Genomic DNA, 72,089 nt, shown 5'->3' with positions numbered 1-72,089 from the left:
GGTAATAACCCGAGAAGAATCTACAAAGGATTGGAGTTCAGGCTTGGCGCAATTGTTGATTAAGATGTGTATATTTGGCAGTGGAAAGTTATCCTTGGGACTTGTCTGTTTAAGTCTCGATAGTCAACATATACTATGACTTTCCTATCTTTCTTCGGAACTGGTATAATGTTGGCTAACCAGGTTGGGTACTCAACCACTCTGAGGACTTTGGCTTTGATCTGCTTAATAACTTCCTCCTTGATTTTCAGGCTCATATCTGGTTTGAATTTTCTGAGTCGGGCACATGGGATTGGTAGGCAACTTGTGATCCACTATGGACGTGCTCAAACTGGTCAAGTCATCATATGACCAAGCGAAGATATCCTTATACTCCTTCAAGAAATGAATGTACTACTCCTTCTCTGTCGGTGATAAGTGAATACTGATGCGAGTCTCCTTAACGGTTTCAGCGTCTCCCAAATTTACTATTTCGGTTTCGTCCAGGTTAAACTTAAGCTTATTTTCAAAGTTCTCAACCTCTCTGACAATCTCCTCAGGTATTTCATCTTCTTCATCCGAGTCACTATCCTTATATTGCGTTGCCTCATTACATATCACAGTCACCGGTTCATCGGAAAAAGTAATAATAATGCTGGAGAAAGAAAAGTGTGGAAGACAATAATAAATAGTAAATAGCAATGCATTGATTAAAACTGAAAACTTAATAAGTACGACTCGATGAATTGAGCAATTATTTTGAAACAAGTGAGTCTTTAAAACAAAATTACTGAAAATATCTTAGATGCCTGGCATGGCTATAGAAATAAAATTAAGTTGATTGCCAGGGACTCGGTGAGCCCAGGATGGTGTGGCAATCCAGTTCCTAAGAACAACTCTCTTCTCCACAGTTTGAATAGTGAGGCCTTCTTCCTCCTCCTCCTCAATTATTGCACTGCAATCCATGTCCTGGTTGTAGCAGCTTGGTCTTCTTCCTCAGCCCAACTAACACTTCTTCTTCTACAGTTCCCCAGATTATATCAGCTTGGTGAAAAGTCTGACCCAGATGTGGCATTGGTTGCTCGAGAGGGTAATAAAGTCCACGCCATGGAGGTGACCAATCATCATACTCCTGCCATGTATACTGGTATCCAATCCCAAAAGTAGTACCATGACATTTCAGCTGTATTGGTTTGGTGATACCTTGGAGATTCTTCCCAAGCCCTTTGCCGGGTTCATACCTAGACTATGCTAGTATGCTCTCTATTTTGTTACTCCACCATTTGTCTTTCTCAATGACATTAACACATTTGATGTGATGATAGGTTTCCCCTCCTAGCCTTCTTCTGTTCTCGATAATCGGGATGGTTTGACTGGTGTAAATGGGGTTACTCCCGTCCCTGTGAATGATCATCTCTTGATGGTTCCATTCGAACTTCACGGTTTAGTGTAGTGTGGAAGACACAGCCCCAACGGCATGTATCCATGGTTGGCGTAATAGAAGATTGTATGAAGCTGATATGTCAAGCACTTAGAATTCAACGTCATACCAAGTTGGCCCCATCTACAGACAAAGATTAATCTCCCCAATCGTGGCACTTTGAGACCTATCGAAGGCTTTCACGTTCATGTTTCCTGCCCGTATTTCATGGAAACCTTTGCCCAATCTTTTTAGAGTATCCAAAGGACAAATATTGAGGTTTGAACCTCCATCAATCAAGACTCTGCCAATGAATTTGTCTTCAAATTGTACCGTAATATGCAATGCTCGGTTATGATTCAACCCTTCAGGCGGTAGTTCATCCTCGTGGAAGATTATCTTATGACTTTCCAGCACCTGTACTACCATGTTGGCCATTTCTCCGCAGGTGATATTGTTGGGTACGTAATCTTTATTTAACACTTTCATCAAAGCATTCTTGTGTGCCTCTGAATTTTGCAACAGTGATAGGATGGATATCTGAGCTAAGGTTTTGTTCAAATGATCAATGACGGAGTATTCCCTTGCTTGTACCTTTCTCCAAAGGTCATCTGGTCCTATTTCAATGACAGGTTGCTTGGTAGTGGCATCCTTACTTGGTCCTACCAAGTGCTCAGGTGTATAGATTCTTTCGGTCTTAGTCATTCCTTGTGCAGCGTAGGATTCCTCCATCTTTGCCTTTCCTTTTCGCCTAGCTTCGGCAACGTAATCCTAGGGTATTGCTTTTAAATCGAAAAGAGGTGTGGTTGATACTATCACTGTGAAAGGAGTGGCCACTTCTACTTCAAATGGATCAGGGGTGGCCACAGGTGGAACTACCCCTACCTCAAATGGAACTGATGCAACTACCTCAACCTCGACTGGTGACTGAGTCTGTACTACAATGGGAGTAAGTGTGACTGTAGGTTTAAAGTCATATCCTTCTTGAATAAGCCCGATCGACCCCTTAGGATCCCATTCTTCATCCATCTCTATCATATGTATCCCACCACCCATATGATCCGGGAGAGGATTGTTGCGGACATTGGGTGTAGCTGCTTTCGCTTGTATAACCTTGTTGTCAATCAGTGCCTGGATTTTATCTTTCAATGTTTGGCACTCGTCAATGGTGTACCCCTTCATACCGAAATGGTATGCACAGGTTTTGTTTGGGTTGACCCATTGGGATGGGTTCTCTACTGCCACAACGGGAATAGGAGTGATGTAACCAACGGTTTTCAACCTTTCATATAGCTGGTCGATGGGTTCAGCAATAGCGGTGTATTGTCTGGGTGGTTTGCGGTCAAAATTGGGTCGTGGTCTTGGATAATTTTGGTGAGTTGGAGGTGACTGAAAATGAGATAGTTGGGAATTATAGGTGTGATAGACAGTGGCTGGTTGGGGATATCTGGGAGATAAGGGTTGATATGTAGGTGGAGGTGTTTGGTATGTGGGTGAAGATGCTTGGTATGTGAGTGGAGATGTTTGGTATGTGAGTAGATATTTTGAACCTTGAGCCACCATTACTGCCTCGACGTCTTTCTTTTTCGATATACCGCCTGATTGTAGTGCTTTGTTTGTGGCCTGTAGTGCCTCAAAGTTCATCGCCATCCCGCTCTTGATGCCTTCTTCGATCCTTTCACCAAGTCTGATTATATCAGAGAATTTATGGTTTTCAATAACCATCAAACTTTCATAATATTGCAGATCCTGCGCTCTGGCGAAGAATTTGTTCATTTGTTCCTCTTCCAAAGTTGGCCTGACTTTGGCCGCTTCTAACCTCCAACGAGTAGCATACTCGCGGAAAGTCTCGGTAGGCTTCTTCTTAAGGTTCTGAATGTAGAAAGTATGGTGCATTTTCTGTATTGAATCAGAATTGGTCCATGAAATCAGATGCCATACTCACCCAATTGGACCACTTCTTAGGATCCTGGCTAATGTACCAGGACAAAGCATCTCCTGTAAGACTCCTTATGAAAAGTTTCATCCGGATCTTTTCATCATTTCTGACCCCGACAAGTTTTTCACAATAGGTCCTTCGATGAACCTTGGGATCACCTGTACCGTCAAATATCTCGAACTTGGGAGGTTTGTAACCCTCTGGCAGTTCCACATCTGGCTGTATGCATAGGTCTTCATAATTCAAACCATCTATCCCTTTGCCTCCTTCAACACCCTGAACCCGACTTGTCAATTTCTTGAGTTCCTCAACCATGTTCTTGATGAGCAGGTCCTTCTCAGCGGATTCTAGTGTATATGAGGTTGGTTGAGTAGAGTGAGGTACGGTTTCCACATATATAGGGTTATTTTGGTGAGTGCCTGGAATCTGGGTGTAGTGGTGATCATTAGTTGAGTTTTGAGGATCGAGAATGTCTTGTGATGTGTTCTGGGGAGTGTGATAAGTGGCAGTTGGTGGGTACTGGATTGGTTGATGTTGGTGTTGTAGCGGAGTTGGTACGGTAAGGGATTGAGATTTTGAGGTGGATTTGCATATTGATGCGGTGTATGAGGGTTTTGTGGATGTTGGTTTGGTGTGTTTTGGGGAGGTGCTGGGTTTCTGGTGTTTTGTTGGTTGATATCAGGGACATTCAAGGTGAGACATAGGTTTTCCAAGTTGTGGACTTGCTCAAGTTCTCCCTGTAGCTCCAATATTTTTGTTCCAACCTCAAAACTATATTATTTGGTGCCGGAGTACTCCGACCGTCTGAAGTTTCCACATTCTCAGCATTTTCCTTTCGAATACTACTTAAGTCGTCCATTTAAGCCTTCCCTTTACTTCTTGTATTACTTGGAGGAGGAGGTGGTGGAGGGCCTCTAGATCTGGTGTGATACACTGATGATGCCAGTATGTGTGAACCAACCCTAGGGGATGGGAATAATGAATAAAGAAAAACAAAAGGTAAACAAGTCAATAAGGGTTCTGAAATGTTTGCAGTGTTTAAAAATGTATTGAGGGAATATAAATTCGTGTCCTAATTTGGGAGCCTCGTTGTGCCCGAGGTAGGCCTAGCGACAAATACATTTGGAGAAACTCAGTGCCAATAATTGCCTCATTTCATTAATGTAAAAAAAAGCACCCCAAAACGACATTAAATAATGTTACTAATGGCACTTGGCCTTATTACATTTAAAAGAAAAGTAAACCTAATCTACTTGGTACCAGAAGGACCCTCTCTAGACCGGATGTTGTTGTCGATAAACTCTCCCAGCTCGTGCAGGTTCAGCAGTAAGAATGTCCTTTCCAAATGCGCTCCTTCGTTTCCCTCAGTGTTCTGGCAGTCGGTGACCCTCGTTCTGATCTTCCCTTCTAATTCCATTAAACTGTACTCCAGATATTCTAGCCTTTCGCTAGACTTAACAGCTCTTTCTTTCCACTCGTTAATCATTTCCATATCGGCCTTATGCTGCGCCATATGCTCAGCTTCAGACTCTCGAACTCTTTTGCGGCTTATTATACTTCACCTCTGCTTGGGAAAACTCATCTATGACCCTGTTTCCTGGACAAACCCTTGGCTCAATGATTCTTGATAGATTATCATCCAACCATGAGGGTTAAAAGTATGAATGGCCCGCATGATACCGGTTCGGCTCGATAGTATCTTTCTCCACAATAATCTTCAAAGTCCACATATGTTGTGCTTCATTCTTATATGGGATGGCGTCACCCTGGAAGTCAACTATGAAAGACTCATTTTAGCGACCCGTGGTATGACCTGTCTCCTGCCTGCTTGTCTCATAACCGTGAGGGGAGTATAAGGGTATATTCCTCTTAATCCAATCAACACCAAATGTGGGACGTCTCTGGATCTGATGATGAACTCGTTAGTGGGGAACCACTCGAACATCCACTGAACCTAGTCCTCAGTCAACTTGTTGAAGAACTGGACCCATCTTATAGCATCCTTAGGTGGAGCAAACATGTTTAGAATGTAAGTCATTCTCCTAGGGTGATGGAAGGCTATATGGTCATTCCACGGCCTTCTGGAAACTCTTGGCAGTATTGACCCTTTTGGAGATGTTCTAACAGCCAAACTTGTAACAACAAATTGCACCTCAAAGAATCTGGACCCCTTCTGACGGCATTCCAAGGCCCGGTATATATCTGCAATGATCATAGGGATGATAGTATATGTCTTCCCCTCAATCCCGTCCATCAAAGTTTTGGCCACCATGGCTAGCCTAGTATAGATTTTATCCCCTTGGATCGGGAATACCAACATGCCCAAGAAGAACACAATGAATACAAAGACCCTATGATAAACCCAACCCAAGGAGGTGATTGAGAACTCATCATCAAAAATATGGTAAGAGCTATTGTGACTGTATCTTTCATAGAGGAAGTCAAAAGGTATGTAGGAGTTCTTCAGGCACTCCAAATTATCATTTTTCTTTAGCCTCTTCATCTTAAAACCCTCTAGGGTGCGATTTTCAGGTGCTAACAGACTAGGGATATCCCAAGGCAACCCAACAAACCCTCCTATTTCTTCTAGAAGGGAAGTCATTTCTATGTCCCCAAAGCGGAACATGGCCCTTTCCTTTTTCCAAAATAGAGTGGCAGCCTCGATCAACATTTTGTTTGGTTGAAGATCCAATAGTGAAGGCAAATTCCCTAAGACTCTTTTCACATGATTTTAGTCACTTGAGGGAAGATCCCTCCACCAATCTAGTAGAAGTGGAGGTATGCTACCGACCATACCGAATCTGGGGACTTCGTGCTCATTTTTCTGCAAAACAAAAGATGGTTAAGCCCTTTCACCCTCCAGGTTCGTCTATTTATACAATAATGATTGGCATATTGGTACTTATTTCTCAAACATTAATGCACACAATCGTGGTTGCGTCCATTGGGATTATGGAAAACCCGATGGACTTTTTGACGAGGCTTGTCTTAAAGGGTTATTATGCGGACAACATATTAACCCAGCTAGGTTTGACCATGATGCATGAACAATTAATCAGAGTAAGGTTGCTATAGAGGTCTAGACTGGACCCTCAAGCGGATAACTTGAGGGGGGAAAGTCACGGAACTGTCGAACGCACCACTGATCAACTAGTTTTACCGCAAATACGTCTTTCAAAATTTAAAGGGTGATATATAGAAAGAGTGCAAACACTCATCAAGAGTTGCTATAGTATTGATTATGTATGAGTGGAATATGATGTTGAGCATGATTTATGCAACAATAAATAGCATGTTATCAAGTATTTGCACGTTAAAAAACGATAAATGCAGTATTTAAATAATTGAAAGGCAGTTACAGAAAAACAAAGAGATAAGTCAGTTTCAGGAAATAAAGGAAATCATAAATAAGCAATTAAATCCAAATAAGGGGAAAGGGGAAAGGTTGTCTCAACAAAATAAAGCATGCTTAAGACTAATTCACAAAAGCAAGTTTGTTATGGTAAGAGCCTAAAAATATCCCCAGCAGAGTTGTCATGCTGTCGCGCCCCCTTTTTTCCTTCGTGGAAGTTCGGGTTTCGACATTCATGGGGGAACAACTCATTTCCTTCACCACCTAATAGATTAAGGTGCGTTAGGGAACCTAGAGAAATTAACTCATGTAACCAGTTTGCATTACCAGAGATCAGGGTAAGGGCTCGAAATAACCTTGAGGGGAAGGTGTTAGGCATCCTTCGCGGTCCACAATGGTGGGTCCCGGCCGAACTTAGTTATGTAAATTAGTCATTTAACAAGTAAGCGGTCTAATCACACATTTACAATTAAAGGTACTTTACACAATCTAAACATATATACGATCAAGAAAGTTTAGATGGTCTAAACACACGTAAATTAAGGAGGTCTGAGAAGTCCAAGCATATATAAACCAAGGAAGTTTAGGCAGTCTAAGTATGCATATATGAATTGGGAAAGGGAAGTCCTAAGTTAATTAGCCTATAGGATCAATCTGTGCAATGCCCGGCAATCCTCCTCAACTAGAGGGGCTACACGTGACATTAGCACGTATGTCATCATATCATTTTACTACCCATTACCCTCCCCTTAGTGGTTATATAAGCAAGTTTAATTAATGAACTCTAAGCATGCTTTACCCACCCATTCCTTGTGGTCCCGGAGGCATTTAGGACCTCTATACTCAGGCAGTTCTAGACACTCCTAAGGTATTTAAAAGGTAAAATCTAAGCGACAACAAAGAACATATAGGACTGTCAAATAGGGAAGAAATTAAGGGCTCATGTTTGCCTCCACACATAAACAGATACATAGCACATCTCAAACAATCGATTTTGAAGAAATTCAAAAAGCCTTAGAACATGATATCTAGATAAACAGATATAGAATATGCAATATTTGTTTAAGAGCGAAGTGGCACAAGTCTAATTAGTTTGCCTATTGATTTTATAGCCTGTTAAACCTGGACAATTCAACGCATAAATAGAACCTGATTTCACAGTTACTTAATTACCTAAGGCTTACCTAAGCGTGGGTCTGTATGCAGTCATAATTTGGGAACTATTTAAACATCTTGAAGTTATTTAGTCTTATAGGCATGCTGATCTAAGTGCTTAATATTACAAAAATTGATTTTAGGCATGTTGACAGTAGGACATGATATCTATGTGTTGGGACTGTTTTAAACCCTTTTATAGATAGCTATTTATTCAAAACGACGTAGACATGGTTTAGAGACAAATGCAAATGAAGTCCTAAATCAGGATTTCTAATGCACATGAAGATGATCATTTTTATTAAGCATGATTACAGCAGCAGTTTGATGACATGATTTCCAAGTGATAATAATTTATGTAGAGTCAGAGAATGAAGTGATGAACTTATAACATGCTTTTAATATGTGAAATACAAACGTGAGTGTCCTAAGGCAGGTTTTCTAATGCAAATATTATAGACCTATAACATGTTGTGATGCAAATAGCATAGCATATGGGTCTAGAGCAGGATTTCTATTCTAACATGCACTCAAAGTAGGATTTTTGTCGCAAATATATATAAACTAAGAGCGTGATTTCTACTAAATATCAACCTAAAGCATGATATCTACCCAGTTTTCCACAAACATCATATAAGAACCCTTCTTTTTTACTAATCACCCCAATATTTATTTATAAATAATATTATTACAGACCAGGATCAAATGAATTAAATAAGTAAATGAAACTATGCTATATGAAGCCTAAATCAGGCCCAAAGTAAACTTAGGAATGCCAGGCCTTCAACAGAGTATCAGAAACCAAAGATCTCACAGCCAGTAATGTGTGCCTTGGTGTGCCAGAGTTCCCTAAGGACCTCAAGGATCCCGGGCAGTGCTCACACCAAAACCATTTCTCAAATTGGGATTGATTATGTGCAGTGTGGAAGGGCCAGCCCTGATATGCCAGAGTTCAGAGAGATCTCAAGGATCCCTAAGCAGTACACATACCAGAGGGGCAGTACTTAATAGCCTAAGAGTAGAAGTGAGAGTACTTGACATAGTGTTGAAAGACTTAGTGAAACAGTTTAGAAGTGGAAAGATTCAGAAACAATTTGAAAGATACTAGGAAAATGCTAGGAGTAGGAGCAGCAGTTTGAAATCATTTTGAGGAAAAACATAGTCAGCAAACAACCTAATCAATCATAGAATACTCGGATTCACTTAACAAGCAGCCTTACAAATAAGGAGTGAAGGAGATTAGGAAACATATAGGGTTGAAACAATATAAACAGGGAAACTAATACAGCAAATCAACCAGGGGTCTACTGAACAAGTTAGTCATGGTGATAGATAGTTAAGACATGGAGAAAGAATGTAACAGAATCATGTTGAAAACACAAATGTGTTGAACAGAATTGGGCACAATCAAAACCAATTGAATGCACTAGAAAACTAAATAACTAACACATACCAATTAGACGGAAGGGGGGTAAGGGAACTAAGTAAACATACTAGACAGGTATCAAAGAAACTAAGTGAAATCAGACATATTGATTACACATAAGGCATAATTTAGACATGCTTAATAACAGTAAACAAAGAAACAAGTTGAATAACTAATACAGGGATAAACATGGATGTATAGACATAGAACACATAAGGTTGAGTTTCAAAATTTAACTAGAGACATACCAGTTAAAGAAGGGAATGCAGAATGTACAAAAAAGGCAATTCCACTATCTAGCCTTGGCTTTCAGCCAGCTAGACCAACTGTCAGCACAAGTAGCAAAGAAAGAAGAGAGAGTTTGAATGTATGTGTGTGTATTCTGAACAGTGTTCGTGTGTTGAAGGAACAGAATGATAGTACTTATATAGCAGTTCAGAGTAGAGCCAAAATAAGGTAAAGGAATCAGTATTTAGTCAATTAAGGAAATCATAGGATCTCAGAATCCAATCACATAAGGATTTCAGAATAGACTCTTTTAATTAGGGGTAACTGATCAAACGGTAACAACAGGGGTCTAGATAAGGAAAGAATATCCATCAAACCATATAAATGAATCAGTAAGAATCCCTGAACCATTCGAATAGTTTACTAAGGCAAGACAGGTAACTATTGTGAATAAGGTAAAGGAAGTAACCAAATAATCAATCAATGCTTGATTGGGGATATGAATTTAGGAAATTATACCATAAATAACTCTAATTGAATCATCAAATAAGGCAAGAAGTAGGTTTAATAGTTAGTCAGGGTTAGAGCCCATAAATCAAGCAATTAATCACACGAATAAGGCAATCATAGATAATTAAAGACTAATCAAAGGTCAGTTAAACCATAAATAAATAAGAGGTGTAAATTAATAGCCTCAGGATTAAGGGAAACGAACAAAAATCAGTAAGTTGCTTCAGTAAACAAATGAAACCCTAGATAAAATAACAGACAAGAGGTTGAAATCAAACAATAAATAGTCAGTCAATTGAGTCAGAAACATAATCATGCCAGCAAGATTAAATAAAACATGAGGATCTCAGAAAACCCTTTGTGAAAACAGAAGAAGTAGAAAAACCCTAATTTGAAAACACTTAGAGTTGATTGACATTATAGAGGTCTAAGAACCCTAAAAACAGCCATGGAAACTTGAAAGCATTTCAAACATACAGGGATTCGAACAACAAAAGTCAGAGAAATTAAAAACCTAAAGTAGAGTAGTGCTAAAAATTAGTTAGTAGTAGAGAAGTAAAAGAACCTTAAATAACAACCATGGGAATTTGAAAACACTCCAGATACACAGAGATTCGACCAACAAACAACAAGAGAACCAAGCCTTAATATGATAAAATGCTCAAAAAATTGGTTAATCAGTAAAGAAATAAAAGAACCTTAAGGAAACATCAATGACGAACTCAAAATTGCTCCAGATTTACAAGGATCTAGACATATTCAAGTCCAAACATTAGGTTTTGAAGAAAAGAGAAAGGGTAACGAGAATCTGGTCTTTGAATCAGAGATTTGAGCCGTAAAACATCGATAGAAAGTACTCACAGACCATAGACAGACTCTTGGAGAGTTTTGAACAAGATTTGGACTAGATCTATTCGAGGTCCTTCCACGAAATCACAAAATCAAGCAACCAGGGGAAGTAGGAGACAAGTAGAAGTCTCATACAGCCACAGAAGTCCATAGATCGAACAAGAATCAAAGGGATTAGGTCTGGTTTTGGGTGGCGATGGCTAGGGTTAGGTTTAGGTCTCAGAGAGAATGGAGAGGATTAGGGATTCTAGGGTGGCTGTTTAGTGAGAATGAGCTAGGTTAGAGGGGGGTCGTTTGGAATTAAAAAGGTAAGAACAGATAAGGGTCATTGATCTTAGAGATCAACGCCAGGATTAGGAGAGGCCTGGGTTAGGTTAGGTTTAATTGGGGTTGGGTTTGATTGGTTTGGCCTAGTTTAATAGGCTAGGTCCGAAAAAATAAAGGAATAAAAAGGCTATTTGTTAAATACCCAAGTAATTGAGTAAAAATTATTTTATAAAATAATAACAATGGGAAAGAATAATTTTCATGCATAGAAGTGCTTTAAAATAATTATTCAATATTTTAAAATATAATGAACCAATTCCTGATAAAATAATGCAGTGATGTATGCATGAGCTATAATTGCAAAATTATTGCAATTGTAACCAAAAGGTATAAATCTGGCCATTTGTGAAATAATTTGAAATTAATATGGCTATAAATAGCAAAATTAAATCAATGAAATGTTATAGAGCCGTTTGTGATATAATTTTATAATTAATTTATATAAATAAAATACTAGAATAAATTAATTTAAAAATATAAAAATTATGGAAAAATATCAATTGATGCTAATGCATAGTTTTGAAGGTATATATGCACTTTGAAAATATTATAGGAAAATATTGGGTATCAACAAAATGTTGTACTGAACTCCACCCGAGTACCCAACTCATGTTGTACGGCCCTCCAGAACCGTGATGTGAACTAAGTACCTCTCTCTGAAATGATGGAAACTGGAATACCATGCAGTCAAACAATCTCCCGGATATAAATTTCCGCCAACTGCTCTGAAGGATAGGTAGTACACACAGGAATGAAGTGAGCAAAGTTGATCAGCCGGTCCACAATTACCCAAATGGCATTGAACTTCCTCAAAGTCCGTGGGAGTCCAACCATGAAGTCCCTAGTGATCCTCTCCCACTTCCACTCCAGAATCTCTATCTGCTGAAGTAACTCACGATCTCTGGTGCTCGTACTTTACCTGCTGACAGTTGAGGCACCGAGCTACAAACTCAACTATATCTTTCTTCATCCGCCTCCACCAATAGTATTGTCTCAAATCCTGAACATCTTCGTGTTACCAGGGTGAATGGAATACCACGAACTATGGGCCTCCTCTAGAATCAGCTCTCGAAGCCCATCAACATTGGGTACATAAACCCGACCCTGCATCCTCAATACCCCATCATCACCAATAGTCACATCTTTGGCATCGCTATGCAGGACCTTGTCCTTGAGGATAAGCAAATGAGGGTCATCAAACTGACGCTCCCAGATACGATCAAACAAGGAAGACCGAAAAACCACACAAGCAACGACCCGACTGGGCTCCGAAAGATCCAATCTCACAAACTGGTTGGCTAAGGCCTGAATATCCATCGCCATGGGCCTCTCCGCTGCTGGTAAATAAGCCAAACTCCCCTAACTCTCCACCCGGTGACTCAAAGCATCGGCCACCACATTGGCCTTGCCCGGGTGATACAAAATAGTGATATCATAGTCCTTCAGTAGCTCTAACCACCTCCTCTGGCGCAAATTAAGGTCCTACTGCTTGAACAGATGCTGCAAACTCCAGTGGTCAGTATAAATCTCACAAGGCACACCATACAAATAATAACGCCAGATCTTAAAGGCATGAACAATAGCAGCTAACTCGAGATCATGGACAAGATAATTCTTCTCATGTACCTTCAACTGTCTGGACGCGTAGGCAATCACCCTTCTATCTTTCATCAATACCGCTCCAAGACCAATCCTCGAGGCATCATAGTAGACAGTATAAGACCCTAAATCGGTAGGCAATATCAAAATTGGGGATGTAGTCAAAACTGTCTTGAGCTTCTAGAAGCTCGCCTCACACTCTTCCGTCCACTAGAACGGAGCACCCTTCTGGGTCAGCCTGGTCATAGGTGCCGCAATAGATAAAAACCCCTCAACAAATCAACGGTAATATCCCGCCAAGCCAAGAAAATTGTGGATCTCTGTAGTTGAGGATGGCTTGGGCCAACTCTGCACTTCTTCCACTTTCTTCGGATCCACCTGAATACCCTCACGTGATACCATGTGGCCCAAGAATGACACGGAATCCAACCAAAACTCACATTTCGAGAACTTTGCATATAACTTCTTTTCCCTCAAAGTTTGAAGCACTATCCTTAGGTGCTGCTCATGATCTTTCTGGCTCCGGGAATACACCAGAATATCATCAATAAAGATAATGACGAATGAGTCAAGATATGGCCAGAACACACTGTGCATCAAATGCATAAAGGTTGCTGGGGCATTGGTCAGCCCAAATGACATAACAAGGAACTCGTAATGACCATACTGAGTCCTGAAAGTAGTCTTTGGGATATCTGTCTCCCGAATCTTCAACTAATGGTAACCTAAATGCAAGTTAATCTTAGAAAACACTCGTGCACCCTAAAGCTAGTCAAACAAATCATCAATACGAGGCAAAGGATAATGGTTCTTCACTGTAACTTTGTTCTACTGGCGATAATCAATGCACATAGAACCATCCTTTTTCTTCACAAACAAGACAGGAGCACCCCAAGGTGATACACTGGGCCGAATAAAACACTTATCAAGCAATTTCTATAACTGATCCTTCAACTCCTTCAACTCACGAGGGACCATACGATACAGATGAATAGAAATGGGCTGAGTGCCCGACAATAGATCAATGCCAAAATCAATATCTCTATCGGGTGGCATGCTTGGAAGATCAGCTAGAAACACATCAGAGAAATCCTGTACTATTAGGACTGAATCAACTGTAGGGGTATCGATACTGACATATCTCACATAAGCTAGATACGCGTTACACCCCTTCTCAACCATACGTTGAGCCTTAAGGAATGAAATAACTCTACTGGAAGTATGATCTAAGGTACCCCTCCACTCTACTCGCGGTATACTTGGCATAGCCAGTGTCACAGTTTTGGCATGACAATCAAGAATAGCATAATGGGGCGACAACCAGTCCATGCCCAAGATAATATCAAAATCTACCATGCTGAGCAATAATAAATCGGCTCTAGTCTCAAAACCACTAAGAGTAACCAAACACGGCCGATAAATGCGGTCCTCAACAAAAGAGTCTCCCACAGGAGTAGAAACATAAACAAGAGAACTCGAAGAATCCCGTGATACACCTAAATGCGGGGCAAAATAAGAAGACACATAAGAATAGGTGGAGCCTGGATCAAATAAAACCGATGCATCTCTATGACAAACCAGGACAATACCTGTGATGACAGAATCGTAGGCGATGGCCTCGGTACGGGCAGTAAGGGCATAATATCTGGCCTGGCTTCCCCCTCTAGGGTGACCTCTACTTCCCCGTCCTCCACCTCTAGCTGGCTGAGCAGGTAGGGTAGCAACTAGTGCTGTGATCATAGCCTGAGAACTCTGCGGGGCGCGCTGTGGCTGAGAAGTCTGTAGAGGTGCACCCCTCCTAAGTCTGGGGGAATCCCTCACCATAAGGCGTGTGTCACCACACTCAAAACAAGTTCTGGGAGGACGTGGCGACTGTGACTGGCTCGGGCCAGGTCTACTGGACTGACAACTGAAAGCACCCCGTGCAGGAGGCGCACTAGATACTGGAGGTGCATAATAAGGCTTCTGAGGTCTAGAGGAGTTGGAATACCATTGGCTGCTAGAAGAGCTGAATGAATGGGGAGGCTCATATAAACCCTACCATGACGAACTGCAGCTGGAGCATGGGCACCATAATAATGGCCCGACTCTCGAGACCTCTTGGCCTCCCTCTCCTCTCTATTCCAAGCATGCATAGCCTCCACTCTTCTAGCAATGATCACCACCTGCTGATAAGAAATATTCATCTCCAACTCACGAGCCATGCTAGACATGATGTTGGGAATGAGCCCCTTAATAAACTGACGAACCCTCTCACGAACAGTAGAAACCAAAGCTGGTGCATGTCTAGCCAAACTAGTGAAACGGACAACATACTTCGAGACAGTCATAGTACCATAGAGCAAAGGCTCAAACTCTATGTGTCATGCGTCCCTGAGGCTCTAAGAAACATACTCTCTCAGGAACATATTTGAAAACTGAGTCCAAGTCAAGGAAGCTGCCTCATCAGGACTGTCTAACTCATAAGTACGCCACCACTCATAGGCGGCCCCTCGAAGCTGGAAGGTAGTGAAGGAAACCCCACTCGATCCCGATATACCCATGGTACGGAGGATACGGTAGTACCCCTCTAGATATCCCAGAGCATCATCTGATGCTAGACCACTGAATACCGGAGGCTTGTACTTCTTGAACCTCTCAAGCCTTCGTTGCTCATCCTTAAAAGCTGCTGCCCCTGTCCTCGGGCTGATCTGGGGCTACAGGCTATACAAGAATAATCTTTGGGACCTGATCAACATGTACTCGCTGCTCAAGAGTGCGGGCAGCGGGAGTCTATGCTCCTCCCCTGGCTTGAGATGTGGATGCAGCAAGGGGAAGCAACCCTGCCTGAGCCAGAGTGGTTACATGCTCATGAACTGTGCAAGATTCTCCTGAAGAGCTGGAGTGGTAGTAGCAACAGGCATATCAGGCGCCTGAGCTCTAGCGGGAACTGCTGGTGGCTCCTCAGTGGCAGCTCGTGCGGGTTCTTTGGCTGCACCACGTGCGCATCGTCAACTTTACCCCGGCCCCGATCTCTGACGGCTCCAATAGGGGGCATGGGTGCCTGATCATCTCTGGTAGCATGTGTCCTCACCATCTGTGAGAGAATAGAAGACAGAAGTTTAGAATTGTGATATCAAAAAATCTCGCACAAAAGGGAAATCAAATGAAGTGGAATTTTTCTAACAGTTACATAGCCTCTCATAGATAAGTACAGACGTCTCCGTACCGATCCACGAGACTCTAATAAATTGGCTTGTGATTCATGACTTCTATGAACCTAGAGCTCCGATACCAACTTGTCACGACACAAGTTCGCCCTCCGTGAACTGTCGTGATGGCACCTAGTCTCTACGACTAGGCAAGCCTAACAATTTTGGAAAAGAGAAAACAAATGCGGAAAAACTAATAAAAATTAAAGATAACAAATATAGAAGCATTTAAGATGTCGTTCGGCATATACTAATACAAGATCTCAAAAACTGAACAACTTCCCAAAATCCGGAATCTCATGAAATCACAAGCTATGAATACTATATAGTGCTCTAACTCCAGAATGTCTAGATCAAAGTAAATACAGAAGGCTATAACTACTAGAGAGAATGGAGAGGGACTCCTCGGTTTGCAGATATGGCAGATATACCTCAAAGTCTCTGAAGAATCGCCTTGCCTCAAGGATGATAGGGCTGAGCCAAAGAACCTGGATCTGCACATGAAAAACATGCGTAGGAAGGGCATGAGTACACCACAGCGGTACTCAGTAAGTGCCAAGCCTAACCTCGGTCGAGTAGTAACAAGGAAGGTCAGGGCCCTACTGATTTTAGATGAAAAACAAGGTAAAACAGTATAAAATATGACAATATAATTAAGTGCTAACAGTATGAAGTAACACAGGATAATAAGAATAACAACAACTACAACAGAGAGAGAAAACATAGAGAGAATATAACTTCACACAGCAATAGCAACCGGGGATCTCCTAGGATATCGTCCTGTAGTCCCCAAATATAAATATCCAGTGGGTCTCCTGGTGTCGTCCCGTAGTCCAACTCATAGTGTGCGGGATCTACCGGAATACCGATCCGTAGTCCCAAATATAAATACCCAGTACTGGGGGAATCTACCGGGTGCAGTCCCGTAGTTCCAATATAAATGTGTAGGGGGGTCTACCGGAATACAAATCCGTAGTCCCAAAGTAAACATACAGGGGGATCTCCCGTGATACCGTCTCATGGTCCCAAAGTAAGCACACAGCAGCAACACGAAGAATATTCAATTCAATCCAAATTTCATACCAAGGTAAAACAGGTATTTCTAACCTAGCATGTTGCACAAAATTCAATTAAAGCAGTTTGAGCAAGTAAGGCAATTAAGTCAATTAGACATGCTTCCCTAAGCTAACAGTAGGCAGAAATTGCAAGTAGTATAAACAGGGAAGGAAACACAATTATAGTTACTTAATGAAAATAGGATTTCCAACAACTAGCACAAGTACGCACTCGTCACCTCACGTACAAGGCATTTCATATATCAACAATATCAAATCCTAAGGGGAGTTCCCCCACACAAGGTTAGGCAAGCCACTTACCTCGAACCCGTTAAATCAACTTAATGCCACATTCTTGCCATGAGTATCCGACTCCAAATGGCCCAAATCTATTTAAAGTAATTGCATAATGTAAATAGAAATTTAAGTATCTAATTCGACAAATAAATTCGAAGCTAATACGCAAAATTAGGGAAAATGCCCCCCCCCCCCGGGCCCACATCTCAGAATCTGGTAAAATTAACAAATTCGGAATCCTCACACTCTCACGGGTTCATATATACAGAAATTACTCCAATCTGACATCAAAATCTTGATCAAACCTCTAAAATTAGGCCTAAGAACTTTTTCAAATTTTCACCCCAAATTCGAATTTAAGCATAGATTCATAGAAATTAATCAACACCAAGTAAGAATTACTTACCCAAAACACCCAGGTGATAATCTCTCCCAAAATCGCCAATCCCGAGCTCCCAAGTTAATTTCTAAGGTTTTGAGACTAAACCCTCGTTTCTGCCCTTTTTCTGACCAGTGGAACCGCATCTGCGGCTCTGGGACTGCACTTGCGGTCCCGCTTTTGCGGAGACCATGTCACACCTGCGACTTTTCATTAAACCAAAAATTCCGCACCTGCGACACCCCTTTACGCAGATGTGATGTCGCTTCTGCGGTGCATGGGCCGCATCTGCGACCTAAGCCCAAAATGCCTGAGACCGCACCTGCGGTCCTCCTACCGCTTCTGCGGTGCCGCACCTGCGGTCCAATACACGCAGGTGCGATTATGACAGGTTCAACCAACTTTATATTTCTCCTAAGTCCAATTTAACTTCCGTTAAGTACCCGAAACTCACCCGAGACCCCCGAGGCCCCCGGGACCTCAACCGAACATGCCAACGAGTCCTAAAACATCATAAGAACTTATTCCAACCCTCGAATCACATCAAGCAACGCTTAAACCACAAATGGCTCTCCAATCCAAGCCTAAGGATTCCCAAAACTTCAAAATTCCACTTTCGATCAAAAAGCCTATCAAACCCGTTCGAATGGCCTGAAATTTTGCACACATGTCACATTCAACACTACGGAGCTACTCCAACTCTCGGAATTCCATTCTGACTCCTAGATCAAAATCTCACTATCGAACTGAAAACTTCGAAAATTCAACTTTCGGCATTTTAAGCCTAAATAAGCTATGGACCTCCAAAACTCAATCCAAACATGCCTCTAAGCCCAAAATCACCCAACGGAGCTAATGGAACCAACAAAATTTCATACTGAGGCCGTCTTCACACTGCTTCGACTACGGTCCAAATTCTAAGGCTTAAACTCTCATTTAGGGACTAAGTGTCCCAAAACACTTTGAAAACAAAAACGAACCTTCCCGACAACTTACAATAGCAGAAACAAACACAGTGAATGCAGTTAATAGGGGTTCGGGGCGTAAATTCTTAAAACGACCGGCTGGGTCGTTACAAAATCATAACAAACAGGCAATAAGTGCATGTCATATGAAGTCCGTTTCTTACCAAATTTTGCAGGAACAACTTAAATACCATATAAGACCTGTACCGGGCTCCGGAACCAAGAACACGGGCCTGATACCATCAAATTCAAACATCTTTAGATTTTTAAAAACTCTTATAATTTTAGTTAAACAATTTTCTTCAAAAATTCATTTCTCAAGCTTGGGACCTCGGAATTCAATTCCGGGCATATGCCCAAGTCCCATATTTTTTTACAGACCCTCCGGGACCATCCAATCATGGGTCCGGGTCTACTTACCCAAAATATTGACCGAAGTCGACTAAAATTCAATTTTGAAAGGCAAAATTAGCATTTTTATCAAATTTTCACATAAAAGCGTTCCGGATATACGTCCGGACTGTACATGCAAATCGAGGTGAGATAAAAGGAGGTTTTTAAGGTCTTGGAATATAGAATTGACTTTTAAAACAAGTGATGACCCAAAAGGTCATCACATTTTCCACCTCTAAAACAACCGTTCATCCTCGAACAGACATAGAAAAGAAGTACTTGAGTTGGGGAAAAGATGGGGATATCGGCTCCGCATATCGGGCTCGGACTCCCAGGTAGCGGCCTTGGCAGGCTGACCTCTCCACTGAACACGAACAGAAGGGTAACTCTTCGATCTCAACTGACGAACATGCCGGTCGAGAATGGCCATCGGCTCCTCCTCATAGGTGAGATCCTTGTCCAACTAGACAGTGTTGAAGTCTAACACATGAGATGGATCGCCGTGATACTTCCGAAGCATAGACACATGAAACATTGGGTGCACAACTGATAAACTCGGTAGCAACGCAAGTCTGTAAGCCACATTTCCCACTCGATTAAGAATCTCAAAAGGACCAATGAACCTAGGGCTTAGCTTGCCCTTCTTCCCAAATCTTATCACGCCCTTCATGGGTGACACCCGGAGCAACACTCGCTCTCCGACCATGAATGCCACATCACAAACCTTACGGTCAGCATAACTCTTTTGCCTGAATTGAGCTGTACTAAGCCTATCCTTCATGATCTTAACCTTGTCCAAGGCATCCTGAACTAAATCTGTACCCAACAACTGAGCCTCTCCTGGCTCAAACCACCCAACCAGCGACTGACATCGCCTACCATATAATGCCTCATAGAGAGCCATCTGAATGTTCGACTGGTAGTTGTTGTTGTAGGAAAACTATGCTAATGGCAAGAACTGATCCCAAGAACCTCAAAAGTCAATAACACATGCTCGGAGCATATCCTTCAAAATCTGAATAGTACGCTCGGACTGCCCGTCCGTCTAAGGATGAAATGGTATGCTCAACTCGACCCGCGTACCCAACTCATGCTATACTGCCCTCCAAAAATACGAGGTAAACTGCGTACCCTGATCAGAAATGATAGACACGGGCATACCATGAAGACGAACGATCTCCCGGATATAAATCTCTGCCATCCGCTCAGAAGAATAGGAAACTGCCACAGGAATGAAATAAGCTGACTTGGTCAGCCTATCCATAATAACCCACACTGCATCGAACTTCCTCTGAGTCCATGGGAGTCAAACAACAAAGTCCATAGTGATACACTCCCACTTCTACTCAAGGGTCTCAATCTTCTGGAACAAACCACCAGGTCTCTAATGCTCGTACTTTATCTGCTGACAATTCAAACACCGAGCTACATACGCAACAATATCCTTATTCATCCTCCTCCACCAATAATGATGTCGCAAGTCCTGATACATCTTAGCGGCGCCTGGATGAATAGAATACCGGGAACTATGAGCCTCCTCTAGAATCAAATCACGAAGTCTATCCATATTAGGCACACAAATACTACCCTACATCCTCAAAACTCCATCATCTCCAACTGTAACCTGCTTGGCACCCCCGTGCCGCACTATGTCTCTAAGGACAAGCAAATAAGGATCATCATACTGTCAATCTCAGATACGCTAAAATAATGAAGACCGAGCGACTGCGCAAGATAGCACACGGCTAGGCTCAGAAACATCCAACCTCACGAACTGATACAAGATGGTGATATACGCAAGGCTGCCCATACTAGCTGATTTCCTACTCAATGCATCGGCCACTACATTGGCCTTCCCCGGATGATACAAGATGGTGATATCATAGTCTTTCAACAGCTCCAACCACCTCTTCTGCCTCAAATTTAGCTTCTTCTTCTTGAACAAGTATTGCAAAATCTTGTGATATGTGAACACCACACATGACATGCCATATTAATAATGCCTCCAAATCTTCAGCGCGTGAACAATGGCTGCTAGCTCCAAATCATGAACTGGATAATTCTTCTTGTGAATCTTCAACTGTCGCGAAGCATAGGCAATAACCTTGCCATTCTGCATCAACACCACGCCAAGTCCAATACACGATGCATCATAATACACTGTATATGGCCCTGAACCTGTAGGAAATACCAACACTGCCACTGTAGTCAAAGCTGTCTTGAACTTTTGAAAGCTCGCCTTACACTCATCCGACCACCTGAACTGGGCACCCTTCTAGGTCAACCTGGTAATCGGGGATGCAATAGATGAAAATCCCTCCACAAACCGACTGTAATAACTCGCCAAACCTAAGAAACTCCGGATCTCTGTGGCTGATGTGGGTCTAGTCCAGTCCTTGACTGTCGCAATCTTCTTAGGATCCACCCGAATACCCTATGCTGATACACCATGACCTAAGAATGCAACTGAACTCTACCAAAACTCACACTTTGAAAACTTAGCATACAACTGACTATCCCTTAAAGTCTGAAGAACGACTCGAAGATGCTGCTCGTGCTCCTCCCGGCTGCGGGAATAAATCAAAATATCATCAATGAAAACAATCACGAAGGATTCCAAATAAGGCTTGAACACTCGGTTCATCAAATCCATAAAAGTTGCTGGAGCATTTGTCAACCCGAATGACATCACTAAGAACTTATAATGCCTGTACCGAGTGCGAAAAGCTGCCTTAGGGACATCGGATGCCCTAATCCTCAACTGATGGTAGCCAAATCTCAAGTCAATCTTCAAAAATACCTTGTCACCCTAAAGCCGATCAAACAAATCATCAATCATCGGCAATGGATACTTGTTCTTGATGACTTTGTTCAACTTCCAATAATCTATACACATCCTCATCAACCCATCCTTCTTCTTAACAAACAACACCGGCGCACCCCAATACGAGACACTCGGTCTAATAAAACCTTTATCCAGCAAGTCTGCAACTGTTCTTTCAATTCTTTCAACTCTGGCAGGGCCATGTGATATGGCAGAATTAAAATGGATTGAGTGCTCAGAGCTAAATCAATGCAAAAGTTAATGTCCCTGTCGGGTAGCATCCCCAGCAGGTCCAAAGGAAATACCTCTGGAAACTCACGAACAACGGGCACAGAATCCATAGAAGGAATCTCAGCACTAGAATCACGAACATACGCCAAATAGGCCAAACATCTCTTATCAACCATACGCCGAGCCTTCATATATGAGATAACCCTATTGGTAGAATGACTAGGAGTCCCTCTTCACTCTAAACGAGGCAACCCCGAAAATGCTAAGGTCACGATCTTGGAATGACAATTCAATATAGTATGATAAGGGGATAAACAATTCATCCCTAGAATGACATCGAAATCCACCATATAGAGAAGTAGGAGATCTACATGGGTCTCAAGACCCCCAATAACGAACACGCAAGCATGATAAACACGATTTACCACAATAGAATCACTCACCGGTGTATACACATATATAGGAGCACTCAAAGAAGCATGAGGCACAACCAGATAAGGGGCAAAATAAGATGATACATAAGAATATATGGACCATAGATCAAATAGAACTGAGGCATCTCTACTTCACACTAAAACCTTACCTGTGATAACTGCATCAGTGGCCTCAGCCTCAGGTCTGCCTGGCATAGCATAACACCGGGTTTGGGCCCCACCACTCTGAACTGCATCATTAGGACGACCTCCTGTTGGCTAGCCTCCACCTCTAGCTGTTTGGCCTCCACCTCTAGCAGCCTGACCTCCACCTCTAGCAGCCTGATCTCCACCTCTACCCCTACCTCTAGCTGGCTGAGCGGGCGGTGGAACACCCGGTGCTGGAACCATAGCACGAGAACTCTGTTGCTGAGAACTGCTCGAGGGCAAAACCTAGCAATGTGCCTCATATCGCCTCAAGTATAGCAAGACTTCAGTTGTTGGGACTGCTAACCCTGAAACTGGCCCTGACGACCTGAATAACCATCCTGAAAACTCTGGAGCGGAGGTGTACTGATAGGAGCTGGTAGTGCACTGTAGGGCAACTGATCAGAATACTGCATATGAGAACCACGGCCACCTGGAGCACCATGAGAAACCTGAAGTGCTGACTAGAATGGCCTAGGAGGATGGCCTCTACCAAAAGAATCCCTGCCTCCGGATGAGGCACCACTGAATCTACCAGAATGATAAGGCCTCTTATCAGAACACCAACCACTCCCCTAAGCCAAAACCATCTCAACCCGCCTGGCCACATTGGCCGCATCCTGGAAAGAAATCTCGCTAGCTGTCTATTTAGCCATCTGCAGTCTAATAGGCTGAGCGAGTCCCTCAATAAACCTCTCCACCCTTTCTCTCTCAGTGGGGAGTATTAGAAGAGCATGATGAGCCAAATCAATAAACCTCATCTCATACTAGGTGACAGTCATAGAACCCTGTTGTAGACGCTCGAACCACCTGCGGTACTCCTCTCTCTGAGTGACGGGAAGAAACTTCTCGAGAAATAGCTGCGAGAACTGGTCGCAAGTGAGAGCTAGTGATCCAGCTGGTCTGGCCAAATAATAATCTCTCCACTATTTCTTGGTAGAACCTGACAGACGGAAAGAAACAAAGTCGACCCCATTGGTCTCCACTATCCCCATGTTCCGAAGAACCTCATGACAGCTGTCTAAATAACCTTGGGGATCCTCTGAAGATGTACCACCATAAGTAGTGAACAGCTTGGTGAACCTGTCCAACCTCCACAAAGTATCGACAAACATAGCTGCTCCATCACCGGTCTGAGCTACTACACCCGGTTGAACTGCTCCAACTGGTTAAGCTGCTGGAGTCTGAAACTGGGGAGCCATCTGCTCCGGAGTGCGGGTAGCGGGAGTCTGTTCTCCTCCCCCAGCCCGAGAGACGGCTGGTGCTACAGGAAGTAAGAATGCCTGAGTGACACTCTCCATAAGGCCCACTAGACGGATTAGAGCATCCTGGAGTACCGGGGTAGCGATAAATCCCTCTAGGACCTGAGCTGGGCCCACTGGAACTGTCTGGGCCGGAACCTCATCATCAAACTCAATTTGAGGCTCCATCGCTGGTGCTGCTGCTCTAGGCTGAGCTCTACCCCTACCTCGACCCCTAGCACGACCTCGTCCTCTGCCTCTCGTAGGAGCTGCTGCTGGGGGCTTGGGCTATTGATCAGCGGATAAAGAAACATGTGTTCTCTCCATCTGTGAAAGAATAGAGTAGAAGTTCAATTAGCATTGAGAAACCAAATCGCACGACAGAGAAGAGTAGAAGTGAAACTGTTCCTAACTCTGTAGTCTTTGGGGGATAAGCACAGACGTCTCTGTACCGATCCCTCAGACTCTACCAAGCTTGTCCGTGAATTGTAGAACCTAAGCAACCTAGAACTCTGATACCAACTTGTCACGGCCCGGATTTCCCACCCTCGAGAGTCGTGATGGCGCCTATTAGTGAAAGCTAGGCAAGCCAACTATTCCGATTAATTTACCCTTTTCATTTTTAACCTCTCAACAATAGCAAGTTAACATATTATAAACAGCGAAAATAATAATGTGGAAGAACGAAATTTAACGATTAAGCTAGTACTAATATGAATCCATAAACATAAACCACCCAGAACTGGTGTCACAATCTCATGGACTATCTAAGAATACTACAAATAGGGTCTGAACAAAATAAATACATGTGTGTCTCTGAAATAGAAAAGAACAGAGAAACAAAATAGGAAGGGAACGCAAAGGCCTGTGGATGCCTGCAGGACTACATCGGGTCTCCGATGGACTGAAGGCAGCAACCCCTAGCTAAGGTCTGTATGCTCCAGTACCGGGATCTGCACAAAAGAGTACAGAGTGTAGTATCAGTACAACCGATTGCATGTATTGAGTAAGTGTCGAGCCTAACCTCGGCGAAGTAGTGACGAGGATAGGACACAACAAACAAATAACCTGCAATTAAACAGTATCTAGCAGAATAACAGTAATAGAAGTAATTTCAAAGTAACGGGGGAGGGCGTACCTTGATCTTCTCAAACCAGTACGCCACTTACCGCTATTTTGGATACAGCCATGTATAGGTATAACATTTCATCCTCCTTGGGCGTGTGCAGCAAAGGCGGGCTAGACAGGTACCGTTTTAGTTCTTCCAAGGCATGTTGGCATTCTGGAGTCCATAGAAGTTGTTCTTTCTTTTGAGTAGGGCGAAGAAAAAGTGGCTTTTGTCCGACGATCTCGATATGAATCTGTCTAGGGCCGCGATCCGCCCTGTCAGCCATTGAATGGCTTTTACGTTGTTTACCACCGTAATCTCTTCGATGGCCTTTATTTTGTCGAGATTGATTTCGACCCCCCTGTTTGAGACCATAAAGCCCAGGAATTTGCCCAAACCTACTCCGAAGGCGCACTTCTCGGGATTGAGCTTCATGTTGTAGCTTTTGAGGATGTTGAAGGTTTCTTGCAAATGGGTCAGATGGGTGAGGACTTACGCGATCACAGGAGAAGCTTCGCGTTCGCGAAGGCTTAGCCCAGCCCTGCCTTCGCGTTCGCGATAAAGGGGTCGCGTTCGCATAGTTCTCCCTAGATTCCCTGACCAGCCCATCCTAAAGCTATGCGTTCGCAGTTGACCGGTCGCGTTCGTGTAGAGCAAACCCCCCAATGCTCCGCGTTCGCGACCTGGGTCTCGCGTTCGCATAGGGTAAAATCCTCCCCAACCCTGTTTCCCTTGACTACGCGATTGCGAAGCATGATGCATCAAACACTAGATACAGCAAAACCTGTAACCTTTCTAAGTGTAAAAACATCTCGTGGCCTATCCGAAACTCACCCGAGCCCTCGGGGCTCCAAACCAAACATGCACAAAACCCTAAAAATATCATACGGACTTACCATGCGATCAAATCGCCGAAATACGCCTCGAACTATGAGTTTAGCATCAAAATCAAAGAAAATATCTCAATAACTCTTAAGTTCAAATTTTTCACAACCGAGGGTCCGATTCACGTCATGTGAAATCCGTTTCTTACCAAATTTTACAGGCACAACTTAAATACCATATAAGACCTGTAGCAGGCTCCGAAATCAAAAATACGGGCCCGATACCATCAAATTCAAACATCTTTAGATTTTCAAAAACTCTTATAATTTCACTTAAACAATTTTCTTCAAAAATTCATTTTTCGGGCTTGGGACCTCGGAATTCAATTTCGAGCATACGCCCAAGTCCCATATTTTTTTACGAACCCTTCGGGATTGTCAAATCACGGGTCCGAGTTCGTTTACCTAAAATGTTGACCAAAGTCAATTTAAATTTAATTTTTAAAGGCAAAAATTAGCATTTTTATCAAATTTTCACATAAAAGCATTCCGGATATACACCCGGACTGTGCATGCAAATCGAGGTGAGATAAAAGGAGGTTTTTAAGGCCAAAGATCATCACATGAAGTTTTTGTGCAATATGTAATTTTAATTATGTTTTATATTTTACCTAGTGGAGGAGGGAAACTTCAGCTCGTTTTCCTAAAGTTTTTAAAGATGAACTAAACAACTTCAGCATCCCATGCTGAAGTTTTTGTGCAATATGTAATTTTAATTTATGTTTTATTTTTACCCAGCGCGGGAGGAAAACTTCAGCTCGTTTTGCTGAAGTTTTTAAAGATGAACTAAACAACTTCAGAATCTTATGCTGAAGTTTTTGTGCAATATGTAATTTTAATTTATGTTTAGCTCGTTTTCATGAAATTTTTACATATGAACTAAATAACTACAGCTTGATTACACTACAAGACAAATACTTCAGCATATGTAAAAACTCAGCTTGTTTAGTAAATAAACCAAAAATTTCAGCATATTTGAATTTGTCGGATTAGAATGTTAGAATTCAACGTGAAACAGATTTAGAATGCAAATTCATTCGTCAGTGTAATCTATCAGTAAAAAGTTCATGTTTCATCCGTCAAACAACTTCAATCAATCAATCAGAAACATATATTCAAGTGTGATTACGAAAATAATTATAGAAACATATATCATGAAATCAATCAGTTTCAAAAACTATTTTGAATTCTGGAGATGAATTGGAATACTTACAATGTATTTTGTAATTTTGAATTTAGAATTTGAATATGGTTCAAATCTGGTTTGCGAGAGGTGATATGAGGAGAGATGGAGTGATGGAGGAGAACCGTAAATTGATTTATGCGTGATGCATCTTTTATATGTTTTGTCAGGGGTATAATGGTCATATTATTACGGATTTTTTGTTAGTTGGCTACCAAATCAATAATTTTTAAAAATAGGTACATGTTAAAAGGTGGCAAAAATATAGGGTATGGCTGCAAATTGCCCATAAGTTTTGAACTAATACCCAAAATTTCGGTTTTTCGATTTAACCGAAAACCGAAACACCAAAATCGTAAAACGCACCGAAAAACTAAAAATTAATAATTTTAAAACCGTGCATCGACCAAAAAATTGAAATTCACGGTTCGGTCGGTATTATGCCCACCCCTAGTCCTGGACACCAAAATTATAAAAAATAGACATCAAATATATACATTGTCGTAGCTATACTTTTAGAAAATTATCATTTATAGCTATATTTGAATTTTATAACAAATCCGCCTGTATTACTGAAACAAAAAATTAACTGTTTTGAAATGAAACAAGAGAGCATCAGCTCAGTCGGGTTAGAGAGGTCTTGCGTTCGCCTCTCAACAAGAGCATTCTATTTTTCTGTATTTCGCATTCGTTGTGTGCGTGTACATACAAGTAATACGGTGGTAATAACTTAAGAATAATAGTTAGGTAAATTATGTAGTTAAGTATGGTAATTAGATTCTAAAGTGTACAATTTATCTATAAAAAAAATAAAAATAAAATAGAGCCAACGCAAAGGGGGAAGCAACGTGCGAGTGAAAGTGGATGCATGAAGAGAGAGAGAGAGAGTGAGGGAGAGGGAGAGGGAGAGGGAGAGAAGAACGGTAGTGAAGGGCAGAGAAATGGGAGAGGATCCGAAATTGCAGGCCTTCCTTATCTCAACAATGTCTCTCTGTCGAAGAATACTCAGAAATCTACTGTTGGATCAAACACACCCAGGCCAACAGAGAGTTTGTTTTGTCCCAAACAATTTCCAGATTAATATCTCAATCACTTTCCTCTCTATTTCCACTGCCCATTGTTTTTCGAATGATTTGAATTTTGAGCATCACATCACAGCTCCACAATGGTACGTCCCCCGGCTCAAATGCTATACTCTCGTCATTGTCTTTTTTTCTATTTTGAAACATTTGCATCCTTCAGGAATTCAAATTTATTAAATTCATCCAAGTCTTAAGTTTGAAGGAGAGTGTGTTACGTATAGGTCACGGGTCCGTGGAAGCAAGCATTAGGGGTAGCTTAGCTTTTGTGCTCCTGGCTGCCTTTTTTTAATTCAAGTTTTAAGTTAATTTTCAACCATTACATTAACAATTTATTAACAGTGTGCGAGTAAATTGTTCACCGTGATAAGACCGGTGACGAAATTTTGTTCTTTAGAATTATATATGCCTTTTAGGAATCCATTGCATGATCATCAAATGCAATAAATTCAGCCTTGAGTTTCTGTGGATTTTGAAAAGTTGATGAAATTGTTCATAATAAAAGAGGGGATTTTTATCGTAAAGGCCGATATTATCCAACGGAAAGTGTGGGATATTGTAACTCACTATGGGCGCTGATAATAAGTATTGATATACACACCTTTCATCCACAAAGGAAGAGGTAACTGTTACTAGTCTGGTTTTGCATGGGAAATATTTTACAGCGGATGTAGAGTATCACATACGGGTTTGGCCAAACCTAGTAGGTTTGACCTAGACCCTGAGTATGTGTTAAAAAATCGACTAAATGTGTATGAATATCAAATTTTCAACCCATTTACTACCAATTGAGGTTGCTGCCCTAGAATTCTGAATCCATAAAATTCAAATCTTGGATCCATCTCTACCATCAGTCTATCCGAAAATTATCATTCTAATTTGTCCTTCTGCACCGTAACAGGTGGAAGGAAAGGTAAAATTAAGTTTATTAGGTTGATATCATGAATTGAAGTTTAAAGTGTATGAAGATTTTTTTAACTGTTCAAAAAAAATCTAGTAGGTTTCTCTGTGTGAATGCTTTAGACTTCCAAGCAATGTTTAAAAGGCATAGTTGGGACTCCCTTCGGGGTGAGTCAACTTTTTAACTGCTCAGACGATAATGGGGCGCTAAAGTTTCATGGGACTAACGCCACGGTCGGCCATGGATGCAGTTGTTTGTCATGTACATCGCAATAATGTTCAACGCACGTGTTACGCCTTGGATTGTCTGCCCTATATGCCTCAAACCATTTTATGTCAAACTTTTTAAGTATCTGTATCCCTTCTGTACAGTATGTTGTTCTATAATTAAGCAATTGGTGACTTAAAAAATTATTGTGTTGTGTGTGTGTATAATTACATCTAGATATATTAATTGATTTTCATGCATATTTTTCTGTGAATATACAAATGCCCTCCCCATGAAAGGGAAAATTTCTTGGCTGTTCCTCTACCTCTTATAACAATGCTATATGTAAGCTATAACCGGGTGGAGAACGCTCAAATAGATTTGTGTCTACCACATTATATCTCTTTGTTTGATTTACTCGTGAGTTTGAATCCACTTGGTGTTAGAGCATTTGTTCAGTTACATTGCATGCATAAGAGATTGTTTGATCATATGTGAGATAAATTTATCACTCATGTGATCAATTATATTGATACATGCTCTTCTTAATTTTTATTTTTGTTTTTGGGCTTTCAGGGCACTGAAGTTAATATAATAGTAGGGTCTCATGTATGGGTTGAGGACCCTGATGTAGCTTGGATTGATGGAGAAGTAAAGAAAATAACAAATGGGGAAGCAGAGATTGAGAGGACCGATGGAAAGAAGGTAGTTTGTTATATATTTTAATTGTTAATTTACTTCTTTCATTTGTTGATATTTATCAAGCACTTGCTTACAGAAATTTACCTCAAAACAAATTGATTATTGACTTATCTTATAGACCTCCGGTGACATCAACTTTTGCTCCTATCATTTCAAGACTAATGCATGCTGCTGAATGGAGTTTCTTGTGGAATCATTATAGTTATCTAATTCTTATACGTTTAACAGTTAATATTATAACTGTATCGTACAGACTTTTAGTGAAGCATCTGTTAACAAGAAACGAAATAAGTCACAATTTGTATCTCCAGACGAGTCGTCTGAAGTCCTTTTTTAATAGAAGATGTGACTGCAAATAATGTCTCCGCCTCCTGCAAGTTAACATCTCGGGTTTGATAAGAAGGCAGACTATCCTATTTTATGGATTGATACATAACATGATACGTTGTCCTCTCATGCTTCAGGTTGTTAGGAAATTGTCGAAAGTTTATCCAAAAGATGTGGAAGCTCCTGCTGGGGGTGTCGATGACATGACAAAACTATCCTATTTGCATGAGCCTGGAGTGCTGCAGAACCTCAAAACCAGATACGAACTTAATGAAATTTACGTAAGATACTGTAGTTATTGTTTGGATTGTGTCTGATTTTATGCTCTTTCTTATGCTACAATACAGACAACAGCGCCCATCTCTTAATATTTGATATAATTACAGACTTATACAGGAAATATCTTAATTGCAATAAATCCATTTCAAAAATTGCCTCATTTGTATGATACACATATGATGCAACAATACAAGGGAGCACCATTTGGAGAATTAAGCCCTCATGTCTTTGCCATTGCAGATGTTGCTTACAGGTTCCTCCCAGTTTAAGCAAACTAATTACAATAATTTGTGTTTTATTGGCATGATATATTGAACTGCCTTTGCTGGAAACAGGGCAATGGTCCATGAGGGGAAAAGCAATTCTATTCTGGTTAGCGGTGAAAGTGGAGCCGGTAAAACTGAGACAACCAAGATGCTTATGCGATATCTTGCCTTTCTGGGTGGCCGTGCAGCAACTGAAGGGCGCACTGTGGAGCAACAAGTCCTTGGTGTATGATAACATGTCATTGATAACCTATTATGTGCTCTTCAATTTTTCAATCACCCATTCCATTTTCACATAATTATCCTCTACTTTCTGATTTAGATTATTTTAAGCTAATGTAATATTTACTCTCATGATCTTTTGCATGAACCCACTCAAGTGCAGTCTAATCCTGTTCTTGAAGCATTCGGCAATGCGAAGACTGTTAGAAATAACAATTCCAGGTCAAGCTCTTTAGCACTTTTCATTTCAGCCTTTAATTTTTATGTGTTCCAGTTAATGTATTCTCGACTTGGTTAATTATTCTGAGATATATTTTCCATCAAAAAGTGCAACAGGAGATTGAACTGCTTGTTTTGCTTATCTTATACTTCCTAGTAGTAGAGAAGCTATTTTCGAAGTCAACTTGTGATCAAAGATAATCGATACCATAACAATTACCATATTAGAGTGAAGATGTTTAATGCTCTCCTTAATCTAAAACTGCTGCAGCCGTTTTGGCAAATTCGTTGAGATTCAGTTTGACAAACATGGAAGGATATCAGGAGCAGCAATCAGGACCTACCTCCTTGAGAGATCCCGTGTTTGCCAAATTTCTGATCCTGAGCGCAACTACCACTGTTTTTACCTTCTTTGTGCCGCCCCCCAAGAGGTACTTTTCTATTGCAATAAGAACTTCAATGACATTATGAAAGATTTGTAGGATTGCATCGAATTTCTTTGGTGGCAGTATGTTGCTGACAATCTTCCTAATCATTGTAGGAGATTGAGAAGTATAAGTTGGGACATCCCAAAACGTTTCACTATCTTAACCAGTCAAAATGCCATGAGCTTGTTGGTGTGAGTGATGCTGATGAGTACCTTGCCACTAGAAGAGCAATGGATGTTGTCGGAATTAGTAAACATGAGCAGGTATATTATCTTGCACAGTTCGTCCAGCTTCATTTTTCTATTTGCATCTGGGTAAAGAATAATTAAAGGGTACCTCTAACTCTCTCTCTCCCCCCACTCAGGAAGCAATTTTTAGAGTTGTTGCTGCGATTCTCCATCTTGGTAATATTGACTTTGCAAAAGGAAAAGAGGTTGATTCATCAGTTATTAAAGAGGACAAACCCAAATTCCATCTCAAAACTGCAGCAGAGCTTCTGATGTATGGAAGATTCTTAATGTCACCGTTCATTCAGATGTTATGTGGCTGTGATAATGGTTGGAAATTCTGATTTTCCTAATGTTTTAGGTGTGACCCTGTAGCTTTGGAAGATGCGTTATGCAAAAGGGTGATGATCACCCCTGAAGAAGTGATAAAACGAAGCCTTGATCCTCGCAGTGCTGAAATAAGTAGGGATGGTCTGGCTAAAACAATATATTCTAGACTATTTGATTGGTAAGAAGCTTAGTTTTCATTACCATGTGTGAATAATATACTAGCTATTGGCTCTGTGCTAGGAACTGGAGACTCATTCTGTTTATTTACTTATGCCTTAATGTAAAACAAGATACTCCTTCTGTCCCAATTTATGTAAAGGGATTCAGGGTACGAGAGTCTAAGTACCTAGTTTTCAGTGTGAATTTAGGCATAGATTCTTCAAGTTTTTCAAAATAAACATTACATATTTGAAAACTACACAAAAGGTACTATACCAACATGGTTAACAAGTCAAAATATTTAAAAAGAGTTTAATAAAATTGTAGGCAAAAAAAAAAACTCACTCCCCAAATAGTAACATTTTCACATAAATTGGGATAAAGGGAGTATTATTAGCAATTATTGTAATTCGAAGATATTGAAAGATTTGTTCACTGTGAGACTAACAAATAAAGAGTTCAAGTTGAAGTAAAAATGTTGATTTGAGATATTAGAGTCATTAAAACTAACCATGGAATATACTGGAAAGAAAAGAAGATGAGCAAATATGTGCCTTATATATATATGTGTGTGTGCGCGCGCACACACATATATGTGTATGTACCCATTTTTTCTTAATCAGCACGTGGATTCAGACCTGAAGTAAGTTCCCACTAGTGCATGATTGATTTACTAATTTCATATTGTCATGTAAATTAGTCTCTCTTGGGAAAATACAGGTTGGTAGACAAGATAAATGTCTCGATTGGACAAGATCCCCAGTCTAAATGTCTCATTGGAGTCCTTGATATCTATGGTTTTGAAAGCTTTAAGCACAACAGGTAGCTGCTAATCTTTAGCTTGCTTTTCTAATTTACCATAATATTGTTCCATCTAAAAGAATTGTTTACATGAGTGGTCAAAGATTTGCAACTCGTGTTTGTGTCTCATTATATCACGCTTTGCAGCTTTGAGCAATTCTGCATAAATTATACAAATGAGAAGTTGCAGCAACATTTCAATCAGGTTTACTTTTCGATATTACTGGCAATGTAAGCATTGATTTTGTATGTATTGTTTCTCAAGTCCGTTGCGGCTTTACAGCATGTGTTCAAGATGGAACAAGAAGAATACAAAAGAGAGGCCATTGATTGGAGCTACATCGAGTTTGTGGATAACCAGGATGTTCTAGATCTTATTGAAAAGGTAATTGCACTTTTCTCTAAATATACTACTTGAGAATTATTAGTTTGTTTAAACAGATGTAACTTCATCCAATGAAAAATATTTCTCAAGTGGCAAGGTTGAGGTCTCAAGACTCAAAGGTCTTGGTTTCAATTCTTGCTGGTCACATTTCTTTAGATTTAATGTATTTCCTCTTATGGGAATAGTCTGGTTATTGTTCTCAAGAAACTGTCATTTGTAACTCTCCCAAACAGTGGGTAAGTGGCATCACTTTTCTCAAATAACCAAAGAAAGAATTTAAGTTCAAACTAGACGGTTAGAATTTGGACTTCTACTTACCTCTCAAAAAGAAAAAGAAAAAAGAAATTGAACTTCTACGTTATCAGACAGCAATACCCCGTAGATTTCAAAATTTTCTGTAATTATATCACAAACGTCTTGTTAACTTTATTGCATTAGATATTGGATGTCTTCTTCTTTTAAGATTGCAAGTATTGTTATGGCTGCTTATCAAAAAGAAATGTTCTGGTTGTGTATGAATTGGGTTATTGTTATCCAAAAAGAAATATCTCCTTGCTTATGGGATCCTAGGTATTTTAGAAATTTAGAATTTAGCTAATAAATGTGCGAGGTGTATATTAGCAAAAGGTTCAGTTGTTAGGCTACTTGAAAAGTGGAATTCTCTATGCTGCTCTGCTTCCCTAGAGAAAGAAGCTATAATGAAACTATTGCTCTATGATCTTTGTGAGGGTAAAAGATCTGCGGGAAAAAACTTCTTGTGAGTGAAATATATGAGTCTATCCATAGTGACTAACAAAATACCCTCACGTGAAAGAGTAAGAAACAATCTCAACTTTTGACCAGCATGAAAACTCCAGAACAGACTTCTAACTTATCATTTAAAAAAAGAAATAATAATGCTGCTCATTGGTGTTACAATTAGTTTTATAATTGTGGTATTTCCCTTTGCAGAAACCAGGTGGAATTGTTGCTCTGCTAGATGAAGCTTGGTACGATAATATCCCATCAGTTTGGTCTTTATTATGAAAAATGATTGTATGCAACTTAATTGTTACTTAAGTTTTCTGTTCCTCATTATTGTTGTGTTGTACTATTGAGTTTAAGATTATAACTCTGTTTAAGTTAAATGATAAAATTTGTCTTCATTATTTACTTTCTATTTTCCAGTATGTTCCCAAAGTCAACACATGAAACATTCTCTAACAAGCTATATCAGACATTCAAAGTTCACAAGCGCTTTGTCAAGCCCAAACTGTCTCGTACAGATTTCATAATTTCACATTATGCTGGAGAGGTGAGTCCAATACCCAACAGCTATTTCAGTATAGAGTGATTTGCAATTTACATTTCCTAATTTAATACATTTATTATTAGGTGCAATATCAATCCGACCAATTTTTGGACAAAAACAAGGACTATATAGTGCCTGAACATCAAGACCTCCTAAGTGCTTCAAAATGCTCTTTTGTAGCAGGACTCTTCCCTTCAGTAGGTGAAGAGACTTCAAAGTCGTCAAAATTTTCTTCAATTGGTTCACGCTTTAAGGTATTCTTGCATTATGGGCCCTGATTTGATTTATTAAATGATGAAATGTGTTACCTTTAATATATGCTGATCATTAGTCTTCCTTCTAAAACTGTCAATTTTCTTGTGCTGACGAAATTACAAACTTAAATGCAGTTACAATTACAGTCGTTGATGGAGACACTGAATGCTACAGAACCTCACTACATCAGATGTGTAAAGCCTAATAATCTCCTAAAACCTGCTATATTTGAAAATGACAACATTATGCGACAATTGCGCTGTGGTGTAAGTAATCTCCATCTTACTAAATCCCAGAATTGGGAAAAGGAGGGGAAAGCATAGATTTTTGTTTAATTGTGATAGTTATTGATTATAACCAACATGCTTTTCTTTTAAGGGTGTTTTAGAGGCAATTAGAATCAGTTGTGCTGGATTCCCTACCCGTCGCCCTTTCTTTGAATTCATACACAGATTTGGGCTCCTAGCGCCGGAGGTTTTGCAAGGGAGGTATGTACCTTGTTTTCGTTTGAACAGATTGTCAAGAACTGACAGTACTTTGAGATGTCTTACCTTTGCTGAATTTGTTTGAAGAAGTATTTTCTCTAGGATTATCCAATGACTCTGAATGAAATACATTTTTGCATGGCAGTTATGAGGAAAAAGTTGCTTGCACGAAGATTCTGGAAAAATGGGGTCTGAAAGGGTTTCAGGTAATCTTAGTTTTTTTCCTCCTGCTTAGGTAGCAGTATGAATTCATCATCTATTTCATCAGTATAGTTCTTATATTTCTGATTCACAAATTCAGAGGAGAGTTCGTTCCTAAGGTCATATGGGATCATATCTAAACCTCTACTCCACATTAGTATCAAGCTTGTTATCTGCAAATGTGATTGAAAAGGACAATTCACATTCACAATATGAGATTCGGTGATTAGCTCCTGTCTAAATGATTATTTGATTACTTTGCTTTTACAGATAGGAAAGACCAAGGTATTCCTAAGGGCTGGACAGATGGCTGAGTTGGATGCACGACGAGCAGAGGTTCTTAATAATGCAGCCAAAGTCATACAACGACGAATAAGAACTCACATTGCTCGTAAACAATTCATTGCATTGAGAAAAGCTGCCATATCTTTACAGTCTCTATGTAGAGGTGAGGCATCTTAAAGCTATTTAACATTTTGAAAACTTGGTGACACAAGGTACTAAAGTTCATAATGGAAAACAATCTTATGAGTTGAACTACATCTTCTTAGCAGTGTATGCTTCCTTGTTTTCTGCTAAGTTGCTCGGACTCTTCACTTTGGGTGCCGCACCCGTGTCGACACGACGTGGGTGCAGGTGTGGGATCCGTACCTGGTAAACCAATTTTGGGTACTTTGACCAAAATCAACGGAGAATTCTTGGACAGATATAATGAATTTTGAAATAAAAACAAACGCTATGATGAAATTGTTGAAAATGGAAGACTTTGTATATAGAAATTTCTATCTCAGTCATTTTTCTTTTATCTCCTTCTCGGATTCTCCTCTTGATCAATATTTTCTCCTTCTCGGAATACATTATAAGTTTTCCATATAATGTTTCATAATTTAGACATATTTTTATAATTCTATTTTTAGATATTTGAATTACTTTTAGCCGAATCACCGCACCCGTATCCGTACCTGGATCCGTACCTCCAAATCTTAAAATTTAGATCATGAAGGATCCGACCTCTAGATGCGCACCCATATCGGACACGCGCAACCGAGTCCGAGCAACTTAGGTTTTCTGTTTCAAGAACAAAAATCCATAAAGGAAAAAAGATATATCTGAAGGAACAAAGAGGCACTAGGCAGAGTAGAATTCATTCTCAAAACGCATGTCCTATTTTTCACATTTTAGGTAAACTGGCATGCAAAATTTATGCGCAAATAAAGAGGCAAGCAGCTGCTGTAAAAATTCAGAAGAACGCACGTGGATATCATGCTAGAAAGGCCTATAAGAAACTCAAGGTCTCAGTGCTCATGGTGCAGACTGTTTTGCGAGCTATGGATGCTCGTAAGAGATTCAGATTTAGGAAGCAAACTGAAGCTGCAATAATAATTCAGGTTAGAATTCCTGTGTGCTATATGAGTTCATGATTTATATGGTATTGAAATGAGCCTAAGATTAGTCTTTATCCTCCTCAGGCACGGTGGCGTTGTCATAAAGCTTTTTCATTTTATAAAAGGCTGAAAAGAGGGGCACTTGTTGCACAATGCAAATGGAGGGGAAGAGTTGCCAAAAAGGAACTAAGGAAGCTTAAAATGGTAAGAATACTATTTTGTAATCCAATAAGAAACATAAAAACACATCTCTTATTACAATGTCTCATGATGTAATAATTATTAGTGTACTCTTATTTCATGATTTTTCAACTACATGCAGGCTGCAAGGGATACTGGTGCGCTCAAAGAGGCAAAGGATAAGCTCGAAAAGCAGTTGGAGGAGCTTACGTGGCGGTTGCAACTGGAAAAACGTCTAAGAGTAATCTTATGTTTTAGCTCATGTTTTATTTTTATAAATCACATTTTCAAAGTGCATAGCTGTGTCGTTTTATTCTTTGTGCACCTGTGTGTAGATATATCAACAGATACATTACATAACAAGAAGAAACTCTTGCTAGCGTGCTAAATTTGCCTGTTACTATTGCATCCTGTTGTTACTATTATTTCCAGCCGTGTTACACCATTCTGTAGGCGTACAATAGAGTGAAATTGTCCGACTTAATTGTCAGATATAATAACTGCTCAAATCATCACGCAGACTGACTTGGAAGAAACAAAAGCACAAGAGATAGCAAAATTGCAAGACGCTTTGGAAGTTATGCAAAAAAAAGTTGATGAAGCAAATGCGTTGGTTGTCAAGGAACGAGAAGCTGCAAAAAAGGCTATTGAAGAAGCACCTCCTGTAATCAAGGAAACTCCAGTTTATGTTGAAGATACAAAGAAAGTAGAATCTCTAATGGAAGAAAATAGCAGTTTAAAGGTAATCCAATTGACTAGGTTCTCATTCTGTTGTGGTGCTGAATATGACAATCTATTGAGCATTAATAAGTGTTCTTTGAGAAAACCTTGCATTTAATTCATAATTTAAACGAAAAATAATCACCATGTTAGAAGAGTAACCATTTATTACTTTTGATACTATCTCAGTAGCCTGAAAAACACACTTGAGTATTGGTAATTTTAAAAATACATAAGCATGATTCTGCCTGATAGAGAAGAATGTGAAAATTCCAATAAATGCTTGAAGTACATAGTTTCAAATACCTTGGGAGGATCTTTTCTTATCACATTTTGACTGAATGGAATTTAAGATCATAGTAATCCCAGAACAGTTTGAAATGAGCGAGGTTCAAAAGTTAAAACCGATTCTTGTATTTCCAGCTGTAGAGACTTTCTTGTATTTCCTGCTGCAGAGACTTGTGGAAGAGTAAATGCTGACTAATTATCTTTTTGTGGCTTATCCAAAAAATAAAAAATAAAAATAAATACAAATTAGATGAGCAATAAAGGTGAATGTTGAATATCATTTCATAACATCTCCCGAAAGGATCATAATATGCAATGAATCTAGCCTATGCTTGCTATGCTTATAATCTTAGCAAATTGTGTTCTGACCAGGTTTCTTTAGAACAAGAAAAGCAGAACTGTGATGACTGGAAGAGGAAGTATACTGAGGCACAAGAATCTGGGGAAGAAAGTCGCAGGAAGTTAGAAGAAACTGAAAAAAGAGTGCATCAACTCCAGGAATCCCTGAAAGTGTAATCAGCTTGCTCTCACAATGCCTTATTTCAGTTATATTACATTCCATCTTATAAGATGAATTGTTTTAAATTGTAATATGCTTTTTTGTCTTGTTCATTTTCTATGTACAAATATTTGCAGTGTTGAATAAGGTCAAATAATGACAATGCATGCTGATATGACTAACTCATCATAAAATTAACACCGTCACAAATTTTATTGAATAAATCTTATAGCAACGATGCATTTAAGAGTTGCCATCAGAACATTGTGGCTAATGAGATATTGACCTACCGACATGATGTTAATTGTGAAAGAAATAATATGATCATCTAGGCGAAAACATTAAAGTAGTAGGTGGAGTAGGCCTAGGATATTATGAATTACATTAGGAGAACATAATATTTCGATGACAAACAGCTTTACTCAAACAATTTAGATGATGCATTCAACACCATCATGTACAAAGGACTAATAGAATAGTCCTTCCACTTGTCCGTCCAAGAACTTTAAGAGTAGTCAGTAGTCATGTCTAGATAATTCTTGGAAGTTTTAAATAGGTTTCTAGTCTTTTGAAAGTAATATTTTAATGCAATATGATTGTGTTGCATTTTCCTTTTCTAAAGAATTATCTGATTTTATATTTATTTATATGTTGCTGCTGAAACTTGCAAAATCAGGCTAGAGGAGAAGATGACAAACTTAGAGTCAGAAAACAAAGTTTTCCGTCAGCAGGCTGTGTCAATGGCACCTAATAAGTTCCTCTCTGGACGCTCTAGATCTATTATCCAGGTACATGTATTTCTTGTGTAGAATTCTTTTAGGAATGGAATAATCTGAAGTTTTCTGTTCAATTGACAGAGAACTGAGAGTGGTCGCGGTTATGAGGATACAAGAATGCACGTGGTAAAAATACCTTCCTTATAAGACTTGTGTTGCCAAATTCTTCTCGCATGCCTGCAAATTTTGTTGCTCATATTCTCACTTGCATTATATTAGGATCTTCATAGCCCTTCATTGAACCAAAGGGATCTCCCTGAAGCAGAGGATAAACCGCAAAAATCACTTAATGAGAAACAGCAAGAGAACCAGGAGTTGCTGATTCGTTGTATTACACAAAACTTGGGCTTCGCAGGAAACAGGCCAATTGCAGCCTGCATCATTTATAAGTGCCTTTTGCAGTGGAGATCTTTTGAAGTTGAGAGAACCACAGTGTTTGACCGAATAATCCAGACGATTGGTCATGCTATTGAGGTTTGAGCTACAAAATCCAGTTCTCCTTAAACTTTATGTCCTCGCTTTTTAAATTATAATTGCTTCTTTTAATTCCATTTCTGCGTTGGTACAGAAAACCCAGGACAACAATGATATACTGGCTTATTGGTTGTCAAATGCTTCTACTCTTCTATTGCTACTTCAGCGAACACTCAAAGCAAGTGCTGCTGCAGCAATGACTCCTCTACGTCGGCGATCCTCATCGGCATCTCTGTTTGGGAGGATGTCGCAGGTGGGAAGTTAACAAAATATTAACAAGTTCTACTTTTTATTAAGGAAGTTTGAGACTAGCTCCTTAAGATGTTCATTATTATTGATTTTCAGAGTTTCCGCGGAAACCCTCAAGGAGTCAACCTTTCCTTTGTGACTGGAGGAGTTGAAACTCTACGCCAAGTAGAAGCCAAGTACCCTGCCCTGTTGTTCAAGCAACAACTTACAGCATATGTAGAGAAAATTTATGGAATGATTCGTGACAATTTGAAAAAGGAGATTTCTCCGTTGCTGGGGTTGTGTATCCAGGTAAGCGTAGAAAATATTTCCAGAGACATGTCTAGGACATGTTTTTTGCATTATATATTACTCTTTACCTCATTTTTGGTTATCTTGTATTTTTCCTTTGTCATTTGCATGAAAACAGTTTTCTTGGATATGTTATTAGGCACCACGAACTTCAAGAGCAAGCTTGGTTAAAGGGTCCTCACGTTCAGTAGCTAATACAGCAGCTCAGCAAGCTTTGATTGCCCATTGGCAGGGAATTGTAAAGAGCTTGGGGAATTTCTTGAACACATTAAAAGCAAACCATGTTAGTGAAGCTGATTTTTCCCTTCGCTCAATTATTTTGAACCCCTTTTCAGTGTAAACAATTTGTTCCTAGCGGATAGATTTTTTATCCAGCAAACATTGGCTCAGCAGAATTAGCAATGTTATAAGAAGAGATGGTTAATTAGCTTAGAAATAGTTGATAAACCTTTGATTCCAAAATATCATGCAGCTAACTTCCGATCTTGCCTTTCCTGATTTGATACTTTCAGGTGCCCCCATTTTTAGTTCGTAAAGTATTCACTCAGATATTTTCATTCATCAACGTTCAGCTTTTTAACAGGTGCAGCTATAGGCTTCTGTTTGCATGCAGTTTTCTCCAATGCATTTAAAAGTTTCCTCATGTGACTGTAAATAATTTCACAGCCTTCTCTTAAGACGGGAGTGCTGTTCATTTAGCAATGGTGAATACGTCAAAGCAGGACTGGCAGAATTGGAACACTGGTGCTTCACGGCAACTGATGAGGTATGATGGATCAGATATTTTATTATGTTGGCATTCCTGAAAGTTATATTTAACCCCGAAGTTAAAAAAAAAAAAAAAAAAAAAAAACAGTATGCAGGATCAGCATGGGATGAGCTGAAGCATATCAGACAGGCAATTGGTTTTCTTGTAAGCATTATCTTACATTTATCATTTTCATTTAACATGTTTCTTTCATTTTTTGAAAGTAGGATGGTAAAGAGTTCTCAAATATTCTCCATTCTCCTTGCTGTAGGTTATACATCAAAAACCCAAAAAGACACTGGATGAAATAAGCCATCAACTCTGTCCAGTAAGTGATATCAATTTGAAGGAAGAATTAGCTGGCGTGTCATTAAAGGTCACTAATGATATCTTTTTTTCTCCAGGTTCTTAGCATCCAGCAGTTGTATAGGATCAGTACAATGTACTGGGATGACAAGTATGGTACACACAGTGTGTCACCGGATGTAAGTTTCTATGGATGCCATTAGTCAACCTAGGTTAGAGTCATATTCTTCAAAAGATATAATTTAGATAACATGTTTACACAGTAAAATTAACCAAGGGCAAGGTTTTTATGCAACTGCATTAGGTTATATCCAGCATGAGGGTGTCGATGACTGAAGATTCAAATCATGCAGTCAGCAACTCTTTTCTCTTAGATGATGATTCAAGGTTAGCATCAAAATGCTTGTAATTAGTTGTACTTGGTACCTTGCTTTTGTGTGATTAATTCACTCTGAATCTCATTAGGACTAGATCTGAAAAGTAGTCTCGAACATTTACTGGGAACATCAGTCCTTCCCAGTTCAGGTTTTCAATATTTAGGGAAAGACTCTAATTTCAATGTTGCAATTTTAGATTATTTAGGTGCATGTTATCAAGCAGAAGATTACAAGTGGTTAAGGTGCAAATAAATGCGCATAAGACAAACTATTATTGTTGTATTTCAGTAAACTTCCTTTTTATGCCTCTTTAAGCCAATTGCTGATGCTTCTTAATGGTGCAATTTGCAGCATCCCATTTTCAGTTGATGACATATCAAAATCAATGGAACAAATAGATATAGCTGACATTGAACCTCCTCTTCCTCTCCGTGAGAATTCAGGCTTTAGCTTTTTGGTGCCACGGACCAATTAATCAGTCAATTTGAGGCACAGGACGTCGTCATCTTCAGTTCACTTGAGAGGGAATAGATGATTATCTGACTACTTTTGTGGATGTTCTTTAGAGGCAGATCTAATTTGTTAGCTTCTGTGAACTTCAGAATTCAAAGAAATGCACCAGTCCCTGCCTCAGACTCACGGGGGCGCTAAAGAAGAGCATGAGGAAGATTTACATAACAGTTTCCACCCGAAACATAGAAGCATTGCTGCACTCATCTTTATACATAATTTTCATTTCACTTTGTAATACAAGTAGGAGAGTTATGAATTAGCTGTACACAACTAGGTCCATATTTCATAAATGATAGAGCTGCAGCACTCCAGTTTTGTAGGAGGAGGGTGAACAAGAATACTCAAAATGTTAGTTGAATCTGTATTTTATACTCCATTAAAATATGTATCTTTTTTACCACAGAAGCTATACTTGTGTTTGTCATGTAAAGAAAGACACTGTATGAGTTTTTGGACATGTATGGATGTTAGCTTCTTTTACAATTTTACACAATTGATCATAGTCTATACATGCTTTCATCTGTTTCTGCAAGAGGACTGTGGTATCAGGATGGATCGTGTTGGTTGATTCATGAAGGAAATTTTACCCCCTATATATACCCTATTTATTATAAACCAAAATTATTTTATAATATTATTTTCTATAGCTACCTTATATATTTTATAGCAAAATAGGTATTTATAGTAGGGGTGTACAAAGGAAATCGACAAACCACACCAAACCGATAATCCGAATCAAACCGAGAGAAAAAACCCGACTATGGTTTGGTTTGATTTGATTTGGTGTTGGAAAAAAAATCCGACCATAATTGGTTTGGTTTGGTTTGGTTTTAACTAAAAAAAAATCAAACTAACCCGACATTACATGTATAGAAGTTTTAAATTTATTTAATACATAAAAATATTTATTGTAATATAGTGTATCAATATTTCTTAAACATTTTCATAATTTTATCTTTAAACGTATTATTTTAAACTTGGACTTATAATTCTTGAATGCTACAATAAGTTTTATAGTCAATATTAATGCTAATAAAAGACATTCAATTAAATTATACTAGGAATGACAATAGTGTTGGATATCTATTTTTTAGTTTTTCCATGGTTTAGATAAAATGCACAACTTCTTTTTTTATAGTGTTTAGTCATGTAAAAATAGTACTTGTTAGTCGTACTTATTTTAGCAACTTAGTAATTCTAGATCATGTTTATTTTCATTATGGCTTATTAATAATATTTGTTTTATGCGATTTTATTATATTTATTATTAAATATTTTTGTACAATGTCATAGCTCATCTCATGTTTCTTGTTATTTTCTTGAAAAAACCTTATATAGTTATGTCTTACTAGGATCAAAAAAATATTTGGAGCACAAATTCTATGTTTTGTGCTATGAAAACTTTATGAAAAAAAATAAATCAAAATAACCCGAAAACATAAAAAATCTGAGAAAAATCAAGATTGAAAAACTCAATTTTTATTGGTTTTTGTTTGGCCTTTAGATTTAATCCCGACACAATTGGTTTGGTTTGGTAATTAGAAAACTCGAACCAACCCGGCCTATGTACACACCTAATTTATAGTATATACTACAATTGAGGCATGAAATACGCTATTTATGACTTTTCTTTCTTTCAATTAACACACAATTCTCTCTCATAATTTTTCTTATTTCTCTCTCTCTCTCTCTCTCTCTTCCCTCTCTCTCTCTCTTTTGAGATGTCACGACCCAAAATTTCCACATTTGGGTCCGTGATGGCGCCTAACATTTCACTTGCTAGGCAAGCCAACTTTAGAATAATATTAACCATTTTTAACAATTTTAAATTCAATTTAATATCAAAGAAACAATGCGGAAGTAACTCTGATATAAAACAATTAATCCATAATACTAGCGATGTCTAAAAACCCATCCCAGAACTGGCGTCACAAATGCACGAGCTACTAGAATAATACAAATAAAGGTCTGAATGAAAATAAAGCTGGCTGAAAGAAATACACAGCTATGAAAAAGTGGCAGGGGACTTCAGAGCTGCGAACGCCTTGCAGCTATACCTCAGGTATCCTGTAAATAGCTGAATCCGAGCAAGTCTAATGTGCGTCGCTAGGATCAACTCCAGTATCTGCACAAAAGAGTGCAGTGTATAGTATCAACACAACCGACCCCATGTACTGAGTAAGTGTCGAGCCTAACCTCGACGAAGTAGTGACGAGGCTAAGGCGAGGCAATGTAACTTAACCTGCAACATTATATATAATAAAGCAATAAAATAATTCTACACCAACAAGAAAGATAAACTGTAACATTAAATAAAATAGCTCAGTCGCCTATTCCAGGCCTCAGCTGTAACCAAGATCTCGCACAAATCTCCAAATTTCCAAACTTCACATTAAAATAACCATATGTGCAGAGTATGAGAAACAGTAGAGTAAAACAGTAAATTTTCCAAATCTTGTATTAAAAATCCGTAAAACATAAATGTCCTCCCTTATTACTATCTTGTTGCGGTATGCAACCCGATCCCACCTGTCCACCCTTATCGCTATCATTTATTTCACTTGTCTACCCTTATCGCTATCATTTATTTCACCTGTCCACCCGTATCACTATCATTTATTTCACATGTCCACCCTTATCACTATCATTTATTTCATTTATTAAAAAAATTCACAATTCAGGCCAAGCCTTTCACAACACTTTTATCTCAACAAATGTAAACAGAAAACCGTACTTCTCATAAACTCATCAATATTATCTCAAAATGAAACCAGCAGGAATACATACATACATACATACATACATACATACATACATACATACAAACATACATACATACATACATACATATATACATATATATACATATATATATACATATATATATATATATATATATATATATATATATATATATATATATATATATATAACGTAAAATAACGTCAACCCACTCAATCTTTATGTACAATAATGAAACCAAGGAAAGCAACTAATACTTTTTCAAAAAAATAAATAATTGCAACAAGGCTTATCAACAAATTAACAAGCCAAGTAATCATAGAAACAACAATGAACATGAAACAATTAAAACATGAAGCAATTATATTGGAAGCGGGGAAAGGATCATGTAAGCAGAAAATCAGGTGGCGCATAGATACTCGTCACCTCACCTATACACCACACACATGAAATTTCATATAATAATTAAGTTGGAGATTCCTATTCCCTCAAGTCAAGGTTAAACCAAGTACTTACCTCGCTTTGCAATTTCAATAATTACTCGGCCACAACTTTCCCTTTTTGAATTTGTCTCTAAAATCTTCAAATCTATTCATAAACAATTCGAAATACTCAACACGAATCATAGGAATTAATTCCAAATGAATTTACTAATTTTTCGGATTAAAATTCGAAATTTAACTCAAAAACTGCACGTGGGGCACACGTCTCGGAATCCGACGAAACTCATAAAATCTAACAATTCATTCTGATATGAGTTCAACTATACAAAATTATCGAATTCCGACATCGGATTGGCTTACAAATCTTAAATTTTTGTTTTTGGAAGATTTTACAAAAAATCTAAATTTCTTCCATCTAAATCCGAAAATAAATGATGAATATTGACATGGATTTATGAAATATAATCACTTGCGGATAGAGAATACTTACCCAAGTCGAATTCGTGAAAAATCCCTTTGGAATCGCCCAAATCCGAGACTCAAAATTCAAAAATGAGTAAAAATGGCTAACTCTTATTTTTAAGTATTCTGCCTAGGCAAGTCGCATGTGTCAAATGCGACTGTCTCATATTTCCGGGCAAACAAAAGCTGCTACCAGCCTTCAGTCAATCGACCATAACTTTCTCCACAAATGTCCGAATGATGAATGGTTTAACTTTCTGGAAATTAAATTCCAAGGGCTACAAATTTTGTGTTTTGATAATTTTCAGATTCCTTATATATTTTGAGATATAAGCTTCCAAAATAACCTCCTCGCATCAAAACTTTCTGGGAAATTTCAAAATAGCTTTACCATCCCTTATTCAATCGGTCATAACTTTCTGTACAAATATCCAAATGATGAATAGTTTAATTTTCTGCAAACTAGAATGCAAGAGCTACAACTTTCGTGTTTTGTACATTTTCAGATTCCTTATAGATTGCTAGATATAAGCTTCAAATTAGGCTCCACAATTGCACAGTTGCTGTCCAAAGACAGCTTCTGCAACAGAAAATTCCAGCAACCCCTCTTCTTCTTCTTTTTTTTTTGTCATAAATCCATTCCATTAACCTTCCGAAATCTACCTGAGGCCCTCGGGACCTTAACCAATTATACCAACATGTCCCAAAATACAATACGAACTTAATCTAGGCTTCAAACCACGTCAAACAACACCGAAATTATGAACCGCGCATCGAATTGAATTATGAGTTTTCAAATCTTCCAACTTCTATATTTTGCGCTGAAACGTACCAAATCAATCCGGAATGACTTCAAATTTTGCACACGAGTCATAAATGACATAATGGAGTTGTTTTAATTTTTAGAATCAGATTCCGACCGCGATATCAAAAAGTCAACTCTCGGTCAAACTTTTCAAAAATCCTCTATTTTCCAACTTTTGCCAAAATGCGTCGAATTATCCTATGGACTTCCAAATATAAATTCGAACATGCGCCTAAGTACAAAATCACCATACGAAACTATTGAAATCATTAAAATTTCATTCCGGGGTCGTTTGCACAAAAGTCAAATCTCCGGTCAAAATAAGAAATCTTTAGCCTTAGATTTCTAGATTCCATTAAATGGCGATAATTTGAGCTAGGGACCTCCGAATTCGATTTCGCGCATATGACCAAGTCCCAAATCACGATACAGAAATACTGGAATGGTCAAAACTCAGATCCGGGTTCATTTGCTCAAAATGTTGACCGAAGTCAATTCAATCGAGTTTTAAAACTCTAATTCATATTTTAATCCATTTTTCACATAAAATCCTTCCGGAAAATTATACGGACTGCGCACTATGTCGAGAAATTATTGATAGTGCTTTTTAAAGTCTTAAAACATTGATATGATTATTTAATTTAAAGATGACATTTTGGGTCATCACATTTTCCACCTATAAAACAAACGTTCGTCCTCGAACGTACTAAGAATTATTCTCAAGTTATCAAATTGATGATTTTATTTTTACACAATTATTCGCGGTTGATCCCATATTACCGCATTCGACATATGTCCGACAATACCATTTCAATTGAGATTATTTCCTTTATCCATATTTGTAAACTTTGAGACCAAATTTCTTACACTCCAATCATTTTCAGAAAGGGCCGATTTTTTCACGTCAACACACGATATTAGTCCCGACTGGTTATAGCAACTCGTGCCTATGCACCCATCAAATAAGGGGCATTACATTCTCCCCGACTTCGGGTCATTCGTCCTCAAATGAGAAGTAGAGTCTGTCCTCAAACACCTAATGTAACTTATCTCTTTCTTTTCACATCTCAATATCCCAAAATTTTCTAACTCCCAAAATTTGCAGAAATTTTGGCAGAGTCTCTCATGTAATTGGGCCTATCCACCTGTCAGAGTAACACCAAAACAACTCCTAACAACATGTCCACCACCCAACAAAGCACCACAAAGTATATATCAATAACAATAATCTCCGCATTACAAGCACGATATTATCGCAATGATATCTTGACATAAAACGCATCATATGTATGACCATAACCACATGTCTGGTCTTAATGGTTGTTCATAATAGATTACTGTAACGACCCGACCGGTCGTTTTGAGCTTTTGCACTTGGCTCATCAATTCTCGGCATGACCTACCCCGTGTGATGTATTATGACTCATGTAAATCATTGGTTTTGGTTTTCAGGGTAATCAGCATGAAATTTGGAAGAACAATTCTCAGTTTCAAGCTTGTAATTCGAAAGGTTTGACCAAGATTTGACTTTTTTGTAGATGATCTCGTATCGGAATTTTTATGAATTGGCTAGCTCCATTAGGTGATTTGGAACTTAGGAGCATGATTAGAATACATTTTGGAAGTCCGTGGAAGGTTTAGGCTTGAATTGGCGAAATTGAGATTTCGGCGTTTTCCGGTTGATAGGTGAGATTTTGATATAGAAGTCAGAATGAAATTTCGGAAGTTGCAGTAGTTCCGTTGTATCATTTGGGATGTGTGTGCAAACTTTCAAGTCATTCGAACATGGTTTGGTTGGGTTTTGATCAAAAACAAAATTCGGAAGATTTTAGAAAGTTTGGCTTGAATCCGATGTGTTTTGGGTGATTTGATGTTGTTTGAGGTATTTTGATGATTGAAAAAAGTTTGAATAAGGTATTAGAATATGTTTGTACTTTTGGTCGAGGTCCCGGGGCCCTCGGGGTGATTTAGGATGCCTGACGGAGAAGTTTGGATTTTGTTGCAGCTGCTGAATTTGTTGCTTCTGGTATTTTTGCACCTGCGGATTGGGGACCGCAGGTGTTGTGCCGCATAAGCGGATTTTAGTCGCAGAAGAGGAAAAGGGATTGAGGAGCAAGAACCGCAGAAGCGACTATGTGGACCGCATCTGCAGAGCCACAGATGCGAAACTGTGATCGCAAATGCGTAATTTCGGCTGTTTAGTGATTTTCGCAGAACCGGGCGAGAGCCCGTAAATGCGGTACCGCAGGTGCGTGGATTGACCGTAGATACGGGTCCTGGTGTCATAAGTAAAATTCGCAGAAGCGGAGGCGCAGATGCGCTTATAGGATCGCAGGTGCGAAAAAGCTGGGCAGAAGGTATAAAAATGCCCCTTCGTGATTTTCAGTCATTTGTTCACCATTATTGTGCGATTTTGGAGCTCCAAGCTGTGATTTCAAGAGGGGATCAATTATCCACAGAGGTAAGCTACTTGGGCTTTATACCTTGTGTTAATGGTGATTATATCATTTTTTAATCATGAAATTTGGGGGAATTAGAGGAAGAGTTGGGAATTTAGGGCTTGAAATTGGAGAGTGAATTTTTAGAATTTGAGTGACCATATGAGGTCGGATTTTGGTAAATTTGATATGTATGAACTCGTGAGAGGATGAGGATTCCATTGATGTTAATTTTATCGAGTTTTGAGACGTGGGCCCGGGTGCCAGGTTTGAGCAATTTCGGGATTTGGATGTAAATTGGATATTTTCGAGTGGGCTTCGTTCCCTTTGCATATTTTAATGATTATGTACTGATTGTGGCTAGATTTGGAGCATCCGAAGGTCTATTTGTGTGGGCGAAGGCATCGCGGGCTAGAGGTTGGACTGGATCGAGGTGAGTAATGATTGTAAATGATGTTCTGAGGGTTTGAAACCCCGGATTGCACATCGTAGTGCTATATTGAGGTGAGGCACACGCTTGATGACGAGCGTAGGGTCGTTCACTATTGGAGATTGTTACTTGGTCCGTCTCGATTGATGATTTTACCGCATATTTGACTGAAATCTATTTGCTATCATCATTATTTGGGTTGAATGCCATATTTGGGCTGAATGCCAAATATTTGAACCCTTCAGGGATTTTTATTGATTTTTCCTCACTGTTTTGACTTTAAACTTGTACTCAGTCATGCTATATTCTACTGTTTTCAAAACTCAGCCATGTTCACTCTCTTTAACACTTGAAATGATATTTTAAGTCATATTTTGGGCTGAGCATCATGTTTTACTGTTGCCCGAGTGGCTTATGTGATTTTTGACTGAGTAAGGCCGAGGGATTGTGTTGTGAGGATACTTTTGGGTCGAGCTACACGCCCCAACGGTGATACACTAATTTGATTACGAGGCTGAGGGCCTGAGATATGTACGCCACGAGGTGGCTTGTTGATATTGATATGAGGCCGAAAGCCTGTTTATGATGCCACGAGGTGGCTTGATATTGCGCTTGGGCCGTAAGGGGCCCCTCCAGGAGTTTGTACACCCCCAGTGAGTGGGGGTACCCATTATGATGTGAGATATAGCCCGAGGGGCTGGTATTGTTCTGAGATATTGCCCGAGAGGCGAACCTTATGTGCTTATCTTTCTTATTTGCCTGTCATGTACCTGTTTAATTGTGTATTTGTGCCCGAGGGGCGGATTTCTGTGCTTATCTGCACTAATTGTTTTGCATTCATTTGTGCAACTGTTGAAAAGGTCATTTTCAAAGAAGTTTAAACTGAGCTAAGATATTTTAAGAGATTTTACAGCTTCATTGCTTTCTTACTGGTTATTGAACTGCTTCTATACAGCATGTTGATGCACTTTTCTTACCATTCAAACTTTAGTTATGATTATTACTCACTGAGTTAGAGTACTCACTTTACTCTCTGCACCTTGTGTGCAGATTCAGGTATTTCTGAACCCGGTAGCTAGTATTAGCTGATCGGAGGCAGAGTCATCGGAGTTTAGCAAGGTAGCTGTCGGCGTTCGCAGCACTGCTTTTCTCCCTCTTTATTTCATTAGTCCGTATTTTGTACGTTTCAGACTTTTCAGTTGTATTTAGACCTCAGTAGATGCTCGTGACTTGTGACACTCCGGTTAGGGCTGTGTTGGGTTGTACTTCCGCATTTTTATCGATATTATCTGCTACTTCGTATTATTAATCATGTCTTTGACTATTTTACTGCTGTTTTTTTTAATTGTTTAACGTCAAACTGGGAATAGTTGGTTGGCCTTGTCTTCACGAGAGGCGCCATCACGACCAGGTCCAGGTTAGGGTCGTGACAAGTTGGTATCAGAGCCTAGGTTACATAGGTCTCACGAGTCATGAGCAGGTTTAATGGAGTCTCGCGGATTTGTACGGAGACGTCTGTATTTATCCTCGAGAGGCTGCAGAACCTTTAGGAAAAACTTCATATTCTTGAATTCTTATCGTGCGTCCTTGATTCAGCTTGAAATGTAACTCCTTGAATTCCTTCCACGCGTTCGTATGCGCGCATGAGCGCTCAGTATCAGATGCGCATTGATGGCTTGTGATTCCCTGATCGAGGGGCGAGACATGATCTATGTAAGTTGATGTTGGGCCAGTCCAGAGGACTTGAAGCCGGATATTTGCCTATGGCTTGAGCACCGAGGTGCTAATTGTGTGAGCAAGTGTTTTTGAACTTATATGTTCGGCAGTGTCCCTATTAGTGGAAGTGACGGCGGGATGGCTATGTGATGAGTATGTTAGTACTGCGAGATGTACCCATATGATTTGGAAGCAACGAGAAAGGTCTTTTGGAGTATAGAAGAACTATTAGGTGCTTGATTTTCATCTCGATTGGAGGTATAGCCCCGAGTTATGGGCGTGTGAAGAATCTTTTCATGTTTCACAGTTGTGAGTGAAGTAAATTTCATGTTGCGGTATGAGTTCAGACTCAGGAAGACTAAGTGACTGCATACAGTTTATGATGGTAGGGAGGTATACAGAAATGTTAGTTGGAGGCAAAGCAGGTGGGTTATTTCCTGCGAAGTGTTCTGAGGTTGAGCAATCCTTATGTGTTTGTTAGAAGATCTCATTTGCAAGTGAAATATATTTGTTGTAATTTAAATTGGGTCGCTTAGAGAGTGACTGTAACTGTTGCGAGAGTGAATGCAAGATTTGCAGAAGAGTTAAAATTCTAGATGATCTGTGTTTTCACAATCTTGCAAAGGATTTTGAGTTTAATCTCATTATGGTATTATGGCATCAATAGAGTATAAGCGTTATGAGTTATTGAGTGTGTGTTGATCTATGGCTTCGAGCCAAGTGGGGGAGTCTGCTATTGATTAGTTGATTGCACGGTTATGTGCTATGTTGGTTCCAATTTGAGGCGTCCAGGTGAATCAGTTATGGCCTATGGAGATTGAGACCGAGGATGGCTCGAGTAAAGGAAAATTCTTAACAAAGATTATAGGATGCTTCACAGGTGTGTGAGAATCATGGGATGCCTTGAGTCATTGTTGGTAAAAGATGCTCGGTGCATAGAGCATGAAGTTGCTTGGTTGTAATGGAATAGCGTCACATTCTGCGATGTCAGAGTGCCAATGAGGCACGGGTTGTTCGGTTCGTTTGATCAGGCTAATTGCAGTTTGAGTAGAGTGGATGGCTGTCGGGAATGGTTCTAATGGGTTCGAGATTTTACATGTAACAATTGGGTATCTTCAAGTTGTATATGTGGCTAAAAACTGAGTTTTCATTGGAAGATGGCAAGACTTGTGGTATTTTCTATATTAATTATGGGATTCTATATATCAGTGTCAGGAAGGCAAAGGTAATGGCTTTGGATTCGTAGGAAGTCTCTTCAGGGTAAGCATTTTGAACGTGTGCTTTTGGAAACATTTAAGAGAGTACTCAGCGGTTTATGAGCCTTGAACAGTGTGGTTTTATGCTTGGGTCTGGTGTGGTAAGTCTGGGTTGAGCAATGGTGATATTATAGAAAGAAAGAGTATCAAGTCGAAGGTAAATCAAAAGGGAGCTTGGATAGATGGGATAGCTTGATAGTAGGCCGTACTAGTATGATAAGGATATGATTAGTTCCTTGGGGGAGTTCGAGGTAATGAGTTCTTACGGGTATTTTGCAGCAATGCTCTTAGGTTTTAGTGGCCTGCGTAGGTTGATTGAGTTAGGAAGATTCAGTCCTGACGGACTTGTTTGTGCAAAGGAGAGGCGGAGAGTTCTTGTTGATTTCTACCATGGCTAGAGATGTATATTTTCTACTGGCATGAGGGGCGTGGGATGAGTAGTGATTTTCTTCCAGATGAGTTCAATGGAAAGTCTTGGTTGGTTGGGTACATAGTTGATGGTGGCTCGGAAGAGATATGAAGTCCTCATGTTATCTTAGGATGGCATGGTATATGTGGTATGCTATGGAGGATTGAGATTGCGTGTGTAAGGCTACAGTTCAGTTCTGAAAGGAAGGTCATAAAACTCTTAGGCATCGGGCAGTCTCAGTCAATTAGAGTAATGAGCTTTAGATAATTAGAGAAAGGGTCTTCGGATGATTAAGGAAATGGTATTGCTAATTTTGGGTGATTTGACGAGGGTTTATGTTTCAAAAAAAAGGCAATGTGATTAAGTTGATGGTACTTCGGTAGTATTGCGGCACTTTCTTGTTAGATCGACTGCTAATATTTGAGTTTGCTTGGTGGCACAGAAGAATTTTAGAGTATCTCTCATGGAATGATTGGGTATTTGAGGTGTGGTATGCCTTCGGACAGTGGAATTGGAATCAGGTATGGTGATTCATGTGCTATATGGAGTTGGAGACTGGGAATTCTCATGTTCAGGCTATGTTGTGGTTGTGGGTCGCGTGTATCGGCACTGTCTAGTGACTATCGGGGTTTGGAGACCCAAGCAGATCTTTTGTTGCTTGATATGTTAGATTTTGGATATGATATTGGGTTCAGACTAGTTATCTCCGTATTTTGTCATTCTGGACTATTGCGCTAAGGCGACATTGTTGGCTATGCCGGAAATGCCACGGATTGAGTGGCAAGGTTCGACGGATTATTTCTTTGGTAGAGTGATTTCATATTTTGAAGACCCAGCAGGGGGCTGGGAAGGATTGCCTTCCTTATTTAGGCTCTTGTGAGGGATGTCAGTGTGGAGGCTCCTCATATTGATTCAGTTCTGGTGGTGAGGGACTTTTCGGATGTGTTTCTTGTGGCCGGGCATGTCGCCAGGCAAGGTTGTTGATTTCAGTATTGATTTGATGTTGGGCACCATATCGTATGGCACCGGCAGAGTTAAAGGAGTCGAAGGAGCAGCTTCAGGATTTCCTTGATAAGGAGTTCGTTGGCAGGCCAATGTGGATGTGTGTTCTAACTTGAGTCAGCTTGGTTGGCTCCGAATTGTATGGTTGAGGGATGTGTTGATTTGATTGTTATTGAGCTTATTAGTAATCTGGGGAGATCTATGAGTTACCTTTCTATGTTGTGAGGTGTTAGGATTTGTGAGTTATAGGCACATATGGTGCGGTGTTACATATTAGCTTTACCATGGTTATGATGATTTACTTTGGTTCTAGATATCAATTGTGCGTGGTCGTCAATTTCGAGCAGAGTGACTTGAGGTGTTTCATGTGGAGTAGTGTTTGGATAGGATCGCGCGTTGCAGCGAAGTTATATGGAGGTATGACCTTGCAGGTTAGATTCATGTGTTCTGTTCCTATGATGTGAGACGGGTTCTCAACCTTGTGTTGTGGTGGTACTGGCGAGCTTGAGGTACAACTCTTTCATTTGAGTCATTTTCATGATTGAGTATGTTCGGACAGTTGCTTATTGGTGCGCGTATTGTGCAAGTTGTGGATTAGGCATGTATTGATGTGTCATGTCACCAGAGTAGTGTGTTGGATTAAAGGAGATCGTTGGGATCATTAATGAATACGAACGGATTCGATTTCAGCATGTTGGAAGGATAATATCGAGCTTCGGCTTAGAAATTTGCTGTGGTATTTGCCAAAGGAGAAGTGGCTTCATGAATGGTTGATCTGGGAAATGGTTATGGCTTATCGCGTGTTTTAGTGATCATTGGCAGTATATGAAAGTGTTAGGATGAGACTTTAGTTGATAAGAGGTTTTCTATCGGTATTCGATTGTTGTGTGCAGCTGCTGTGATCAGAGGTTATCTCTACCAGTGTTTGAGTTATGTGGTATATCTTGTAATTGCACCCAAGGTTGCAGGTATGGGTTATTACAGCTGGTTCGGGCTTATTTTGAATATAGATATGAGATTCTGATCTTGTGAATGATTTCGGAAGTGGAAATGTGGTTCTAAGGTTTATGGGCTAGGTTGGATTGTGAAATTTCAGTTACGTTATGTCATCGGACCTATATGAGATAGGGTGACATGGTATCACCCCCGGGTATTGATAACTAGGGATTTTAATGCATTTTATACTCTTTCTTGCTTATGCTTTGATTAGAAATTCATTCAAAATAGTCCCAAAAAGCTCACAAGTTGTGCTTGATTGCAGGTTTGATCAACAAAGTGACAAAATGTCAAAGATCAGCTCAAAAAGGAGTGAAACTTGCACAAGTCCCAAGACAAGATAAAGCTCAGGCAAAACAGGCCCAGTGCGGCCGCACACCATTCTGTGCGGTCCGCACTAGGGGATTCAGAGAGGTTGACATTCAGGCACAAAGGCAATGCGGCCGCACTACGTTTTGTGCGGTCTGCACTGAAGTTATGCGGCCGCACTCGACTTAGTACGGTCCGCAGACCCAAGAATAAGAGAGATGCCAGTTTTAAAGTTTCAAGCCAATGCAGTTCGCAGTCCATTCTGTGAGGACCCCACTAGAAGCCTCCGCGACATTCTGTGCGGTCCGCATTGCCTGAGTTCAGAGAGTTGGATTTTGAAGTCAAGAGCCCTAGTGCGGCCGCACTCCATTTTGTGCGGTCTACACTAACCCTGTAGGGACATTTTTGTCCAGAATTTTTAGCTTAGTATAAATAGCTTCTTTTCCCATTTTTAGGGTATCAGATATTGCAATTAAGCAGCTGCGCTCGTGGGTACGAGATTCTTAGCTATTTTGGGCAATTTTATCTCCTTTTCATCATTGAATCTTGTTATTTAATTTAGCAATTAATTAATATGAGTTGTTCTTCATCTATTTCTTGCTTTCCTTCTTTAATTATGAGTAGCTAGACCCATAAACTAGGGTTGTGGCTCAACCCTAGTGTGGGTAATTGATGGTCTTGTATATATGCATAGTAGGGTTATTCAGCGATTGATTGGCTTTTGGAATAACTCTAGGCACGTTCGAGGACGAACGTATGTTTAAGTAGGGGAGGATGTAACGACCCGACTGATCGTTTTGAGCTTTTGAACTTGGCTCACTAGTTCTCGGACATGACTTGCCCCGTGTGATGTATTATGACTCATGTAAATCTTTGGTTTTGGTTTTCAAGGTAATCGGCATGAAATTTGGAAGAACAGTTCTCAGTTTGAAGCTTGTAAGTCGAAAGGTTTGACCAAGATTTGACTTATTTGTAGATGATCTCAGATCAGAATTTTTATGATTTGGTTAGCTCCGTTAGGTGATTTAGCACTTAGGAGCATGATCGGAATGCATTTTGGAAGTCTGTGGAAGGTTTAGGCTTGAATTGGCGAAATTGAGATTTCGGCGTTTTCCGGTTGATAGGTGAGATTTTGATATAGAGGTCAGAATTGAATTCTGGAAGTTGTAGTAGTTCCTTTGTGTCATTTGAGATGTGTGTGCAAAATTTCAGGTCATTCGGATGTGGTTTGGTTAGGTTTTGATCAAAAGCAAAATTCGGAAGATTTTAGAAAGTTTGGCTTGAATCCGATGTGTTTTGGGTGATTTGATGTTGTTTGAGGTGTTTCGATGATCAGAACAAGTTTGAATAAGGTATTAGAATATGTTGGTGCTTTTGGTCGAGGTTCCGAGGGCCTCAGGGTGATTTCGGATGGTTGACGGAGAAGTTTGGATTTTGTTGCAGCTGCTTAATTTACTACTTCTGGTATTTTCGCACCTACGGATTGGGGACCGTAGGTGCAGCGCCGCATAAGCGGAGTTTTAGTTGCAGAAGCCGAAAAGGGATTGAGGATTAGGAACCGCAGAAGCGGCTATGTGGACCGCATCTGCGGAGCTGCAGATGCGGAAGTGTGATCGCAGATGCGTATTTTCGGTTGTTTAGTGATTTCCGCAGAAACGGGCGAGAGACCGCAAATGCAGTACCGCAGGTGCATGGATTGACCGCAGATGTAGGTCCTGGTGTCATAAGTGAAATCCGCAGGAGCGGATGTTTTTCCGCAGAAGCGGAGGCGCATATGCGCTTATAGGATCGCGAGTGCGAAAGAGCTAGGCAGAAGGTATAAAAATGCCCCTTCGCGATTTTCAGTCATTTGTTCACCATTATTGTGCGGTTTTGGAGCTCCAAGCTGTGATTTCAAGAGGGGATCAAGTGTATCCACAGAGGTAAGCTACTTGGGCTTTATACCTTGTGTTTATGGTGATTATATCATTGTTTAATCATGAAATTTGGGGGAAATTAGAGGAAGAGTTGGGAATTTAGGGCTTGAAATTGGAGAGTGAATTTTTAGAATTTGAGTGACCAGATGAAGTCGGATTTTGGTAAATTTGATATGTATGAACTCGTGAGAGGATGAGGATTCCATTGATGTTAATTTTATCGAGTTTCAAGACGTGGGCCCGGGTGCCAGGTTTGAGCAATTTCGGGATTTGGATGTAAATTGGATATTTTCGAGTGTGGTTTGTTCTCTTTGCATATTTTAATGATTATGTACTGATTGTGGCTAGATTTGGAGCATCCGGAGGTCGATTTGTGTGGGCGAAGGCATCGCGGGCTAGAGGTTGGACCGGATTGAGGTGAGTAATGATTGTAAATGATGTTCTGAGGGTTTGAAACCCCGGATTGCACATCGTAGTGCTATATTGAGGTGAGGCACACGCTTGATGATGATCGTGGGGCCGTGAACTATTAGGGATTGTGACTTAGTCCTTCCCGATTGATGATCTTACCGAATATTTGACTGAAATCTATTTGTTATCATCATTATTTGGGTTGAATGCCATATTTGGGCTGAATGCTAACTATTTGAACCCTTCAGGAATTTTTATTGATATTTCCTCACTGGTTTGACTTTAAACTTGTACTCAGTCATGTTATATTTTACTATTTTCAAAACTCAGCCATGTTTACTCTGCTTTAACACTTGAAATGATATTTTAAATCATATTTTGGGCTGAGCATCATATTTTACTATTGCCCGAGTGGCTTATGTGATTTTTGACTGAGTAAGGACGAGGGCCTGTGTTGTGAGGATACTTTTGGGTCGGGCTGCACGCCGTAGTGGTGATACACTGATTTGATTACGAGGCCGAGGGCTTGAGATATGTACGCCACGAGGTGGCTTGTTGATATTGATATGAGGCCGAGAGCCTGTTTATGATGTCCTGAGGTGGCTTGATATTGCGCTTGGGCCGTAAGGGGCCCCTCCAGGAGTCTGCACACCCCCAGTGAGCGCGGGTACCCATTGTGATGTGAGATATATCCCGAGGGGCTGGTATTATTCTGAGATATTGCCCGAGAGGTAGATTGGTTAACTTTTTGCCCGAGGGGCGAACCTTATGTGCTTATCTTTCTTATTTGCCTGTCATGTACCTGTTTAATTGTATATTTGTGCCCGAGGGGCGGATTTCTGTGCTTATCTGCACTAATTGTTTTGCATTCATTTGCGCAACTATTGAAAAAGTCATTTTCAAAGAAGTTTAAATTGAGCTAAGATATATTAAGAGATTTTACAGCTTCATTGCTTTCTTACTGGTTTTTGAACTGCTTATATACATCATGTTGATGCACTTTTCGTGATTTCTTACCATTCAGACTTTAGTTATGATTATTACTCACTGAATTGGAGTACTCACTTTACTCCCTCCACCTTGTGTGCAGATTGAGGTATTTCTGAACCCGGTAGCGGGTATTGGATGATCGGAGGCAGAGTCATCGGAGTTTAGCAAGGTAGTTGACGGCGTTCGCAGCACTGCTTTTATCGCTCTTTATTTCATAAGTCCATATTTTGTACGTTTCAGACTTTTCAGTTGTATTTAGACCCCAGTAGATGCTCGTGACTTGTGACACCCCGGTTAGGGCTGTGTTGGGTTATACTTCCGCATTTTTATCGATATTATCTGCTACTTTGTATTATTAATCATGTCTTAGACTATTTTACTGTTGTTTTTTTAACTGTTTAACGTCGAATTGGAAATAGTTGGCTGGCCTTATCTTCACGAGAGGCGCCATCAAGACCGGGTCCGGGTTAGGGTCGTGACAATTACAACATCGCCAATTAACCTCATGTTAACAAAATTTCGTTTCAAACCTCCAGTTTACTAACAACAATGCATGAAGATTTTATAATAACTTACCCGAATTAACTAGTCACAATTTAACGCCACATGCGCTCTCCCCTCGTAGGCTAAAACTCAATAGTTACAATAAAAAAATTGGTAAATTATACACAAAGATATTCATACAAGAATTTTCAAATAAGCCTAATAGGCATGACTCCCTACAAGTGCTATAGTACAAATTTTAATTTCACAAAGGGAGCAGTTAAACACATAAAAAAATCTTTCACCACAAGGACCTCGTCCTTATATAACATCTACCACATCTTGGTCCCCAATTTAAACATATCAAATCATAGTAAAACGTGAGGATCTTATCCTCAGTTTCTGAATCACCAGTAATATACACATCGTGCCAATCAAAATATTCCATTTTCTTCTTTTAAATATTTTTCATTAAACAAAAATCACAGCACATAATGATAGATTAATCTCCCCAACAGAAGTATTCACATATGTAGATTTAAGAATTACGAAGCTCACTCATAAGTGGAGCACAATAGGAGAACTTTCCTCGATACTCAAAACCGAATCAAGTTAAGGAAATTTTGACTTTATAACAATTCGAGACCGTACTTATAACGATACCGTCTAGTGTAGCAACCTCAACCATACCATAGAAATATATCAACGGACTGGTCTCCACCTCTAGGAGTCTCACCTCCACCTCTAACATCCTGACCCCTACCTATGGTTGGTCATGTAAGTGGAGTAGTAACTGCAATGGGGCACGTAACCTGAGTGCTTTGACGAAATATGTCTCTCCCAAGTCTAGAACAATTTTCTCATGATGTGCCTAGTACCACACATTCATAACAATCCTTTTGAAGGTTCAGCTGTTTATACTGAGTCTGTACTAGATAATTGGAATAACCATTGTACGACCCTCATGTCAGTAATGCATTACAAGAACTTACTGGACCACCTCGAGTTGTACAAAATTTCAATATCATAATTGAGTTCTTTAATGAGTCTGTGGACTCGCTCTCTGGATATAGGAACCAAAAGGAGTATGGCGGCTAACCTATTGAACCTGATGACATGTTCTGACACCGTCATGGTAACCTAACACAACTGTTCAAACTCGATATGCCAAACATTACATAGAATCCTGGAAGCAAACTCTCTCAAAAGTATTTCTGAGAACTGAGCTGAGTAGGTGGCGTTGCATTGGCTAGTCTGGCTCTTCATAGGATTGCCACAAACACCGGCGACCAATTTCCTCTTTTGTTATGCTGGCTTAACACTGTTGAGCTACCCCATTTATTCATATACTCTTCATTATTCTTTGGGGTAACTCTTACCCCTATTTATTCACAACGATCACAAAGGTAAAACTCCATAGAGATAAATCTTGGCACAAACCACATAGTCTAGAAGGTCGTCAACCACTGTACTTCCTCCGAAGCACCCCAAAATCCGCAGCCGTAACTTCCACACTGAATAGACCTTTTATAAATTTAAAGTTGTTCCCCCAACTCCTTTGATACTGAAGTGTTGGATTATTAAGGAGGCAGACATACCACAAGTTCCAACCTTACCTCCTGCAAAGTCTCAGGCCTTAAATATGTGTAAATTATTGGGGAACCTTTCGGTACCATATATATATTTCAAGCCAAAACTGACATAACACATGACCATACGATCCATTCACGGATAGTGGAATTCCCCATTTGGCGCTAAGTCATAGGTCACAACATCCGATAATCCACAATATTTGACCTTTACAACACAAATAAATCAACCAGATGTCAAGGTCCGTTGAACCCCTACATGATTCATTAGGTGATCTCTTGATAAGTCTGCATCTTCCGTCGGAACCACAATTGGTCTAGTAAATACATTATCTTTGCACTACCTCTACTTGTCATCTGAAACACAACAAAATCAACCCCATCGCTTTCGACTATTCTCACGTTCTGCAATACTTCATGGCAGCGGTCAAGATAATACCATGGGTCCTCAAAAGGTGTACCACTGAGTTAGATTGGAAATATCTTGGTAAACTTGTCCAACCTCAACAAACAAACTAGTGAGTCCTGAAACACTGGAGTAGCTATGAATCTCTCCGGAACCTAGACTAGTCCAACAGGTACTGACTGAGCCGGAACCTCCGCTTTTAAATCCACCTGAGGCTCTATAATATGTACTGATGTTCGAGCTCTAGACTGAGCTCTACCTCTACCTCTGCCCCTGGTCGTAGCTGTCACTGGGGGCTCCATTTATTGTCTGGTTGTAGACGCATTGCGTGTTGTCGAGATTGGCAAGAGAACAAGAATAGAGGAATTCAATCATCAATGATAGAATAAATTCACACGACAAAGTAGAATAGAAGTGAAATTGTTCCTAAACTCCATAGCCTCTTCAAGATAAGTACACACGTCTCCGTATCGATCCTTCAAACTCTACTAAGCTTTCTCGTGACTCGTGAGACCTATGTAACCTAGTGCTCTGATACCAACTTGTCACGACCTAAAATTCCCACCTTTGGGTCTGTAATGGCGCCTAACATTTTACTTGCTAGGCAAGCCAACTTTAGAATAATATTAACCATTTTTAACAATTTTAAATTCAATTTAATATCAAAGAAACAATGCGGAAGTAATTCTGATATAAAACAATCAATCCATAATACTAGCGATGTCTAAAAACCCATCCAAGAACTGGCGTCACAAGTGCACGAGCTACTAGAATAATACAAATAAAGGTCTGAATGAAAATAAAGCTGGCTAAAAGAAATACACAACTATGATAAAGTGGAAGGGGACTTCAGAGCTGCGAACGCCTTACAGCTATACCTCAAGTCTCTTGTAAATAGCTGAATCCAAGCAAGTCTAATGTGCGCCGCTAGGATCACCTCCAGTATCTGCACAAAAGAGTGCAATGTATAGTATCAGTACAACCGACCCCATGTACTGAGTAAGTGTCGAGCCTAACCTCGACGAAGTAGTGACGAGGCTAAGGTGAGGCAATGTAACTTAACCTGCAACATTATATATAATAAAGCAATAAAACAATTCTACACCAACAAGAAAGATAAACTGTAACATTAAATAAAATAGCTCAGTCGCCTATTCCAGGCCTCAACTGTAACCAAGATCTCGCACAAATCTCCAAATTTTCAAACTTCACATTAAAATAACCATATGTGCAAAGTATGAGAAACAGTAGAGTAAAACAGTAAATTTTCCAAATCTTGCATTAAAAATCAGTAAAAGATAAATGGCCTCCCTTATCATTGTCTTGTTGCGGCGAGCAACCCGATCCCACCTGTCCACCCTTATCGCTATCATTTATTTCACCTGTCCACCCCTATCGCTATCATTTATTTCACTTGTCCACCCTTATCACTATCATTTATTTCACATGACCACCCTTATCACTATCATTTATTTCATTTATTAAAAACATTCACAACACTTTTATCTCAACAAATGTAAATAGAAAAACGTACTTCTCATAAACTCATCACTATTATCTCAAAATGAAACCAGCAGGAATACATATATATATATACACCGTAAAACAACGTCAACCCACTCAATCTTTATGTACAATAATAAAACCAAGGAAAACAACTAATACTTTTTCAAAAAAATAAATAATTGCAACAAGGCTTATCAACAAATTAACAAGCCAAGTAATCATAGAAACAACAATGAACATGAAACAATTAAAACATGAAGCAATTATATTGGAAACGGGGAAAGGATCATGTAAGCAGAAAATTTGGTGGCGCATAAATACTCGTCACCTCACATATACACCACACACATGAAATTTCACCTAATAATTAAGTTGGGAATTCTTATTCCCTCAAGTCAAGGTTAAACCAAGCACTTACCTCGCTTTGCAATTTCAATCAATTACTCGACCACAACTTTCCCTTTTTGAATTTGTCTCTAAAATCTTCAAATCTATTTACAAACAATTCGAAATACTCAACACGAATCATAGGAATTAATTCCAAATGAATTTACTAATTTTTCGGATTAAAATTCAAAATTTAACTCAAAAATTGCAAATCCGAGAACTCATTCCGTTACGAGTTCAACCATACAAAATTATCGAATTCCGACATCGAATTGGCTTTCAAATCTTAAATTTTTGTTTTTGGAAGATTTTACAAAAAATCTAAATTTCTTCCATCTAAATCAAAAAATAAATGATGAATATTGACATGGATTTATGAAGTATAATCACTTGCGGATAGAGAACACTTACCCAAGTCAAATTCGTGAAAAATCCCTTTGGAATCGCCCAAATCCGAGACTCAAAACTCAAAAATGAGTAAAAATGGCTAACTCCTGCTTTTAAGTATTCTGCCTAGGCAAGTCGCATGTGTCAAGTGCGACTTTGTCTCATATTTCCGGGCAAACAAAAGTTGTTATCAGCCTTCAGTCAATCGATCATAACTTTCTGTACAAATGTCCAAATGATGAATGATTTAACTTTATGAAACTTAGAATCCAAGGGCTACAACTTTTATGTTTTGCATATTTTCCAATTTCTTATATATTTCGAGATATAAGCTTCCAAATTAGCCTTCTCGCATCAAAAATTTCTGGGAAATTTCATAACAGCTTTACCAACTCTTATTCAATCGATCATAACTTTCTGTACAAATATCCAAATAATGACTGGTTTCATTTTCTGGAAATTAGAATGCAAGGACTACAACTTTTATGTTTTGTACATTTTCAGATTCCTTATAGATTGCTAGATATAAGCTTCCAAATTAGGCTCCACGATAGCACAGTTGTTGTCCAAAGACAGATTCTGCAGCAGAAAATTCCAGCAATCCCTCTTCTTTTTTTTGTCTGAAATCCATTCTGTTAACCTTCCAAAATCTACCCGAGGCCCTCGGGACCTTAACCAATTATACCAACATGTCCCAAAATACAATACGAACTTAATCTAGGCTTCAAACCACGTCAAACAACGCTGGAATTACGAATCGCGCATCGAATTGAATTATGAGTTTTCAAATCTTCCAACTTCTATATTTTGCGCAGAAACGTACCAAATCAATCCGGAATGACTTCAAATTTTGCACACGAGTCATAAATGACATAATGGAGTTGTTTCAATTTTTAGAATCAGATTTCGACTGCGATATCAAAAAGTCAACTCTCAGTCAAACTTTCCAAAAATCTTCTATTTTCCAACTTTCGCCAAAATACGCCGAATTATCCTACGGACTTCCAAATACAAATCCGAACATGCACCTAAGTCCGAAATCAACATAAAAAGCTATTGAAATCATCAAAATTCCATTCCAGGGTCATTTGCACAAAAGTCAAATCTCCGGTCAAACTTAAGAAATCTTTAGCCTTAGATTTCTAGATTCCGTTAAATGGCGATAATTTGAGCTAGGGATCTCCGATTTCGATTTCAGGCATATGACCAAATCCCAAATCACGATACAGAACTACCGAAATGATTAAAACTCGGATCCGGGTTCGTTTGCTCAAAATGTTGACCAAAGTCAACTCAATCGAGTTTTAAAGTCTAATTCATATTTTAATCCATTTTTCACGTAAAATCCTTCCGGAAAATTATATGGACTGCGCACGCAAGTTGAGGAATTATTGATAGTGCTTTTCAAGGTCTTAAAATACCGATATGATTATTTAATTTAAAGATAACATTTTGGGTCATCACATGAGATAATATGATGCGTTTCACTCTCTTCAAATCTCCTACTATCTAAGGTGCAACTACATGGAAGACATTCTTGTGGAAGCAACATATTGGAGTTTCTCCCTTTTTCCTACCTTTTCTAGGTATTTTATGCCTTGAAACTTCCTTCAAATGAGATAATTTGTAACAAAGAGTTTCTTTTGCTGTTTGATTATTGCAAATGTCCTCTTACATATTTCTTTCTAATAAATGTGGTCTCTCTCTTCTCTCTTGTCGATCTGAGGCTAGGTCCACTGCGCAGGGAGCAAAAACGATTTCGGAATAATCCGAGTAGAGCATGGTTACGGTAACATGAATGACGGATACTGCAATATTTTCTATGCCGGAGAAGATTTGAGGGCCTCCATTTTTATTTGTAATATAATGTATACTGTATTTTGGTTAGCCAGAAAATGCCATCTCCGATGAATTTTCTTCTCTTCTTTGCAATTTAGCCATATACAATGATACAAATACATTGTATTCTTTACAAATTCACTCAAACGCATTGTATTTTTATATAAATACTTTTTTTGCATGTATTTATGTATTCCGAAGGTCTTTTTTCTTAATACAGCTGAATACACCTATATTCATGCATATTGTACATACAGTATGCATGAATACATGATATAAATATTGAAATACACTGAATACAAATATTAAAATAGAACATAATATAAACAATGAATACATTTAATTTTAAAATACAGTAAAATACACTGAATAAAAATAGAAATACAATGAATACAACCAATGAAATATACTGAATACAACAGTAATAACATGTATTATGAATAACTAAAATACTATTAATACAAATACATTTGAATACACTAGATATAAAATAGCGAATACAGTAAATACAAATGTTGAATCTAATGAATGCGACAGTAAAAAAATATTGAAACATGCTAAATACAAAAGTTAAATACAACAGTTATATACAACTGAAAAATTATTCTGATTAATTGGGTTGATAATGAGGCATGTTAGAATTGATTTTGTTGAGTTATATTAGGAGTGTATCGCACTAATTGATATTATTTCCCTTATTAGACAACTGGACATACCTATTTTTAAGGCGATTGTTGTTACTGTATTCATGAATATATGGCGTGAATACATGTGAATACATGCGCGTATAGCTGGACTGCCTTGATTTTTAGGCGCTTTTTGTTGATGTATTAATGAATAAAGCAGCGTGAATACAACAAATACACCACTGTAACAACTAAATTGTAACTATATGAAGTAATTATGTATATGATAGCTATGTGTGTAAGCATAAACTATAATTCTACCAGGATCTTGAACATGATAATCTTACATGTAATCGTCATAGAAAACATACCTGAAGCGGAATCCATTATCTTGAAGCGGAAGCGTTAATCGGTAAATTGGTTTCTCACCTCTTACCCTAACTTTCGTTACCGCCGCCTTTAGTGATGGAAGAAATAAAATAAAATACGGTAACCATAATAGGTGGGGAGAGGACCAATTTATAGAGGTTATCACCTAATCTGGTACGTCCATCAAGTAACTAATCGGACGGATGAGATTTGATAATTAATTAAATATTAATTATAGGCCTTAACTTATTGGGCCACATACACGTAGGAAAAATAACTTACATTCTCCCACTTAGCCCAATAATCACATAATATTAATATTTAATATAGGAACATTAGTTGCGCATAAACAAATCTCTTCTATAATGTCCATCATAAATACCATGATACAGTAAACTACTAAATGTGAGTTATGACAGTTATATATAATTTGTCTACATACTCCCTTCCATATATTACAACATTAGCAACTCATTGTATTAGGTCCATAAGCTATAAAATATTATGGTCCATAATAATGTCTCATTAAGACTTATCCTGTAATATCTCAAAACAATAATGTGTACATCATTAGGAGAAACAGAAAATCATTAATGTATATCAGAAATATATAAATGAGCTCAGAGTGTCAAAACATCATAAATACATTAGTTATAAATACAGCCAAAACTTATTCTATGTACATGTTCTTTAAATATCTTCAGTTGTAAACCTTTCATTAACGGATCTGCAATCATGAGATCAGTTCTAATATGCTCAAGTGACACTCTTTGTTTCTGAACTTTCTCCTTGACGGTAAAGTATTTTAATTCCATATGTTTGGCACCTTTGGAGTACTTATCGTTCTTCGAGAAGAATACTGCTACAGAATTATCACAGTAAATTTTTAGCAGCTTGGTAATGGTGTCGATAACCCCAAGTCCTGAAATAAAGTTTCGCAGCCATAATGCATGAATTTTGGCTTCAAAACATGCCATAAATTCTGCTTCCATCGTGGATGTAGCAATGACAGACTGTTTGGCACTCTTATATGATATTGCTCCTTCAGCTAATTGGAACAAATAACCAAACGTGGATTTTCTAGTATCAATACATCCAGCGAAATCTGAATTCGAGTATCCAACAACTTCCAAATGCTTGGATCTCCTATACATGAGCATGTAATCCTTCGTTCCTTTCAGGTACCTCAAAACTTTCTTTGCAGCTTTCCAATGATTAATTCTTGGGTTACTCTGATATTTTCCCAACATTCCGACCGCAAAATTAATATCCGGTCTTGTGCAAGTCTGAGCATACATCAGACTACCAACAATAGAAGAGTAAGGAATTAATTCCATTTGTTTTGCTCTACATCATTCTTAGGGCATTGCATGAGACTAAATTTGTCCCCTTTTTGAATTGGAACAATTCCTGCTGAACAATTGTTCATGTTAAATCTCTCTAGAACTCTTTCGATATAGCCTTTCTGAGACAATCCCAATAATCCTTGTGATCTATCACGGAATATTTCTATTCCTATCACATAGGATGCCTCACCCATATCTTTCATTTCAAAATTCTTAGAGAGAAATTTTTTAGTCTCACGCAATATGCCTAAATCATTAGCAACAAGTAGAATATCATCAACATATAGGACTAAAAATATAAACTTGCTCCCACTGATCTTTTGGTATATACACCGATCAACAGTATTTTCCACAAATCCAAAAGATGTTATGGTATCATTAAACTTTATATACCATTGTCGTGAAGCTTGTTTAAATCCATATATTGACTTCTTCAGTTTACACACCATTTGACCTTTTCCTTTAGTTTCGAAACCCTCTGGTTGGTCCATATACACTTCCTCCTCGAGATCTCAATTAAGAAAGGCAGTTTTCACATCCATTTGGTGTAACTCTAAATCATAATGAGCCAACAAAGCCATAATAATTCTTAACGAGTCTTTCTTTGAGACCGGTGAAAATGTCTCTTTATAATCAATGCCTCCTTTCTGAGTATAACCCTTGGCAACAAGTCTGGCTTTGTATCTCTCAATATTGCCATTTGAATTGCGTTTGGTCTTAAAGACCCATCTACACCCGATTCTTTTAGAAGTTTCTAGCAACTCAACAAGATCCCAGACTTTATTGTATTCCATGGATTTTAACTCTTCCTTCATGGCATCAATCCATTTGTCAAACTCATTACTTTCTATGGCTTGTGAAAATGAAACAGGATCCTTATTAAGACCAATGTCAAAATCTGACTCTTGCAAATAAATTACGTAATCATCTGAAATAGCCAATTTTCTAACTCTTTGAGATTTTCTTAATGGCATTTCTTGTGGTTCATTTGTGTTAGATATTTGTGAGTTAGTTTCTTCATGAAGTGTTTCATCCAAATGTTGCTCGGTGTTGTCAAAGTGTTCTTTAACAACTGGAATAATATTTGGTATTTGTGTGGAAGTAGGCACATTTCTGGGTAATACAATATTGACCCTCACCTCTTTAATTTCCACACTTTGCTTTTCAAAACTTCCACTAACTTCACCATTCTCAATGAATCTTGCATTACCGGTTTCAACAATTCTCGAACTATGATTTGGATAGTAAAACACATACCCATTAGATTTCTCTGGGCAACCAAAAAAGTAACAACTTACTGTTCGAGAATCTAATTTCTTTTCTTGTGGATTATAAACTCCAGCTTCCGCTGGGCAACCCCAAATATGCAAGTGCCTTAAACTAGGTTTTCTTCCTGTCTACAGTTCAAAAGGGGTCTTTGGAACTGCCTTACTAGGAACCCTATTTAATAAATATACAGCAGTTTTAAGAGCATACATCCACAATGATTTGGGTAATGAGAAATTACTTATTATGCTCCTAACCATGTCCATAAGTGTTTGATTACGCCTTTCTGCAACACCATTTTGTTGAGGTATTCCTGGCATAGTATACTATGCATATATGCCACGTTCCTCGAGGAACTTTGCAAATGGACCTGGACATTGTCCTGACTCATTATATTTTTCATAATATTCACCACCTCTATCTGACCTAATAGTTTTCACCTTTTTATCTAATTGCCTTTCAACCTTATTAACAAACACCTTGAGAGTATCTGCTGTTTGAGATTTTTCTTTCAGCAAATAGATATATCCATAACGTGAAAAATCATCGATAAAAGTGATAAATTATTTCTCTCCACCAAAAGATGGAACATCAAAGGGTCCACAAATATCGGTGTGTATAATTTCAAGAAGCTGGGTGCTTCTTGTGGCACCTTTCTTACTATGCTTGGTTTGCTTTCCCTTAATGCAATCCAAACATATAGTAAGATCGGTAAAATTTAGATTCGGAAGAATCTCATTCTTTACTAATTTTTGTAACCTTTCTTTGGATATATGACCCAAACGTCTATGCCACAAGTAAGCAGAAATTTCATCTAGTGAACTACGTTTAATTCCAACATTATGTTGAACAGTAAGAAGGGATTCAGAAAAACCAATATCGAGTTTTTCAATTTATACAAACCATCACTGAGAAAGCCAGAACCATAAAAAATAGCATTCTTATATAAATTGAAACATCCATTTCCAAACTTTCAATCAAATCCAGAAACATCAAGTCTTGAAAGAGAAATCAAAGTCCTAGAAACTGAAGGTACATAAAGAGTCTGTAATAGATCAAGGTGACGTCCATTCTCCATGATCAAACGATTAGTCTCTATGCCTTCAATTGGAGCCTTCATGCAATTTCCCATGAACAAGAAATCCTTATTTTGATTTGTAGTTTGGATCGTAAGGAATCTCTGCAACGTAGTAGATACATGAGCAGTTGCACCATAATCAAGCCACCAAGTATTATTAGGAACTTCTACTAAATTTGATTCGAAACATACAAAAGCACTAATTGTAACTTTCTTTTCGAACCAGGCTTTACGTTTCAGGCAATCTTTCTGATAGTGTTCTTCCTTGTTACAGAAATGACACGTATCTGCCTTATGTTCCTTATTAGCATCCTGTTGAGCTTTAGCAGGCTTTCTTCTTCTTGAACTTGTTGGCCTTTATTTTAAGTCCTTTACCAGCTCCTTAACCCACGAGGTTAATTGAATGACTCCCTTGTTTCTTAAGTCTTGACTCCTCCTGAGTAAGCATACTGGACAATTCACTAACATTCCACTTATCCTTAATAGTGTTGTAGTTAATTTGAAAAGGTCCATACTCAGGAGGTAACGAGTTCAGAATAAACTAAACCAAGAAGGAGTCATCCACTTTCATCCCCAAGGTCTGAAGTCTTGCTGCAATGTTAGTCATCTCGATGATATGATTTCGCATACTGCGACCCATCAAACTTCATGGTCGTGAGTTCAGCCATTAGTGTACCAGCGAGAGACTTATCTGCAGAACGAAAGCGTTCTTCCACAAACTTCAGGTATTCCCTAGTACTTTCTATTTGTGGAATAGTACTCTTAATGTTGTTGACAATATTCATCCGCATAAACATAAGGCTTAGCCTGTTAGAGCGTTTCCATACTTAATGGAAAGACTTCTCATCCGCACTGCTCGAATCAGTAATGGCAGCAGGCTTATCATTTTGCAGAGCCAAGTCAAGATCCATCACACCTAAGTGGAACTGGACTTGTTCATGCCATTCAGAGAAGTTCAATCCGTTGAACACAGTAACAGATGAAGCAAGCGAATGAAAAGGAATAGCTGCAAAATAGATAATACATGCTCACAAATCAATATGGATTCAACAAAATAGTTAAAGCATATCACAATTCTCTTTTGGGTAAATACTACGACACACTATCATAATTTAAATACCACTTAGTCTTTAATAGGTAATTAAATATTTTTAACCAAATATATATTCCATCTTTGGACAAACAATAGATAGTTGACTAAAGAATATTAATTTTACCTCATCATATTCACCATTCATAGAATAATTGATTCACCTTTGGGTAAATCCTTAAGTTCTAGCAATAGTGAAAATTAGTTTATCCACTAATTTAAAATTATAGGCAATTGATTAATTTCATGGATAAACTATAACTTTATGTATGCATACTTTTGATAAACATACTAGTTTGGCTACTTTGGTGACTAACAAACTATATACACATAAATGCACACATAAAATAAGCATCAGGAATTTTTATGCATGTGAATATTTTAAGACATTCTAGTTTGATCACTTTGGTGACTAACAAACTATACAAATATTATTCACATACATAAAATATAAAAAACATAACTTTAACAGCCAGAATACGATCAATAACCCTCAATAACAGGAGTTAACTCTGTAACCCAAAATAATATTGTCACACCTCCTTTTTCTACCCCCGGAAGGGATATAGGGGAATTTTTCCAATTAAAGTGACATTATTCGAAATGGAATTATTTTATTTATTTTTCACAGTCGCCACTTGGAATAATTTATTTTGGTGTCCCAAGT

At 39.0% G+C, this 72,089-nt stretch overlaps 2 protein-coding genes across 4 annotated transcripts; one reads left to right on the top strand and one right to left on the bottom strand.

Annotated features, from left to right (window-relative positions):
- Positions 1-28,015: 28,015 nt before the first annotated feature.
- On the top strand, positions 28,016-43,180 carry LOC104246421 (myosin-11-like). 3 transcript variants are annotated; one of them, XM_009802230.2, is made up of 38 exons: positions 28,016-28,323; positions 29,919-30,047; positions 30,509-30,652; positions 30,758-30,903; positions 30,986-31,142; positions 31,302-31,360; positions 31,629-31,788; positions 31,899-32,048; positions 32,150-32,286; positions 32,374-32,520; positions 33,222-33,323; positions 33,450-33,507; positions 33,586-33,687; positions 34,639-34,676; positions 34,855-34,981; positions 35,062-35,232; positions 35,368-35,499; positions 35,612-35,721; positions 35,864-35,924; positions 36,190-36,367; positions 37,102-37,307; positions 37,389-37,508; positions 37,627-37,725; positions 38,005-38,226; positions 38,865-39,004; positions 39,668-39,779; positions 39,849-39,893; positions 39,987-40,241; positions 40,336-40,494; positions 40,587-40,781; positions 40,921-41,064; positions 41,294-41,364; positions 41,448-41,547; positions 41,638-41,694; positions 41,801-41,857; positions 41,934-42,014; positions 42,140-42,222; positions 42,564-43,180. In XM_009802230.2, the coding sequence occupies exons 1-38, from the start codon at positions 28,321-28,323 to the stop codon at positions 42,685-42,687; spliced, it is 4,581 nt and encodes a 1,526-aa protein (XP_009800532.1). In that variant the 5' UTR covers positions 28,016-28,320; the 3' UTR covers positions 42,688-43,180. The 3 variants fall into 3 exon arrangements, with proteins under 3 accessions (XP_009800532.1, XP_009800533.1, XP_009800534.1); XM_009802231.2 differs by lacking the exon at positions 42,564-43,180 and having other exon boundaries at positions 41,934-42,047; XM_009802232.2 differs by lacking the exons at positions 28,016-28,323; positions 29,919-30,047 and having other exon boundaries at positions 30,566-30,652; positions 30,768-30,903.
- A 24,109-nt stretch (positions 43,181-67,289) lies between these two features.
- On the bottom strand, positions 67,290-67,892 carry LOC138869524 (secreted RxLR effector protein 161-like). The gene has a single exon (XM_070147146.1). It carries the CDS (start codon positions 67,890-67,892, stop codon positions 67,290-67,292), a length of 603 nt encoding a protein of 200 aa, XP_070003247.1.
- Positions 67,893-72,089: the final 4,197 nt, after the last annotated feature.

The sequence above is a fragment of the Nicotiana sylvestris genome, chromosome 5 (genome assembly GCF_000393655.2).
Source record: "Nicotiana sylvestris chromosome 5, ASM39365v2, whole genome shotgun sequence".
In the NCBI taxonomy this organism is placed as follows: domain Eukaryota; kingdom Viridiplantae; phylum Streptophyta; class Magnoliopsida; order Solanales; family Solanaceae; genus Nicotiana; species Nicotiana sylvestris.
This window is presented reverse-complemented; position numbering and strand designations above follow the sequence as displayed.

Coding starts and splice junctions, on each gene's coding strand:
- LOC104246421 (XM_009802230.2), top strand. Junction 40,495..40,586: donor TGTTTGGGAGGATGTCGCAG/GTGGGAAGTTAA, acceptor ATTGATTTTCAG/AGTTTCCGCGGAAACCCTCA. Junction 41,548..41,637: donor GCTTCACGGCAACTGATGAG/GTATGATGGATC, acceptor AAAAAAAAACAG/TATGCAGGATCAGCATGGGA.
- LOC138869524 (XM_070147146.1), bottom strand. CDS start 67,892: ATGTTGGGAAAATATCAGAGTAACCCAAGAATTAATCATTGGAAAGCT.